This window comes from Schistocerca piceifrons, chromosome X (assembly GCF_021461385.2).
Source record: "Schistocerca piceifrons isolate TAMUIC-IGC-003096 chromosome X, iqSchPice1.1, whole genome shotgun sequence".
NCBI lineage: Eukaryota > Metazoa > Arthropoda > Insecta > Orthoptera > Acrididae > Schistocerca > Schistocerca piceifrons.
The window spans coordinates 9,722,546-9,794,634 of record NC_060149.1 but is presented as its reverse complement, the minus strand read 5'-3'; positions in this window follow the sequence as shown (position 1 = coordinate 9,794,634).

Sequence of the window (72,089 nt, the reverse complement as noted above, 5' to 3'; positions counted from 1 at the left end):
CATTAAATTTAACACTGATCATTCATCAAGTGTTTCCTTCTTCATTTTCAGATAATCAGATTGTGATTCAGAAATAAAAGAGTATGGAGTAAGTTTTTCAATTTTCTTAATTAGTGTGTCACAGAATTCTGGTAGAGAAGTGATTTGAACACTTAAAGTCATTCTATCAGTTGATACTCTTTGACTGTACTGAACCATCTCATCAGGATCATAGACTTCTATTTCATTTTCTAAATGGATTTGAAGCAATGAACTGGTGGGGCATTTTTCACACAGACGAAGCATACAGGCTCGGTTTTTTATATCACATGTTAATATTTTAATTAGATCTTGGTATGTTTCTTTAATAGAAATGGAATTTGGAAGCAATTTAACGTTTTGGTGGTAAATGCACACACATACGGTATGTGTTCCTGATGATCCTGCAAGTATTCACTGTTTTGGTCGAAGAGAAGCCAATTTTGAGAATCCTACTTTATTTTGAGGATACTTTTTATAGAGAGAATACTGTTTAGTTAAATTACTTAAGACAAGACGCTTTTGTTCATAGGTATTTTTGCTGGTGCTCACTTTGGCTTTTTTCCCAGGCATTATTCTTGTGTTTTCGTCATCCAAATAAAAACTCTTTACTTTTTGCACTGTATCATGTGGCAATGTTTTTCCTCTTTCCTGCTCAGCCATCGATAAAAGAACTCTTGCTTGTCATACCAAATATTCAGAAACCTGAAATTTGGAACTGCCTTTCTGTCGAGACCAAGTTGGTGGCACAAGAGTAACTGAATGTTTTTCACCATTATATGCATAATCAATTTTCTGTTTGATTTTGTCCATGAGTTGATCATGATGTTCTGCCTTTTCTTCCAGTTCTGTTAAATCACTGTCAGGGATAATGCTTGCATCAGCAGCCAGCTCAACTTGATATGTAGGTGAAATTTTAGTTTTCAGAGCCCCAACTGCTGATTCCAATTTTTGTTTGTCTGTTGCATACCGACTATGCTGAGCAACTGAATGGAGCTTTGCAGGAGATACTCATAATGTAAATAAGCTAGTATTGAGCACAGATTTTTCAGGAGTCTGCACCTTCACATTACTTTCATTTATATATTCTGGAGATAGATGTCACTTGCTTGTTTTTCATTAATAAGATTGATACAGGTTGGGAACATTTTCTCCCCATGAATAACGCTGGAGCATCCCATTTTGAAGGTCTTTGCCTTTTCTAAACTAATTTTACTCAATCCAGGTAAAACAGATCGTTTATGGCGCTTGAGGGCATCACAGCAAATTTTCATATATAGAGATAATCTGTGCAGGTACCTGTCTTTGTGTTTAACACAAACCCATGAAACAGTTAAATCACAGTATGAGTGATGTTGCTTCACTATAATAAAAGTTCATTTGCACAACAATGAAAAATCATTCCATACCATTCTTTCATTACAAATGTATTTCATGTAATTATTGTAACACGAGGGGACTTACTTTTCTTTTGGAATAAACAGTTAAAAACTGCAACAACAGAATTTTTAACCAATAATTGACTCTAGGTACAACTCGGTACAAGAGCTCAGAACTGCATGCTCAGTGAACACTGCAGGCTTTCGTATAAAAATGTGACCATCAACTACCTTCCCTCAGGCTCAGAGTTGAAATATTAAACGTTTTGGCTGGTTTTGTTGTCTAGGGGCTGGGATACGTGGTTGCCACATTACAAGCCAAATACTGCTGAGTCTACAGTATACAGTATGAACATACACATGAATGGTGGGCTCCATGTGTTTCCCAGGTCATGCAGCGATCGTAAATCATACCCATGAATCGAATGGTCAAACGTTCCCATCACTTGGAAATTGCGAATTTTGAATGTAACATAGAAATTTACAAATGAAAGATTGTAATGAAATAAAATCTGCAGGTACTATTTTAACAACTTTAAATGATGAGTACAATATCAAAAGTACCTTAAAGAATGCCATTTATTACTGTAAAACCCTTATTGGTGTCGCTGGTCAAGAAATAAAATAAAACATAAGTTGAATTACAGGGAAACAATAGATTCCTACTTCACGTAATTAGTTATGAACAACAACATAGCTCGTGAGAAATTCACTTCTAAACGCATACAACGTCTTCACTGCAGAAGCCACGGAAATCTCACAAGTGCACATGTTGGCACTACAAATTATTTCTATCTCCCGCGACCATGCGCAAACTGCTCAATACTCTACAAGTATTTCCTGCGACCGTCCGTCACGCCTCCCCATCCAGCACCCCTGTCGTGTCCTGTGCGACCCGATGTTCCTCCCCCACTTCCTTACAGTCTCTCCATTGACTTTGGTAGTTGCCTACCGTAGAAACAAGTGCTGTGGTTTGCTAGAGTGGTCCCGCCATATCTCCAAGCCAACGCACACTCACAAACATATTGAAATACACACGAAATACTGGCTTTAGATTTAAGTAACTTGAAATTAAATAAATATTCCTATGGATGGACCATAAACATGCTCTAACACACATTATTATATACATAAACAAATCAAATAAACATATATCAATGGAATAGAAACATGTGTAGGCCAGTAGCCTAATGTCTCTGTGCTTTCTAAAACACAGTAAATATTTGACCAATTTGTTCATGAATAGTATATATGGGATATAAACAAAGACACAGATGAATCCATATATTTATAAGCATGCTGCTAGCGTTTTTCTGTGTAACTGTGGAGTACTTCTGCCCGATGCGATCAATAGTAATTGGCCACTTTGACCTCCAATAATTCATTTGCTATTCAAGTTACATGCCTGTAATTCATACCAATTTAGGTTTACACTAATAGCTTTCTAAAGACACATCAATCGACAAAATCGGATGAACCGTTTAGGTTTTGGAAACTCGTTGCTAGGTGTTACTTATATAATTAACAGTCAGGTACTAAACTTTAAACTAATAAAGGTATTGAAAATCTGATTACACCACCATAATCGTCGACCAAATAATAGTAATGTACATGTTTCTTTTTAGGTATTATGATTTGTCTGGCTATTATTAATTTCTGCATGAACTGTGAAATGTCTGCCATTATGGTTTCACAAAGTCCGCCATCTTTCGCATTCCCGGCATACAAATATCCTTCATCACCACAAATTACAGTCGTCGACACAGTGACAACATGGAAATCCCAGCTACACTGTCGAACTGGACCCCGTGCTGGGGCTGCCCCTCTTGCTCCAGCTAATGTTGGTCACCAAGCGGTTGCTGATGACCCCGGCGTGCCGAGTGGCCCGTGAGGCCACGCCAACTCCGAACTTAAAATATTTTCAGGGCACCACAACTTGCCCGTTCCATCACAACAGATGTCTCAAAACAAAGGAAATGGATGATGCAATACATGTTGTAGCAATAAAACAGTGTTCTCAGTGTAGTGGCATCACCGTTTAAGACGGGAAAAGGTTAGCTTCAGTACAATATTTCTGAGCGCACAAGTTACAGCCAGGTGCAGGCCTGTTGGCAATAAGTTACACTACCAGCGGTTGTGAAGTAGAATGGAGGCCACAGGGCCGTAGACCTAATGAAAAGAGTAAACACAGCGGTTAGTATGGCCCAAGTTACAGGCAGAAGGGGCCCACTGGACCAACCCAGGTGTTATGAGTACATGACTCGTAGCAGTCCATTAGCAAAACAGAGGCGCACAGCCACGTATAAATAAGTGCCGGTTCACTAACAAGGCATCCAAGTGTGATAGCTCTCCTGGACAGCGGGGAATGTCACACCACTGGCTTCACACTGCAGGAGATGGAGCACCAACATTCCAGTCCACAGCAGGTCGCTGGTTTGACACTCTGAGGCCAACGTGGGGTCCTCAGCCAGCCAGCGGCGGGCCACACCACAGCTCCCTACTGTGGGTAGTCTTGTTGGCTCCCAACACACGCCGGAGACATCCCGAGACGAGGGCTGCAGATTCTGACGCTGGATCGTGGGTGCTTGTTGTCGCCGCGATCTTAGCCACACCTGTGAGGAAGCACGCCATTGGCAGCCTTGCAGTGGGTGGCGCTGAGGCAGCGGGGATGGAGACCACTGAGACGACTGCCGGCGCAGTCTGACATTGTCACAACTCCACGGCCGTAAAAGGCCGACACACAGCAGAGCGTTGCAAAGGTCACTGAGGCTGGCATTCCGCAAAAAGCCATTTCGCAGACAGCGAAGTGGTGTCCTCAGCATTGCAGGACCCAGTGACCCAGACTGAGAGGAACGGGGGCACTGTAGCTGGAAATAATAAGTCACTTATGAAACTTGGACAAGTTTTAATACGGCGCATCCCGACAGTTTCCATCCTCGTCCAACATACCTCTACATCAGCTATGATTTGTTCCTAAGGAAATCCAGTGTAGCCAACTTCAGCAATTGTGATGACACGGTAGTCATGAATTAGCAACTTCAATATTTCTTTTACAATAACATTGTTTTTCACACTTCCCATTATTTCTACAAACAGATTCTTTTTGTGTGACATAATGGAATATTTATAATAATACTGTAAATTTTTGAAAGGTATTTATGAGGGGCCAATACCTTAAAGAAATTATAATGTTCGTATTTGGATTTTGTTTAAAAGAAATTATTTACAATTTTCTCTGAGATGTAGTTGATGGATATTCACTACAATAATTGTGACTATAAAAATATAAACCTTTCTCTTTAACTATAGAAGAAATTCAAGCTTCCACTGCAAAAACTTTAGGAACTATTGCTTTTTTAAATTATAAATGAGTTCGTCTATGAAAGACTGAATTCCTTAATCTGTACAACTTCTATTTATCGTAAGTGTAAAAGTAATTGACTGCAACATTTACATTTTGGAAACGTGAATACAGCTAGGTAAACTTCCACTACTCAAAATTTCAAGGATTTGCTTGATAATGGGTGTCATTTCGTAAAATTTCTGGATGGTCTGGCGTGGAATGAACCACTTGCGAGCAGGTCATGAAAATTATGTCATGGACAGACATGCCAGGTGCAGGTATTTCAGAGGTAAGAATAACTCTGTTTGTGGATTTCGTTGCAAACGAAAAAAATGAAATGATCGTGTGGCATAGATGGCCGGGAGGCCCCATGCAGGAACTTCGGGTGCCAGGTTGCAAGTCTTATTCCAGGTGACGCCACATTGAGTGCTCTGCATGTCGTTGATGATGAGATGATGATGAGGGAAACAAAACCAGTCCACGAGTGGAGAAAACCTCCATCGCGGCTGGAAATCGAACCCGGGCCCATTGCACGGTAGGCAAACACGTTACCACTCAGCTAAGCAGGCGGACTCATTGCAAACATATCTACGAGATTAATTGAAATACTAATCAGTCTTGGTTGCAAGGATTTATTGAAAACTAAAAAATCAAAAAGCATCTTCAGAATATGTCTCTGTAACGTTAAACATTAATATTCTTTAGAGGGAAATGGGCGTCAAAATTACATTTCATAAAACAAAAAATTTATATATCGTGAGTGGTGAGCAGAGATGATGGTGGAGCATTGGTGTCAGAGGACAACACTGGTAGCTACTAAACAGCGTCAAAACGCTCACACGAAGCTCCACCCCTTGCCTTCTGCATGACATAGTTGAGAGCATAATATACGATGGTAGCATATGTAAAAGACAAAGCATGGATCCAGTTGTTGATAAAATGCAACATTAAGGATTATTTAATTCAGTCAGGATGTAGTAGTAATTGTTTTTCATTGGCAGAAATAATTTTCTGTTGGTTGTTTGCATATGCCGTTAATTACTTGAGCCAGGGTACAATAATTACTACTGCACCCTGCTCACTTTATATAATCCTTAATATTTAATCTACAGCTAGACCTATATTTTATATTTTACAAATGTTAACCATCATATGTTAAGCTCTATTGGCTCTCCGTGTCATCATACAATGGGGGAGGGGCACAGCTCCCTCTTTAGGCTGGAAACACACAGGTCCAGCATTTCACCTGAAGCAAAATGTTGCGTAGCGTGTTGCTCCCAGCGTTTTGCTTCTTTGCTGCTCCAGTGTGCGGGAGGTAATATTTTGTTTCAAGCAACAGTACGTAATATTGTTTGTATTGTTCTCCTACAGTAGTGGCGTAATTAACATGTGTGACGAGGAAGTCAATGTAGATATTGCTTTGTGGCAGTTTTTGCAAATGCTGGACTCAAATGAAAGGAAATATTGGGTTCACCCGATCAATCAGAGGAGAGACATTAAGAATTATTGTAGAATGAGTGTCAATTGTTTTGAAATTTTGTTGTAAGTGCCGTAATTAGCCTCTTAATAACTTTATAATTAAAATTTATAATTATATTTTGTAATGTGGAACAGCTATACGAGTGGTTCTCAACCTTGTTACTGCTGAGGAGCACTTCTTACCCTTCAGAATCCGAGGCAGACCACATACAATATTTCGTTTTTAAATCAGTCATAGGGATATTTTTCTTTTCTTTTCGGCAGCAATTCACAGTTCATTCATGTAACAGAAATGGGACATCCATATAAAATCAATCGGCTATTTCGTATTCTAAATTTGTTTCTTTTCTACATTTATCAAGAAAATAGTTGAATTTATTTTGTACATTTTTGTTTCTATATGTTGCTCATATTGTAATATATGGTACATAAATTTAAGTCTTTAGGCTTAAATGTCATACTCATAGAACATAATAAATAAGCACTACTTATTTATACCATCACACGTCATTAGGTGAAATGAAATGAAACCTTAAGTTATATTAACATATTTTATTAATTATAAAATAAAATTGATACCAAACGAAAGAAAACAGTACTGTTAAATGTAAATTCAAAATATAATTGTTACATTATAATGAAATGTCAAAACATATTTTTCAAGGAATAGTTACTTTTTCTGAACCACAAAAGGTTATTTGAATTATGATAGTCACCAAGCTGTAACAGATTATATTCGTCTTGAGCAGATATCTGAGATGGTGTCGAATCACCTGACGGGTTTCTACCATGAGAACTGCAGAAATTTGGTGCTGGTGAAATTTGAGGGACATTCGGTTGTCCTGAATAAAGCCCTTCTTCTTGATCAAGATAGTAGTTCCACTGTTTTTAACATCCATTTTGAAATGTCATTGAGAAGTGTCAGACAATTTTTCAATTTCAGGCATTAGACCTCTAAAATAAAGCATCATAGGACGTTCTTCACATGATTTTTTTGGGTGATCGATTTAAAATATGCAGCCATTGGTTTAGCCACTACCTCTGCTGGTGTCTTAGCCTTTTTTTTTCCTTGTAATCATTTCGACCGCTGCTGTAAGTGAAGATGAATAACCAGCGACTGTGGCAACATCTGTCTCAGTTGTGGGTTGTTCTAAGTTCTCTTCTGTCCCTTCCTGAGCTGCTACATCTGTTAGTCTTCGAACCATATTGCTGGTTGTACTTTATGGATGTCCAATGCAGGGAAGCAAAAAACTCATTGCGTCAGCCAAATACCACTTTTTCTTGTTGCCACCTGATCCACTGGCATTTTTTTCAGCTCACGCAAATATCTCGCGTATGAGGAACTCAAAACGTGCCGTTTGGACTTGCACTCATTACCTAAAACAAAACAACAAAAATTAGTAAAATAAGTTAAAAACTATTTGTATGCTAATAGTATTTGGTATTTTCAGGTTTCTGGCTACTGGGGATAGATTTCAATACGTCCATTACAATCTTTGTGTTGGTAAAACGACAGTCGGAAAAATAGTAGCTGAGAAATGTCCTTACATTTGGGAAGTACTGTCAGCGTTGTATATGATGACTGAGCCTACAACTGAAAAATGGGCGTCGGTAGCTGAACGCTTTGAAGACTAGTGGAATTTTCCAAACTGCTGTGGCGCAGTAGATGGAAAACATATAAGAATTGAGGGACCATGGAACTGTGGATCAGCCTAATACAATTGCAAGAACTTTCACTCTATTGTGCTACAAGCAGTGGTAGATGCTGAAGGAAACTTTTTGATAGTTGGCATAGGAGCACCGGGTAGAAACAATGATGCTGGTGTGTTTCTCTCTTCGAGCTTTGGACAGAGATGCGCTGACAAGAGGTTAAATCTCCCTGTACCCTGATTATTGTACCCAAACAAAAACGTTTCGTTTCCTTACGTGTTTGTAGCTGATGATGCATATGGTTTGGCCATCAATATGATGAAAGCATTTCCAAGAGCAACACTTCTAAGTAATGATAGAAAAATATGCAATTACAGGTTATCTAGAGCTCGCAGAATAGTAGAATGAGCGTTTGGTATGATGGATAAAAAATTCAGAGTTCTTGAGCAAGCAATTCTCGTTCACCCAGATGTCACAAAACAAATTGTATTAGACTGTTGTGTGTTGCTCAATTCCATAAGAAAAAGGGAAAGAAAACTAGCAGAAGCCTATGATGAGCTTACGCATATTGTTGAAGTTGATGAAGAACCACAGCAGGCTGGAACACGAGCCTCAAAAGCAGTGTACAAAGTTAGAGAAAGCTACATTCGGTTTTTTAATTGCCCAACAGGTGCTGTTCCTTTGCAAGACAGGATGGCCTTCTGTGATTAAGATATCAATCAACGTGTGAAGAATTATTAACGTATAGACCTTAATGTAGAAATGAACTCATGTACAAAAGTAATGATAACGATTAAATACGAACATTTTTAGGTTAGGCTTTACCGTGACTGTAATGAAACAACAAGTAATGGTGACTGGTAACAGTGAACTTGTGGTTTCATTTAATGATAACGATTAAATTATTATCCTATTATCTTACTAAATAGTAATTTATGATCAATTTTGAAATATTTTTGTTTAAATCTATATAAAACATTATGTTTAAAATTGTAAAACGATTGAAAGAAGAGGTTTTCAAAATATGAACACTTTTATAACTCATGAAGGTCATTCTTGATAAAATTGCACGAATTATATTAATTTGTTTTTTAATTATACATTTCTTACCTGAGATCTTCATTTCCTGACCTGTGTGTTGCCATGCTTTGGTGATCACATCCCGCTTGTGGTGATCTTTCCTGGTAATCACATGCAACTTGGGTCTGGTTTCCACGAGGGCTACAAGTTATCAACATCGATAACTGTATCGTTGACCACGCCATCTTCCCCTGTTTCAGTCATTACACAATACACTTGACTAAAACACAGATCTGAAAACACAAAGCAGATGCTTCTGAACTGTCAGAGCTGCGCGTGACAGCTGTATCGGTGGGTAGTGGAGGGGAGTTGGTGCATGCGCAGAACGTTTTGCTCCTTGAAACAAGCATCATGCTGTATCAGTTGCAGGCGTTGAGCAACTGCTCAAATGTTTCAAGGTGTTGCTGTTGTGTACATAGTTCCATGCAGTCAGGGCATACAGAACTTTCCCACTAGAGCGTGCCCCACTAAGCACAACAGAGCAGGCGCAGCACCCGTCCGTCTCCGCACTATGAGATGGCGCTGCATTAGAGATGGACCATATTCTGCTTCCACAGATCTGCATATTAATATGTAACGCAGCCAAGGAGATTGCTGCTAACGTAGAACCTTTTCTCCTCGCGGATCAACTCACGCAGTGATACATGAATGCGCGAGGTATTATAATGAGTGTACAGACCTCTGATTAGTCAGTCTGCATTTGTCTGCACCAGTCTGTACCTGTCTGCATTAGTCTGTACCAATCTATAGTCAAGTTTCAGTTTGCGCCTAATAAGATTATCATATTCCTGTACATAGCCATGAAGAGAAATGCATAGACACTTTGTCAAGTGTGAGAATAAGATGTGAGAATAAGATTAACATACCAAGACCAAAGGAACTTCAGATTGTCAATTGTAAACAGTATCTAGAATCAAGTTATGTAATGTCTATGCTTTTTATTATTTTAATAAATGGGTGTGAAAATTAATCAAGTTCTATTTAAAGTTGGTCACCGTCAATCTGCTACTCTTAAGTGTGCAAGTGGCATTTCTATCATCTGACCTAACGGCAGAAGATAAACACGCCACAATAAGATCACAAGACATATTGCTGACACTCGCCTACTTCGTCAGAATGCAGTGTTCTCCATTTCTTTATTTTCCATAGCTGACATACCATTACCGTAAGACTGGACATAAAGTTTGTCCCTTGGTCTGTTTTTAATAGTCTCTGGACTTCCAAATGGTTGTCTCAGCAGTCATGTCGTTAACAGCTACCATAATACTGAAAATGTAAATACATGTGATAAAAATGAGATTTCACATAGTATTAAGCATAGGAAGTTTCAAAAAGACGGTGAGAGGACTGACGTGTAAACAGTGCAACTTCTGCCTACATGAAAAGAGTACAGGAGTCAACATTAAATATGTTGGTGAAACTATGACCTGGCAATGAGCTTTTTGTATCGTGGAAACTGGACATCAGTACAACTTAGATTTAGAACTGATAAGTGAAATAATTAAAGATCTTCAAAAACAGTTGCAGCCTCAAAAACAAGTACTTGATCAAAACAATGAGTTCTTATTGGGTATTTGTGTGAGCAATGATCAGTTGGTGTCATCAGGTTTGGATGAAATGAAGTATAAAAATTATGAGTATGATTTTGTGTTTCCTAAAAAATATAGCACATTCAGATCCCAGAAACAAGACGATATTCTACTTTCTAATGAATCTGAAGTGCTAAACTTAGTTGACAACGGCAAAAAATGTGAAAGTACAGTTCCTCAGAAACTTTTCACTACTGCTAGAGAAAGTATGTCACAATAACTCAAAAAATATAATAATATGTGGTGTTCTCAACATTGATTTCCTTGAAGAATCTGCTCAAAAGTCGCAATTAGTAAATTTAATGGGGTCATTCAACTTAAATATGAAAGTTTAATGTCCAACAAGATTAAACAGCTATCTTGATTAGGTCTGCTACTAACACTGATTGCACTGTAAAATTATAGATGTTGGTTTTTCAGATCACAGTGCACTAAAAAAGCAGTCCGTCTTCAGGCCATGAGTGGCCTACCGGGACCATCCAACTGCCATGTCATCCTCCGTGGAGGATGCGGATAGGAGGAGAGTGGGGTCAGCACACCACTCTCCCGGTCGTTATGATGGTATTCTTGACCGAAGCCGCTACTATTCGGTCGAGTAGCTCCTCAATTGGCATCACGAGGCTGAGTGCACCCCACACTGCACTAACAATACATTTTAATCCATCACTCAATGTACTCCCAACAGGAAAACAGTTATGAAGTGTAGAAGTAATAGTGACAGTAACATAAATAACTTTGTACTTGGCTTAAAGAAAGAAGACTGGCAAACCGTATTTACTTCTTCAACTGCAAATGAAAAATATGACAATTTTTTCCAGATTTTTGAATATTACTTTAATACTACACGCCGGAATCGGCTACAAGGGTAGCGGAGTACGTGTGGAGTACACATGTGGGCTTTTTAGGTTAGAGAATTCCCTCCCCAGGCACGACAAGACGCCTCCTGAGACGCGGCAAGGTAGGAGTAGCCAAAATGCAACAGGAAATAACAATATTAATCTGCTAATAGTAAACTGCAGGAGCGTCTATAGAAAGGTCCCAGAACTGCTCTCACAACGCCCATATAGTACTAGGGACAGAAAGTTGGCTGAAACCAAACGTAAACAGTAATGAAATCTTAAACTCAGATTGGAATGTTTACTGCAGAGACAGGCTGGACAGTGAAGGGGGAGGCGTGTTTATAGCGACAAGAAGTGCAATAGTATCGAAGGAAATTGACGGAGATCCGAAATGTGAAATAATTTGGGTGAAGGTCCTGGTTAAAGCAGGCTCAGACATGGTAACTGGATGTCTCTATAAGGCCCCCTGGCTGAGCAACTGTTGTGGCTGAGCACCTGAAGGAAAATATTTCAAGTAGATTTCCCCACCATGTTATAGTTCTGGGTGGAGATTTTAATTTGCCGGATATGGACTGGGAGACTCAAACGTTCATAACAGGTGGTAGGGACAAAGAATCCAGTGAATTTTGTTAAGTGCTTTATCTGAAAACTACCTTGAGCAGTTAAACAGAGAACCGACTCGTGGCGATAACATATTAGACCTTCTGGTGACAAACAGACCCAAATTATTTGAAAAAGTTAACGCAGAACAGGGAATCAGTGATCATAAAGCGGTTAGTGCATCAATGATTTCAGACGTAAATAGAAATATTAAAAAAGATAGGAAGATTTTTCTGTTTAGCAAAAGTGACAAAAAGCAGATTACAGAGTACCTGATGGCTCAACACAAAAGTTTTGTCTGAAGCACAGATAGTGTTGAGGATCAGTGGACAAAGTTCAAAACCATCGTACAATATGCGTTAGATGAGTATGTGCCAACCAAGATCGTAAGAGATGGAAAAGAGCCACCGTGGTACAACAACCGAGTTAGGAAACTGCTGCGGAAGCAAAGGGAACTTCACAGCAAACATAAACATAGCCAAAGCCTTGAAGACAAACAAAAATTATGCGAAGCGAAATGTAGTGTCAGGAGGGCTATGCGAGAGGCGGTCAATGAATTCGAAAGTAATGTTCTATGTATTGACTTGGCAGAAAATCCTAAGAAATTTTGGTCTTATGTCAAAGCGGTAGGTGGATCAAAACAAAATGTCCAAACACTCTGTGACCAAAATGGTACTGAAATAGAGGATTACTGACTAAAGGCCGAAATACTAAATGTCTTTTTCCAAAGCTGTTTCACAGAGGAAGACTGCACTGTAGTTCCTTCTCTAGATTGTCACACAGATGACAAAATGGTAGATATCAAAATAGACGACAGAGGGATAGAGAAACAATTAAAATCGCTCAAAAGAGGAAAGGCCGCTGGACCTGATGGGATACCAGTTCGATTTTACACAGAGTACGCGAAGGAACTTGCCCCCCTTCTTGCAGCGGTGTACCGTAGGTCTCTAGAAGAGCGTAGCATTCCAAAGGATTGGAAAAGGGCACAGGTCATACCCGTTTTCAAGAAGGGACGTCGAACAGATGTGCAGAACTATAGACCAATATCTCTAACGTCGATCAGTTGTAGAATTCTGGAACACGTAGTATGTTCGAGTATAATGACTTTTATGGAGACAAGAAATCTACTCTGTAGGAATCAGCATGGGTTTCGAAAAAGACGGTCGTGTGAAACCCAGCTCGCGCTATTCGTCCTTAAGACTCAGAGGGGCAAAGGCACGGGTTCCCGGGTAGATGCCATGTTTCTTGACTTCCGCAAGGCGTTCGATACAGTTCCCCACAGTTGTTGAATGAACAAAGTTAGAGCATATGGACTATCAGACCAATTGTGTGATTGGATTGAAGAGTTCCTAGATAACAGAACACAGCATTTCATTCTCAATGGAGAGAAGTCTTCCGAAGTAAGAGTGATTTCAGGTGTGCCGCAGGGGAGTGTCATAGGACCGTTGCTATTCACAATATACATAAATGACCTTGTGGATGACATCGGAAGTTCACTGAGGATTTTTTCAGATGATGCTGTGGTGTATCGAGAGGTTGTAACAATGGAAAATTGCGGAGTATGGATGTAGATGTAGATGTAGATGTAGAGGCTACAGCTCCATAGTTGGAAGAATACTAGGTTACCACTATACCAAGTCGGAGATTAAATAATGTCACGACAAGCTGCCATAAAACCAGGCATAACTAAGAAATTTATGTGGCCCTGGGAGGAATAATTTCAAATATTGCGTTTCATGTCACATACCAATGCCAAATTACAGCTCCCAGTTGGGAAGACTGTAGTCCATTTTGATTATTTAACCAAATGTAAAGATCTAGACATACAAACTCCTGTAGCAGATCCATTGAAACTCAGAAAGGATCATTTGGTGCAAAAGCAGTGTGCACTACAACTATTACACAGCAGCCAATGAGTTCTGAGCACTATAATTTACATACCATGCCTCCATACAATTTAATGTCTGGGGCAGGGTTTCGCAAATCGTATTTCATGGAGCACTGGTGTTCCACAAGAAGTGAATAAGTGCTTAATAATATGGCATTTTTTCTTACTTTTTAAAAATTTTATTCTGAATTTTGTGTTATTAGTTGTAATTTGGAATTGGACTAATGACTGAGTAAAATGAGTCTTTGCCATTGCTTCAGAATTTTATTAACCTTAAAAATAAATGAGGTATTCTGTCCAAGTACCAAGACTCTCAATATATTCCATCAGAGGAAAAGTTTGTTAACCCATGGTCTAGGGATTGAGAACAAATTTTATTGCAAGTCATAGGAGGGAGGTACAGTTTTTATTTTCTATGCAAGTCTATTGTTTTGACATTTTCAAGATTCTGTTGTGATTTTGCTTCAGTCAGGCCCTCATAACTAGAAGATTTTTCTTAATAGTTGCATTTCTGCCATTCTTGTAAAGTTGCCTTTATGCCTTATAGGTATTTTATGCATAAAACATTTTAGTTTGACAGCACTTCTGCCTCTACAAAACTTCTTCTCCGTTGGATTTGTAACGGAACTGAAATGATGGTGGGCTGACAGTAATTTGGAGCCCGCGCATCGCAAACGGGCGCGCTGGTGTGAGACTGCCAGGGAGTGCACCCTGATGCCATCTATTGGCGAAACTGGGAATTAGCGCTGCCTGTCAGACAATGCACTAAGCTCTCGGAGTCAAATGTATTCTTTTTCTTGGTAATTATAAGCTATTACTGTATGATTTAATGTTATAAAGCGCTAGTAGTAAATTATTATGACTGGTATGAACTCCAGGGTAATAAATATAAATATTCTTAAATACTAAATGATTTCGGTGAAAAGGTGGTAGGGGAACGCCCCCACTCTTGGTGATACGAGCGTAGCTAGAGGTAGCTGGAGACACGGGGACTGAACAATGGAATGGCATGGGGAGTGTTGACGTGATCGGACGTGCGTAACTGTGCTCACGCAAAAGTGATTGTGCAACAGCGAAGAGGAGAATATCGTCGTCGTTTGTGGAGTAGAACGCGACGAATGGTTGTCGAAGCCGTCTCTATGCCACTGGGGCTGATTGTAAGAGTTCCTGCGCCCAGATTTTATGGCGGACGTGCAGTAGCAACTACGAGTGCTACAGCTCGTAGTTCCAGCCGCCATTGAGGGCATGAGGCGTGAAGAGCTGCGTTAGCCACATGCATCTCACCACCAGCACCGACACGTCTACCCAAGGCAAGACTGCTTGCAATTGTTAAGTCGAACTTTGTATACATGTAAAAGGAGAATACCAGTTTTCTTTTGTGCAAGTGCAGAAGACAGAATATAGTAATGAGTAAAATTACGACGCATGTTGTTCATTGTAAAGTGTAGTAACCTGAAACATAGTGTAGTGAAATCAGACTGAGGCCACCATCGCCTCTTTCATTTACAATTCTTTTGGGTGTAGAATACTTTAGCGTATAAGAATGTTGAAAAGAGCAATGGTCACACCAGAATGAGTCGCCTATTTATAGTTACTTAAATTTTTCTGAGTAACCTTTCAAGTAAAGTCACTTAACTAATTCTATATCAATTGTCCAAAGGGTAATATCCAAAATCATTAAATAAGTTGAAGGATAGAATTTTGTTAACCTAAGTTGCATAAGTTGTCTTGGTGGTAATTACCAAGCCAACTCACAGAAATTGAGAGAGTATTTGCTTTGTAGAATCACCTAGAATGATCAGAAATAGTAATATTCAGAATTAAGTTTAAATTCAACTCAAGCCGTTTCACTTTGAAATGAGCCAAAAAACTGATTTATTCTTTTGCTCCTTCAGAGCTGGCGACCGTAGTTATAAGTATTTTCAGGAGGATTCGACGGTAAGTCTGCTGCTCTCGTCGTGCTGATAGGATTACCCACTGCTGCTAGCAGTGGTGATTGGATACATAAGCTCACTACCAAGTTAAGTGGGTCAGGTAGGCAGTGTTACCGTGTGAACTGTAGGGCACTGTAGGCTGTGGATCGAACCCGTTCAATCATCACAGCTCTTTGGGAAATAGTCCGGTTAGGAGTGTACTAATCATTAGGTAAATACTGGCGAGTAACGGTCAAAAATGTATACGCAAGTGAATTTAGCAAGGTCCATGTAGAACCTAGTTAATGTGGTGCAATGGCGAGGGTAGGAGTGGAGTAAAAGTGAGCTGAGCTTGTGGCAGCTGTGCTGTCTCCAAAGATTAATAACGTGAATTCACTACTACCTCTTACCATTAGGGCTGAGCTATTTACGGTTAAAATACGTAGCAGTAAGCGCAAAGGCGTGACAGCTACAATTCCGTATTGGCTTTATACATACGGAAGTAGGAAGCGGGTCATTCCGTGAGTGGAGGGGTTAAAACAACCGAGTCAGTTGAGAACATACCCCATTTACTGATGGAAAGATTCGGCGGTTCGGTCGCATGTGGCGACTGTGACAGGACTTACCAAGTTTGTAGAATAATGGCTGCAATAAAAGTGTTTTATATAAACTTGTAGTTTCAAGAAAATTTTAAATTTAAAATTCTGTTGTAGACAAATATACCATAATTGGTAAGTTCAAGACGACAACCTGCAAAGCAGCAAAAGAAAGTCCAATAGTAGGAGTTAAACAAGTAATACTTGGTTTAATAAACATTTCTATTAGGCACGAAATACAGCAGCATAAGATGGAGTCGAATAGTAACAAGCAAGACGAAAACATTACAAGGTCAGACCCAGAATTAGGGACCATAGATACTGTTGTAGGGTTGGAAAATCTTATAGATGAATCCACACCCACAAGACAGGAGGAACAGGAAGTGAAACCAAAGGTAGTGAAAAGTGAACCCAATGTATCTGTGGATGCAAGTCACAAGGGAGAGGATATGGAATTAACAAGTTTGTTAAATAGGATGATGGCGCAAATTCGAGAAGGGAATGCTAGTTTGAAAGCAGAAATGGCTAGTCATATATCCCAACTGGATGAAAACCTATCTGGTAAAATAAAAGCCAATTTAGATATTTTGAATACGCAAAGCCAGCGTATCACAGAGGTAAACAAATCAGTAAATAGCATTAGGGCTGAAATAACAAATGTTCAGAGAAAAGTCACAGAAATAGAGAAAAGATTTGATACCGAAATTCAGAGAATAGAGAAATCAGTGGAACCTTTGGTTAGTGAAAAATTAGAACCGATAGTTGAAAGTAAATTACAGGTGATAGTACCAGTTGTAAAGAAAGAGATTGTTAAAGAAACGGCAGCTGATATTGAAACACTGCACAATACCATGTTGAGTTTTGATGCATGTGTGCAGGAGCAGGAAAATACACTGCGTAATGAGATAAAATTGTTAAGTCAGCAAGTTCAGAATCAGACGTTTCTTAACTGTAGTGGTATCCCATTGGTAATGCAAAAATCGGAAATACTGAGTAGGGAGGAAAAATACGATCCTCAAAAGAAACAAGGTGGATGGCATCCAATGGATTTTATAAAAAATTGTGAACGTGTCTTACCAACAGACATGTCGGATAAAGAAAAAATTAATTTAGTAATAGACGCTTTAGCAGGTCATCCTAAACGTTGGGGATTGAATTTGGATATCGACAATTTGAAGTTTACAGACTTCAAAGAAAAGTTCCTTGAGGAATTCTGGAGCACACAACAGAGAGATAGGTTGTGGAGAGAATTCGTTGTCGCCAGAATGCCAGAACATGGGCGTGGGCTCATGAAAGAATACTGTGAAGGATGGTTCAAGCGTTTGGAGTATCTTAAAGATCGTAGATCAGAATCGGAGATAGTGTGGGAGTTGTGGAAAAAGCTACCTGACGATTCAGAGCGGTATGTAGGAGGCACTCATCGAGATTCGATGAATTTTTAGAAAAAATCGAGAATGAAGATAGGTGGCGTGAAACTAGAGAGTTTCGAGGTTTCAGAAATCAGAATGGAATAGTAAAAGGTGGTAGGAATGAACCGCAAATTAACATGATGAGAGGAAGAGGTCGAGGAGGTAACTCTCAGCGAGGGAGAGGACACTATCAGGGAAACGGGATGCATTATCAAAATCAGGAAAACTAAATACCGCGCAGGTCAAGGGCCTAACGCGCGCGGAAAGAAAGAAATGGCCCAAATATAGGGAAGATCGGAGTAGTCAGTACTATAGTAGGATAGTGCGTCGTTCGCCTGAAGAGCAGTTTCATAAACGAAACTTTGTGAAGTATAATGCAGGGATACAAACAGAGGAGAGAGAGCAGGGAGGAATTATTAAGGGAAATGAAGTAGGAAAAGAATATCGGTTGGATGTGAAGGCTCAAGTGAATGAAATAAGTACAATTCGAGGTCAGAGTGACGAATTGATGATGGAAGAATCAGAGAAGGCATTGTTTGTCGGTAGGGATGGCAACTGTGCAGAGAGGCAGGGGCAAGGTAGGAGTGATGTGACTTATGGTAAAAGGTTCGTACGAATAGTCGACGAATCGCATCGAGAAGTAATTAAAGAGGGAAGGGTGGATAAGAGAAAGGGGCATAGTGCAGAGACGCATGCCGATTCAGAAATTACTTTGTATGCAGAATATGTACATCAGCTCAAAAGCCAGCCAGCACAATTAGAAAGATCTTCCACTCAAGTGATTAGTTTGGACCCGAATATGACAGTGTTAGAGAGCCGTACCGATTATGATGTGTACCTAGTGACAGCAAGAGTACATGACTGTGATGAAGATTCTTTTAGAGAAATTAGAGAAAGTGTATCTAACCAAGAGAAAGAGTGTTGTGATCCCTGTAGTACTGAAGCAAATGAGTTGAGTGAGACTGGAATTCCATTAGTAGGGGAAAATAATGAAAGTAAGAGTGGCGAATGCACTATCCAACAAAGGGAAAGTAGAGAAATGGATTATAATTTGCAAGAATTATTTGAATCCGAAGAAGGTCATATTTCTAAGGAGGAGGAATTATCGTCAGAATCATCAGAAAGCAGCCAGGGAGAAAAAGAAGTAGAGGAAGTTTCCGATTCCGCAACCGAGAGTTCAGGCATGACAGATTCGAATGAGAACGAGATGACATTAAAGAGCCTAGACGAAGGACTATTGGAAAAAGTGGTGAAAGAATTTAGGATGAAAAGGAGAAAGAAACCTCCAGATGGAATGGTCAGTATAAAAACCGGAAAAATAATATGGCAAGACTTGGCGGTGGAAAAGGATTTATTATGGGAAGATAAAGAAAGTATGAAAGAAACTATACGGTTTCAGAGAAGGAGGCTTTAGCTATAGTATGGGGTTTTAGGAAATTTCAACTTTTCTTATGGGGACATAAGACTGTGGTCCATACAGACCACAAAGCTTTAATATTTTTGAAGGACTGCAGATTGTTACATAACAGGTTGACCAGATGGGCGCTGTTTTTACAACAATTTGATAAAGAGATCAAGTATGTTAAAGGGAAAGAACATGCAGTACCGGATGCTTTGTCGAGATTACCGGAAGGATGTGAGACACTAGAAAGTGTAAAGAATAGGGAAGATGTTTTTGAGGTGAATTACTTCAAAAAAGCGGAAGGAAGAGAAAAAATTAGGGAAATATGTCGGAATATGCGAAGATATCAAAGTGATGATGATGCACTCAAGTCGGTAAAGGTCAAGTTTGGCAATCCGGACACAACTAACGTAAGGGCTTCATATAAAATACATAAAGGTGTACTGTATCTTCAAAGATTAAATAATCCAGGGAAGTGGAGAGTATGTTGGCCAGAACAACACACTGAAGTGCTGATAGATTACGTTCACTTGGCATATGGCCATTGTGGTGCACGGAAGTGTACCGATAAGTTAGATGAATGCATTACCTTTAACAACATGGCACGAAGGGTAGCACAGAGGATAAGATCTTGTGATCTATGCCAAAAGGCGAAAGTAACAAATGCAACTAATCAAGGGCCCATGCAATCAATAAAACCTGATGAAGTATTAGAAATAGCAGCAGTAGATATCTTTGGACCATTACCGAAAACCATGGGGGGTTTTGTGTACAAATTTGTATCAGTTGAACTTTTCTCAAAGTATATAAAGCTATATCCCTTGAGAAAAGCTACTGCCAGAGCTGTGTATGATAAAATGGTGTGTGATTATTTTGTGAAAGTAGGGAAGCCAAAGAGAATACTATCAGATAATGGTGTTCAGTTTTGCTCAAAAATGTGGAAGGATGGGATAGCTGAGAAACAGGTAGAAGTGGTACATATCTCAGCTTATCACCCATCAAGCAATCCGGCAGAAAGATATATGCGTGAGATAGGTCGGTTATTTAGGACGTACTGCCATAGCAACCACAAGATGTGGGGCAAGTATGTGAGTGAATTCGAAGAAATCATGAATTCATTAACAAACGAGAGCACTGGATTTACTCCAGAAGAAATCCTGAAAAAGACGAGAAGTAAAAGTCTAGTAGAAGACCTACTAGAATTTCCAGATAGAGTTGAATTAGATTATGATAGTAAAAAGAACTTAGTAAAAGACAAGATGAGAAAACAAGCAGATGCGAGAATTTGTCGTCATGACGAAAAAGTAAGGAATCCTAAATTCAAAATAGGTGATCTCGTTCTTGTAAAAACACATGAAAAGTCAAGTGAAATTAATAACGAGATCAGCAAATTTAAATATATATATAATGGACCATTTAAAATAGTGTCCATACCCAATGTGAATGCTTATTATTTAGAGCACCCATTAACAGGCAAACGCCTGGGAGTAAGAAACATAGTGGATCTCAAAAGGTATGACAAACGAATTCTACCAGATTGAAAATAAATATATAAATAAATATTAAAGTAAACCAATATGTAAATAGTTTTGTTTCTTTTGTTCTGTGTGAAAGGTAAATGTTCACTAAAATATGTTGCAGTATTCTAATGAAACTTCTAGTTTAAGTAGAGACTAAACAGACTGGGAAAGACTGAGCTTCTAAGAAAGCCTTAATAGATGTGTAAATAAGTGTTGTGGAAGAAGTAGAAAAGTGAGGAGGTAAAGTGAAAAGGACGGGCTCTAAAGTAATAGGCGCATAACGTGTATTTTACTTGCCTGAGATAAAAGAAGTGTATTTAAAATTTTTGTAAAAAAGATGTTTAAAGTGTACTGTGTTTAGAAGTAAGAAAATTGGAAAGAATATATGTAAATCATTTATGTAATGTTTAGCAGGAAAGATAGAAAGAATTGGTGTTTAATTTTAAATAAGTAATATAAGTACCGAGGCGTATCAGTAAGAAAGGGAAAACACTTGGTAAAAAGCTTAACGAAAATTTCAGATTCATTATAGGAGAGACTTCTTATTGAATTATCACTGTTAGATACTTCAATAAGAAGTGGGGCATGTGTAACGGAACTGAAATGATGGTGGGCTGACAGTAATTTGGAGCCCGCGCGTCGGAAACGGGCGCGCTGGTGTGAGACTGCCAGGGAGTGCACCCTGATGCCATCTATTGGCGAAACTGGGAATTAGCGCTGCCTGTCAGACAATGCACTAAGCTCTCGGAGTCAAATGTATTCTTTTTCTTGGTAATTATAAGCTATTACTGTATGATTTAATGTTATAAAGCGCTAGTAGTAAATTATTATGACTGGTATGAACTCCAGGGTAATAAATATAAATATTCTTAAATACTAAATGATTTCGGTGAAAAGGTGGTAGGGGAACGCCCCCACTCTTGGTGATACGAGCGTAGCTAGAGGTAGCTGGAGACACGGGGACTGAACAATGGAATGGCATGGGGAGTGTTGACGTGATCGGACGTGCGTAACTGTGCTCACGCAAAAGTGATTGTGCAACAGCGAAGAGGAGAATATCGTCGTCGTTTGTGGAGTAGAACGCGACGAATGGTTGTCGAAGCCGTCTCTATGCCACTGGGGCTGATTGTAAGAGTTCCTGCGCCCAGATTTTATGGCGGACGTGCAGTAGCAACTACGAGTTCTACAGCTCGTAGTTCCAGCCGCCATTGAGGGCATGAGGCGTGAAGAGCTGCGTTAGCCACATGCATCTCACCACCAGCACCGACACGTCTACCCAAGGCAAGACTGCTTGCAATTGTTAAGTCGAACTTTGTATGCATGTAAAAGGAGAATACCAGTTTTCTTTTGTGCAAGTGCAGAAGACAGAATATAGTAATGAGTAAAATTACGACGCATGTTGTTCATTGTAAAGTGTAGTAACCTGAAACATAGTGTAGTGAAATCAGACTGAGGCCACCATCGCCTCTTTCATTTACAATTCTTTTGGGTGTGGAATACTTTAGCGTATAAGAATGTTGAAAAGAGCAATGGTCACACCAGAATGAGTCGCCTATTTATAGTTACTTAAATTTTTCTGAGTAACCTTTCAAGTAAAGTCACTTAACTAATTCTATATCAATTGTCCAAAGGGTAATATCCAAAATCATTAAATAAGTTGAAGGATAGAATTTTGTTAACCTAAGTTGCATAAGTTGTCTTGGTGGTAATTACCAAGCCAACTCACAGAAATTGAGAGAGTATTTGCTTTGTAGAATCACCTAGAATGATCAGAAATAGTAATATTCAGAATTAAGTTTAAATTCAACTCAAGCCGTTTCACTTTGAAATGAGCCAAAAAACTGATTTATTCTTTTGCTCCTTCAGAGCTGGTGACCGTAGTTATAAGTATTTTCAGGAGGATTCGATGGTAAGTCTGCTGCTCTCGTCGTGCTGATAGGATTACCCACTGCTGCTAGCAGTGGTGATTGGATACATAAGCTCACTACCAAGTTAAGAGGCTCAGGTAGGCAGTGTTACCATGTGAACTGTAGGGCACTGTAGGCCGTGGATCGAACCCGTTAAATCATCACAGCTCTTTGGGAAATAGTCCGGTTAGGAGTGCACTAATCATTAGGTAAATACTGGCGAGTAACGGTCAAAAATGTATACGCAAGTGAATTTAGCAAGGTCCATGTAGCACCTAGTTAATGTGGTGCAATGGCGAGGGTAGGAGTGGAGTAAAAGTGAGCTGAGCTTGTGGCAGCTGTGCTGTCTCCAAAGATTAATAACGTGAATTCACTACTACCTCTTACCATTAGGGCTGAGCTATTTACGGTTAAAACACGTAGCAGTAAGCGCAAAGGCGTGACAGCTACAAGTCCGTATTGGCTTTATACATACGGAAGTAGGAAGCAGGTCATTCCGTGAGTGGAGGGGTTAAAACAACCGAGTCAGTTGAGAACATACCCCATTTACTGATGGAAAGATTCGGCGGTTCGGTCGCAGATTGTTGCTATGGACAACAGCCAGTCTGATATGAACATCTGGACTTTGTAAATCAATGCCAGACACAAAGCTGGCACCTTTTGCCCACTGGGTGCCACTCTCACATTCTAATGTGGTCGCATCTGATCTCCACATGACTAGCAGGTACCTGTGCTACTGATGCACCACTACTTTTACTTTTGTATGTTACATTCTCTCTGTTAACCGGTATGCCCCATTCAGCCTGATTTCACTCTCTTACTTATTCCTCTATATTTCATTATATGCCTCTACTAGTGAATGGTTTTGTCATATAGTCTGCATTATTTTGCTATGTTGAGACATTGTTGCTACATAGTTTTCACTGTTGCATGGTATAATGATGTTATGTTCAAAGTTTACAGAACATGAAAACTTACGTTACAAAAGCACAGATCACATGCCATCGTCATGGAGAATGCCACCACATTGTTTTGAAGGAATCTGCAGAAATATGATCTCACTCTCTGCTGAACTGAACCACCTACTGTTCAACTGCCACTGAATAAGTGCAACTCAACCCAGCTTCACGTGCCCGGCATCTGAGTAGACACTGCTGGTGCAATTCAGAATCTTATGTGGACTCTGTGTTCCCATCAGAATTTCACTCCGCATACAATCTGAGTAACAGACTTCTATCGAAAGCATTCATTGCTATATCCTGCAAGCTGAATTCTGGTTGGCCACTCAGCTGAAAGAAACTTTAAATGCCTCATCAAATCATTCTTGCTATTCATGCCAGAATTTAATTTCTCTCTCTGGACACATCCTGCCTTATCAGCTCTCCCAGATACCAAAAACACTGAATTGTTCAAGTCCTTGGATTAGTTGATAGCACAGTAGCACCAACAAATTTCACAAGATTGAGCTGCTGCCCATATGATGGCATTTGACCATATTTTACAAGAAATAACTGTTCCCATGGTGATTCTAACCCTGCGGGCTATTCTGATAGTGAGTGTGATTATATAATGATGTTTCATATGCAATTTATGCAGTGAAACAAATACAGCCTCTCCAGCTGACCACATCCCTTGGCTAAGTTCCATCGCAAAAGTTATTTATGACTTTTATTTTTCTAATATCATGAAGTGTAATTTTATAATCTGGCTTTGAGTTGTTTCCTGAATTAGAACTACTACTTTGTATTTCTCTTACAAACTGCTTAGTTCTGTGAATTCAGACAGTAGTCTTTTATTATGTGCTAATTTGTTCATTTGATATTTTTTATTGTCACTGGTTATTTTTATGATCTTTCTGTTCAGTTTAACTGAACTTAATTATTTAGCTTTTGTGAGCATGTAAAATTAGGTTGAAAGAATAACCCTTCTGGTGTTTGTTGTAAATTATTTATTATTTGTTTATAATAAGTATCAATGCAATAAGAAGCATCATGTTTTGTATTTGTAAATTTATACTTCTGGGTTAAATCTATTTAATTTCAAACATCATTCTGGTTGATGCTCAGAAAGATTTAATCAGGCAGTTGACATGACGCCTTACACACATTAATATACTTTTAAGTTGTACAGTTTTTCTTTGGTCAGTTAAGTAGTTGGACTGTTAGTCAGAGGATGTAACTCGTGTGGCTAACAAACTCAAATTGAATTTTACTTGCAATGCTTGCATCCCCATGATTAAGTTAAAGCAAACTGTTGTGTTTCAAAATTCTGTTCTGCGACTTTGACCTGTCCTGTCATGAGGTCAGCAGCCAATTTGTGCCACCCTAATGGTTACCCAGGCCCCACGTAAGGATGTTGCACAGAGTATGCCCATCATCATTCTTTTTTTTTAAAAAAAGGTAACTGTCTGCAGTCTGATGAGGAGGCCTCACAATGCCATGTGGCCCCTGCTCTATCACAAATTACATTGCATCTGTTATCTCCTCTAATAATGATAGAAGTCAATCATTCATTTCCATTATTATTAGAGAATATTAAAAGAAAAACTGGCCTGTAAACATGTGTTGATTATTTTTGAGTTATATCCTAATCCTTGTCATTCGAGTGTTTCAGTTGCTTGTACTCCTCAAAGCTGCCTCTGAAACCAGCTTTGACTATATTTGTAGTGCCACCACTGTCACAGTACTGTGTCAACAACTGTAGTCATTGCACATTGTCGTAACAATTATATTCACACTCCAAGAGTTTAGTTTTTAAATGCAATATATGTATTGTACTGTTAATAAAAATGAAATATTGTTATTGCCTAGAATTGTGGCCCCATTGAGACTGTGAAATTGATGCGTGGTGAACTCTTTCAGGGAGAGGAGTGGAGATGTACAAGGTGGCCTCAGACCATAAGTAATTTTCATTATTTAAATTTTACAAAGAGGCTGCTTTTTTTGTCCATCACCCTACAGCTGTTCCAACTATAATTGACCACTTCCTGCAAGAATATGTTGAATCGCCTTCTGTAAAGCCACCTTACCAAACATGTTGCTGGTTCCCCAGACTTGTAAGACTGAGGACTCTTGGAGCTGTGGATGAAAAACATCGCTCTCTTCTGTTCCACCACCTGGAGCAGATGCTTATTGTCTTATTTCCTACACCTTTGTATTTGCCATTCTCTTTTAAGATGGCTCTGGGGCTACTACAGTTATCTTCTGTCACCCCCAAGCAATCCTTGCCATATAATTATATAATCCCCCACCCCAAGTGCTAATAAACAGATACAGTTTATTTTTATAAACCTCAGTACTATATATTAATTAAAACCCTGCACCTCTTTCCAATCCAGACTATACCTACAAAGGAGTGCAAATCAGTCCTGGTTGCAGATTATACAAGCACTGACGTGAAACTACGCCCACATCTGTATTCTGAGAACCACTGTGAAATGCATGGCAGAGAGAGAGCAAATGAGCATTACTAGAGATGGAGCAAATACTTTTTTGTGAAAGTTACTGAGTGATTTTGCATAAAAGGGCTAGCTGTAAAGTTTGAAAAAAAAGTAGCTCATCCAGTTTTCTACTATCAAAAATATCGCATCTCCTATTAACATACTACATCAACAAGAAGTAATAAACACACTAGAAACTTCTAAGTCCTTAGGAATGTATGGTGATGAAAACTTAAACTGTAAAATCCATATAACTGACCTGTTAAAATGTTAAATGTGGCTACTTTTGACATTAGGATAATAGCTAACTTTGGAGATATAAAACTTGGTTAAGTTAATATAGTTTGAATATTTTAAGTCACTGATGTCTTGCAGGATAAAATAAAGTAACTCCTCACTTATGTAAAAAGTACTCATTGCACAAAATAAGTAATTAGAATTATGTCTAGAATTCACACTTGACCATCTTCCTGCAGACGTCTCTTTATGCAACTGGGAATATTAACCACAGCCCCACATTACATTTATACACTTTTGAAATTTGTTATAAACAATTCATCTGCGTTTGAGGGTAGCAGTGATATTAGCTGCCATAGCATTTGAAGGAAAAATGATCTGAGACACCCTTTAATCAATCTAACTTTTAAAACTTTTTGAAAATCTTCACATGAAAATAAATGTCTGACAGACAATAGCAGTGTTTCCAAATGTAGAGTAAAGATATTTCTCCTTGACAACTATTTCTATACTGTTGAGCAATTCTGGGGTATAAATAAATAGTTGAGAATAGAGAAAAGGCCTGTCAATGGAGAGCATGTAGGTACATAAATATTTTTCAACTTTATTTTTTAAAATATATGTACTGTGGTTTTTGTAATTAAAAAGAAAAGGGCAAAGATGGATGGGGCACACACTGAGAAAGTCAGACAGAGAAATTAAGAAGGATGCATTTGAATGGATCCCTCAGGGACTAAGGAAGAGAAAGAGGCCCAGAGCTACATGGAAGAGGATGGTGGAGGGGGAAGCAAGGATGGTTGGCAAGTTCATGTTGGAATTGAGGGAAATGAGCAAAGACAGATGTGGATGATGAGTTCTCCTGGATGCCATATACCCCAAAAGAGGCCAGAGAAATGAAGTTAAGTCTATGTTTTTTCAGTTGACACATTATTGTGATCTGTGGAACATATGTAACTAACTAAACGTAAATTGGTTCACTTGATTTTTAAAAAATAAAAAGCATTCCAGGTCTAAATAAATTTTTATTTTTAATTCTGGTTATCAGTCTATAAGACCATCTTCAGATCATGACTCCAGATGACACGAGAAACCAGTGTATAGACCCGCTGCATAGTGCAGACTTTTACCTTCTGTGAACTGCTCCATAACTGGGCACTTCTTGGCAGGTATGCCAGTACTACATACTGACTCTGTGCACTGTCTGCCCTGGAGCTGGTCCAGAATTGTCAGTCTAACAGCAGTTCCTTGCTCGGCCTCCTTACATCATCTGGAAACTTGGACTGAGGATGGTCGCATAGATGAAAACCAGTAACCAGAATTAAAAATTAAATTTTATTGTGATTTTGTCTACTTTTTAATAAAATATTAAGTATGACTGCTGTGTTCCAAAATGATATCAACAATTATTAAATTATTAAACAATTTTTTCCCTATGTGTTGAGGATTTATTGGGTTCTTGTTTGTATATACACTGTGAATACCAAGCTCACATATCCTATTACGTCCTCTTTTGAGACTATTAAGAGTCCGGTTGGTCATAGGTATTACCTCCAGCATCACTACTATGATGTGCTTGCAGCATCAAGAAAATAAAAATCAATACAATTTAAAAACATACCAAAAAGAGTGGCTGGTTCACCATCAAAGCAGAATCTGTTAAATACCTCATTAGGGTAATGGTGCGTAGACATCTATTAGGCACGAAGGAAATAACTTTCCTAAACCTGTACTTTTATTTTAAATTTGCAAAATTGCAGTGACTGTGCCATGAAAACATGCTGTCCAAAATGAGCACTAGGTGTAAACAGATGCATTTGAGTATTACTTCCCTACAATGAAAATAATGCTCTGACTAGAAGATAAAAATGTGCAGAATAAGTTATACATATAGTTATCAAATACAAAGTCCTTAACCACTGAAATGGTTTCAGATATTGTTGAAATAGGTACTGAAAATGCAAAATTACAAACTGAGCTTGTACTTAAGGCAATCACTGAAAACAGATCATGTTCACCACCACTATCTCATATACGTATTCTGCTATGTGCATTATGCACCACTGTCATCTCTCATCACACACCACCCTTTTTATATTTTGTCTATATATCCTGTATGTATTCTGCTATGTGAGTTATGTACCACCACTGTCATCTCTTGTCATATACCATCTTAACATAATTTTTCAAACTGACTTGTCCTATATCATGATGTGCTTTGCTGTACAAATTGTATGATCTACAGGACCAATAATATATCAAATCAAATCACTACCTCCATAGCACTGGGATTTCAAATATCACGATGTCCCAACAGAGTATTGGTCCAAGATTTAAAACTTTACACCTTCGTTGTTTACTGAACAACTGGCTGCAAATACAGATTCATTACAAATAAACAACAACAGGATTTTAATATGTGTAACAAAGCACATAAAACTTTTGGTTGTAAACATTTCAAAGTGTCAAATTCTGCCAATAAATCATCAGAAAACTACCTCTAAAATTACAAAAATAAAATATGGCAAGTGCTCACAACAGTGCATAGACCTGCTTATGTCAGTGATATGCTAGAAAGAGAGTAGCCACAGCTCAACATATGTCTTTAATTAAATCATCATACTGTTGAGGTATCAAATCATTGTCCACCTCACAAAACTTTAACTCTGTCAGCATACTTAGAGTGCGTACAGCTCAAAACATTTCTTTAATCCAGTCGTAATATTGTTCTGTGGTGAAATGATTGAGAACCTCACAAAACTTTAACTCTGGGTGCATGCAGCTTCTTGAACACAAGTTTATAATGAAACCTGGACCATGTAAGTGTCCATTTCCTGGCAAAAGCTCAATGCAGACTCTGAAACTGGGTATATAACGGCATGCAATAGAGCTCTCAAAATATCCACCAGAGCATATTGCACAAAATTGCACGCTTCGCAGATACTCTAAAAGACACCATGGTAAAGTGGTCACAGGTAATCTGAAAGAAAAAAACACATTTACAGATGCATATCAATGTAATGTTACCACTTAATACATAAGCTGAATTTTAAAAAAAATCTTACTTCCAGGAGATGAAGTTTTAAGTACAGTTAATAGACACTTTTAAAAGTGTGTGTGTGTGGTGGGGGGGGGGGGGGGCGGTGGCAAATTATGACTAGTTTTTGGAATGGTTAGTTTCTCCCTCAGGAAAGAAAGGTTGGTGAAGGCTAGAAAGGAGGGACAGTTCATTCAGCATCAAGGATGATAGGGATTCACATGTTGCATGCGTAATGGAACTGACAAATAGACGTCATTTAATTTTATTATACACTAAAGTCGTGTTAAAAATGCTTTTGCTTAAGATAATACTAAGTTAGGTGTTGCGATCAATAATCAATATTGGAATTGTAAGTTCTTTGTAGCTTGTGACCGTGATCTTTGGTCTGCAACGGGTTTTCGGGCACTTGAGTGTTGGCCGCAGTTGAGTATAGTTGTGTATATAGTTTTGGCAATAAATTTGTTTTTGATACAAAGAAACCGTGGAATACTGGGTCATTTTTCGATAGTCCAGTAATAATTAAAAAACCCGCACCTTTTCTTGGACCCAGAGCAGCGAAGGAATCATCGCCTAGACAACGAGAAGCCACATGGACAACGCAGACTCAGCAGCATCAACAAAGGAGACATCATGGCCAGCTCTACTAAAGTACTATACAGCCATTAGCCACACCGTAACGGTGTCCTTATGGAGATAACTTTTCTTGCACAGTAGAGCGGGTTCGTGACAACTGGGGGCTCGTTGCCGGGATTAAGACATTTATATGTACTGGATTGACGAAACCTGTTTTGCAGAAGTCTAATGACCACGTGGTACGAAGAAGTTATATACATGGAAGTCAAGGGAGACGAAACGAAACAGTAAAGTGGACTGACCACACGAGTGAGAACCAAGACTGAAAAGATAAGTACATTTGTGTAGTGCTGTTTATCCCTTTTATTATTTTGTGTGTGAAATTTCACGAAAATGACCATTGTGAAAGAGGAAAGTGGTGCTGAATCCGAGCAGGATTGTGAAAATTTGTTACTGTTTGGGGACGTAAACATGCCGGTAAAAACGGAAGATGAGTCAGTCAAAGAAGCGGATCAAAGTCTTAATTCATCAGAACGTGAGACGTTGGACATTAAATCACTGTTACAAATGATGGAACAATCGTTAGCTTTAAATCAGACTGTTGCAGCTTTAAATGAGACTGTTGCAGCCCGCTTACAAGCTAATGAAGAAGCATGAATCAGACGGTTGCGGACAGTTTTTGTGTTATAAATCAGAAAGTGTCACGTCTAGAGGAAGCTATGAACAAAAAATTTGATAATGTCTTACTTTGGGGTAATAAACTTCGCAACGATATATCAAAGATAGACAAGAAACTTAGCAAGCCAGAAACAAAGATTTTGGCGGTAGAATCTAAAGTGGGAGAAGTAACATCTAGTCTGAGTAACAAAATCCAGTCTGTAAGAAATGAACTGGTCACAGACAGAGAGAAAAGTGCAAAGTGTTTTGTGAATGTTAATTGTCAAATAGATACAGTTTGTGTAAATGTAAAAGCTATGGCAGTAGATCTTGAAAGTACAGTAGACTCTAAACTAAACGTTGTGAATGATAAAGTGGAAACAGTCAGTAACACAGTAAAACTCCATGAGATTGAAACTAAGACAGATGTTAGTGAATTAAAAAGTACAGTATCAGAGTTAAACCAAAAGTTTGAAATATTTAGCAATGATGTAGCTAGCAAAAATTTTTCTATGAACACATGTACCTTATTATCCAATATTCCAGTTAAAAACTTTTCTAATGAGTGTAGTTTGCATCCTGTTGACTTTCTGCAGAGTTGTAGAGACAATTTTTTGCCCAATATGAGTGAAAGTTTCAAAATTAAGTTTGTTAAAAAGTTTTTGGAGGGGGAATCTTTGTCATGGGCCAATCAAAATTTTTCTATGGACATGTCTTATGCAGAATTTGAAATTGAGTTCTTAAAACAGTTCTAGTCAGAAACTGAACAAGCCAGGATAAAGAGCGAGTTCCTGAATGGACCAAATTATAGAGAAACACAGGGGACTATGAAACAGTTTTGTAAGAATCAACTGAAGAAACTTGTACATTTGAGCAAACCCTTTGATGAGCTCACACAGATAGATGCTTTAAAGAGAAGGTTGCCAACAGATGTACAATGGGACCTAGTGTATGGACCAGATGACAACACTGAACAATTTTTAAACTATGTGGACAAACTTGACAGGATTATAGACAAAGTGGGGAAACCAAAAAACTATTTCAATCATGCACAAAGAGGTGGGGATCATAGTTGGGGAAACACTAATTTTAACAGGAGGGAAAACAGTAGGCCCAACAACCATAGTTTTCATCATAGGGAACAAAATAGTCACAATATTAATAATAATTTCCATTCAAGGGAAAACTATAATTTCCATTCAAGAGGACAATCTGGGAACAATTGAAACAGAAGTAATAACAGGGAGTCTAAAAACAGGAATTGGCGTGAACATAGTGACACCAGGAGTCAAAATGCTATGGGAAGTCATGAAGTAAAAAACTAGCATGCGCTCCATTGTCGGTCCACAAGGTAGGGGCGAAAAGCATAGATAATAGATGGACCAATAACAGTGACTACGTTGCACCAAGAGATACGTCTCAAGTAATGAGTAGTTATCTTATGAATGTGTACTACCCTCTAAACACAGTACCTGTTAAGAATGAACACATTGGTTATAATAAAGAGCCAGAGAAAATAATTGACTTAGTTGAATTTTATGAATGGGCAGAAGCTTGTAGTTTGTCAGAGGACCAGCAGGTTAACGATGTAAATGATTTAAGAATTGATGCACTGATGAAGGAACCAGGTGAGCAAATTGTTGACACTGATTTAACAAGCAAACTTGGGTGTGAAAGCAACGTTTTAAGTTTTCGGGAGAGAGAGGTTGATGATTGTAGTATTTGGGAAAATGAAGATTTAATGATACATGATGATGGTGAAAAATATTTTGTTTGCTTGAAAGAGGAAATGGAGGCATTAGGTGTTGTGGGAGAAACTGATATGCATGTTGTAGATGTACCCAAGGATGTTATTAACAGTTTAAGTGGTGTTAATGCCAGTGTCACAACCAATAGGATCTGTAATCAAACATCTTATGAAAGAACCTGGGCAGTTGATAAAGATTCCCTGAACAGTAAAACTGACTGTGCAAGTAGGCTACCATTTGCAATGAACAAAGGTGAATTATTTCTTTATAATATGTGGCTAGATAGTGATGCAATTAAAAATGATAGCAATTTTAGAAAAATGATTCTTAATATGTCTCAAATATTATATCCTGATTGGTGGCAAAACACTAAACATATTATTGTTGAACAACTGAAGGATAAATACCTTAGTGGTGAGCAATGTTATATGGGTGAAAATATTTTGATCAATGAAATTATCAATGCAAGCGGCAGTGCTAATGATGTGTGTATTAATGTAATGACCGTAGATAATAAAGGTGACAGTAATGTAGGTACTTGTAAGTCAGAAAGTCATTGTTTCAGTGAAATTCAAAATGATTTATTGTATGAATATGTTCAGCCTGAAAAAGGTGATGATATGGGTAGTCCGTTCATTAGAGCAAAAGTTGGTACCTGGGAAGGCAAGTGCCTCATAGACACAGGGAGTCAGGTGTCAGGAATATCTGAAATTCTAAGCAAAAAGCTGAAGTGCGAGAAAGATTACATTGAAATGCCAGTCATTGGGGTGAAAATAAGAGGGGCTACAGGAAAACATAGTAAAACTGTGAAAAGACAAACTTTGTTATCTTTTACAATCGAGGGAGTCACATTTACACATGGATGCCTAATTATACCAGGCCTCAGTGAGGACTGTATTCTTGGGATGTCATGGATTCGGAGTGTAGATGCAAGACTTGACTGGGGAGGACAAAAACTTAACATAACAACACCAAATGGGGGGTGTATCTCCACCGAGTTTGTCAGATCAAATACAGTTTTGTGTAATGATAAATTTAACACTATAAATCTTGTAAAGGAGAAAAGATATGTTGACAAACACATAACAGAGCTAGATTTAAGTGAAGTAGATTTCAAAACAATGGTAAACACAAAGATTTCCGAAGCTAGCGGTCTAAACAATGAGCAAAAACAGGAACTAGAGTCTTTGTTATGGGAATACAGTGATGTCTCCAGGGAAAGTTAGGGGTTACAAATGTACTTTGCAAGTAAGACCACATGACCCATTCTTCATAAAACCATATGGTGTGCCCATAGCAAAACGTACAGCAGTTGAGAAAGAATTACATAAGATGGAAGTGTGTGACATTATTGAAAGAAGTATCAGTGCTTATAATAACCCTCTGGTAGTTGTGTCAAAGAGGGATGGGGGAGTGAGAATAGTTCTTGACTCCAGGCCATTAAACAAGATCTTATACAGGGAAACAGACCACCCTGAAAACATTGATGAGCTGTTGCACAAGTTCAAGGACATAAAATTAATGTCAAGTCTAGACTTAACCTCAGGCTTTCACCAAGTACCCCTGGCACCCAAATCTAGGAAATACACTGCTTTTCTTTACAATGGTCGTTGCTATCAGTATTGTGTAGTCCCGTTTGGCTTGAACTCATCGGTAGCAGAATTCATTAGAGCTTTAGACCATGTGCTTGGGCAGGAACTTGTATCCAAATTAGTGATTTATGTAGATGACATTTTAGTAACTGGATAAGATTGGAATGAGCATGTTGGGCTTTTAAGACAGGCATGTGAGAAACTTAGAAGAGGAGGAATGACTCTAAAACTAGAAAAGTGCAAATTTGCAGTACCTGAGTTAAAATTTTTGGGACATGTCATAACAGAAAAAGGAATTTTGGCTGATCCAGACAAAATTAAAGCTATTGCAGAGTTTCCTATACCCCGTAACAGAAAACGACTAAAATCATTTTATGGGCTATGTGGCTTCTACAGAACATTTGTAAGTAAACAAAGCTTGAACACACCCTGTCTAAGTAACTTGTTAAAGAAGGACACTGTTTGGATATGGAGTAAAGATTGTCAAGAGGCTTTTGACATAATAAAAAAGGAACTGAATAACCAGAACCTGTTACATAGACCAGATTTCAATTTACCTTTCTGTTTACATACTGACAGCAGTAATTATGGGCTAGGTGCTGAATTATTTCAAGTAAAAGAAGTCAATGGGGAGACAGTTCATGCTACAATTGCATTTGCAAGCAGAATGTTATTGAAGCATGAAAAGAGCTATACAGTAACAGAAAAAGAGCTATTAGCCATACAGTGGTCATTTTCAAAATTCAGGACCTATTTACTTGGACATAAGGTAATAGTGTACTCTGATCATAAAGCCTTAAGCTATATACAGGAATGCAACCTCTATCATGATAGGCTTACAAGATGGGCATTGTATTTACAACAATTCAACTTTGAAATTAAGTATATTAAAGGCACTGACAACATAGTTGCGGATGCTCTATCAAGGCTACCAGTAGGAGGGGAAACAGAAAATTTTGATCAGAATGAAGAAAAACAGTTTAAAATGAGGTATATTAAAGGGGTCACAGGTGAAAAAGTTGTTAGATCATTGTGTGATAAAATCAGGAGGAGCCAGAACCATGATGCAAATTGGAAATTAGTAAAGAGCTGTTTAGGGAAAAAGAACTATGAAAAATTAGACAAGTACTATAAGGTGTTTAAAGGTACTCTGTTTAGGAGAACTGACGAAGACCCGGACAATTGGAAACTATGCTGCCCTGAGGAGGAAGCTGAGAGGTTAATTAGATATACTCTTGGGAGCTATGGTCATTGTGGCATACAGAAGTGTATGCAGAAATTACAAGAAAACATATACTTCTACAATATGACCAAGAAAGTTAGAAAAGAATTGTCAACTTGTGATAAGTGCCAATGAGCCAAAGTAAGTAACAGAAAATGTCAAGGTGAAATGCAAAACATTATTCCTGCACAACCTCTAGATTTAGTCGCTGTTGATTTCTATGGGCCTCTTCCAAGGAGTAGGAGTGGCCACTGCTACATTTTTGTCATGGTGGAAGTATTTTCTAAACTAATCAAGTTGTATCCTGTCAGAAAAGCCACAGGTAAAGAGATAGTAACAAAAGTTGAAAAAAACTATTTCTTAAATGTTGGGAAACCAAAAGCAATCTTGTCGGATAACGGTTCTCAGTTTTTGTCAAAAGTTTGGAAAGCCTTTGTTGATAAATCGGGAATCAAACATGTTCAAATATCTGTATATAATCCATCGTCAAACCCAGCTGAGAGGTATATGCGCGAGATTGGTCGCTTATGTCGTACATATTGCAGTCATAAACATCCTACATGGTACGACCATGTACGAGACTTTGAAGATGTTATGAACAGCTTGCAGCACACTTCCACAGGATTTTCACCTTATGAAATTATGTTTCATCTAAAACCAGACAACATTATCACTGAACTCGTAGAATTTCCACCATGCACAATGATGACTATGCATGAACATGAAGCCATAGTCAAAGAAACCATGATAAAACGGGGAAATTAGAAAAAGATGACATGATGGCAAGATCAAAGCATCCAAGTTTAAAGTAAGAGATTATGTTTTAGTAAAATCACATGAGAAATCAAAAATTCTAACTTCTGAAGATTGTGGAGCATCCACACCCAAATGCATACCGGTTGGTGTATCCTAAATCCAGGAAAGTTCTTGGGCTAAAGAACATTGTTTTGTTGAAATTGTATAAACAGAAGGGATAAGACTAGTCTGAGAAAGCTAAAAGGTGACTCAACAAAAGTTTTTCACTGGAAATTTTGAAATTGTGTATATAAAAAGTTGTCTCATTTTGATACAGTTTTGTGCCCTTGAAAATGTTTATTATTTGTTTAATATGTCTTCATTGTTTGAAGTGTTTGCAATGAATTTTCTGCGTAATGTGCTAGCCATGTTAGTTTTTTGATATTTCTGTATGTTTATACAATTTGATTGATGTTTGATAATTTGTGTAATTTTAGCTTGTGTGACTCTCACACCACACTTGTTGAGACATCATTTAAAATTCAAACCACTAATCAGCACTAAATCTGTCTTGCAACAATTGAGTTTTTTTAATCTTAAAGGCAAAGTCCTAATTACTACACACTAAGTGCTTGAAATGTCCAACTCTACAAGGAGACAATCATTTTCAGTAAACCACATGAATTACTGTATATTTCTCTCTCAACCACTGCAAATGCATAGGCAGTAATATTTTTTAATTTTGATAGATACGTACCATTCCAAAACTTTCATCCATGATTCTACCTTTGCGCTCTTACTGTGAATATGAACCCTTGTAACAAACTGCCTGTAACTTTACTTTTGAAAACAATTTAATTTTTTCTATCCTTGGAGTAATGTCTTTGTGATAAGATACTTTACACCCAATATGTTAATTCATTTGTATTACAAGTTTATTGAATTTATCAGTAGTATTTAAAGAATCTTTTTTTTTTTTGGACCAGTTCATATCTGTGTAGTATTACTCAGACAGATATTGTAAACTTCTCCCACTAGATAAACATTACAAGAAGGTCAACTATGTATCCTAACCATGTACTTACATATAAACATTATGTAACCAAAAGGTGATGTCTGTATGTGATTTTTAGATAACATGGCATTATAGTCAATGAAGCGATACAAACAGCTAAGCTTTGGAAACAGACGCACTGCAGGACAAGCACAAATCAGACCTTTTAACGGACGTCACCTATGTGCAGATGGACGATGTGGGGCAGACTGTGAGTAGTGTGAAAAGTGGGCAACAAAAGAAATTAAAACAAGCCTGCAGTTAAAAGTTACAGTCTTTCAATGGTTTCATATGAAGTGCCACAACATTATGGACTCTTCTAATTGAAAATTGTGAATCTTCTTTTGTATTTCATTTACTCTATGGTTAAAAATTGTATGTTTTCCTTTACTGAGTATAACAATTTCAGTGCTAGCATAATTCAAAGGAAACAGTCCTATTAAAAATTTTAATTTATTTAAAAACATTTTCTTGGCAGTTCCATTATTCTGGTGTCAGAATTTTGTTCGCATTTTCATACTTACAAAATTCTTGGGGGGCTATTGTAATGGAACTGACAAATAGACATCATTTAATTTTATTATACACTAAAGTCGTGTTAAAAATGCTTTTGCTTAAGATAATACTAAGTTAGGTGTTGCAATCAATAATCGATATTGGAATTGTATGTTCTTTGCAGCTTATGACCGTGATCTTTGGTCTGCAACGGGTTTTCGGGCACTTGAGTGTTGGCCACGGTTGAGTACAGTTGTGTATATAGTTTTGGCAATAAATGTGTTTTTGATACAAAGAAACCGTGGAATACTGCGTCATTTTTTGATAGTACAGTAATAATTAAAAAACCCGCACCTTTTCTTGGACCCAGAGCAGTGAAGGAATCATCGCCTAGACAACGAGAAGCCACATGGACAACGCAGACTCAACAGCATCAACAAAGGAGACATCATGACCAGCTCTACTAAAGTACTATACAGCCATTAGCCACACCGTAACGGTGTCCTTATGGAGATAACTTTTCCGGCACAGTAGAGCGGGTTCGTGACACATGGACAACAAGAAATGGACCCCTTTCAGTCTGGGGTGTGGGTGACCTGTCCCTTCTGTCTAATCTCTCCCAACCTGTATGTTTTTTATCCTTAAAGGAGAACTCGTAGTGAACCAGATAGATCCACACGTGATATCCTGTGACGCAGTTGTAAGGTGTGCCACAGAAGTCAGCAGTTGCAGCTACAAGTTTGACAACAATCGGAGGTTGCCACTCATGGATGCACATGCAGCCTCTTGTCTGCACACTCCACCATCTGGATAACAGCTTTTAGAGATGGGCTCAGCCAGCTCTAACTCAGTTACATGTTTACCTTGCATATGTGTCATCAGACTGTTACTGTGAGACACTCCTTATAATAAGTTGTTTTTTTAGACTTAATAAAGTTCAGTGTGTCAGTTATTGTGTGGTATTCTCTTATGGGACACATTGGCGATGGGTAGGGTCATATCTTTACATGTTTTTCATTGTACAGTTGCTTTCTGCGTTTTGTTATAGCATGGATGATTCTCTGACTCAAACATTGGTGCAGCAACAGGACCTCGTAACAGCCATGCAACAGGCTTTGCCAACATTGCTATCCAAAAATTCATCTCCAGCTCCATTTCCTCCTCAGTTCATGCTGTTAAATAGGGCAGCAGAAGATTGGGAGGTGTACAAATACTACCCATGGCAGCATTTTCACGCCTTCCACATTACAGGTGCAGAGATATGTAATGGACCATTTTTGACATGGATTTACCCCTACCTTTTGTCAGGTGTTACAGCATAGTAGGAATCTTCCTCATTGTTGTTTCACACCTTATGTTGATTGTTGTCTTTCTATTATCCGTGCCACACAGATGTCATGGCCACCAGGGTTGAATTTTACCAGTGCAAGAAGCAGCCCCATCAGTCTTATTGTGCCTGAGTCATGATCCTCTGTGGCATTAATCACAAGTGTTATTTTGTCACAACTAAATCCAAAGAGTCATATGCAGATGTCATAGTTCACACTATAATCATCTGCTCCATCCCAGATAAGGAATCCCAACAATGGGTCCTGCAGCTAGAGAACCCTTCCTTCGAAGAGGTTTTGTCAACTGCTCAGTCATATGAAGTCTCACAAGCTGCTGGTTAGCATCTGGAAGCCTGGTGCGATGTTGTGACACTGAATGTTGGCCCAGCTGTGTCCAACTGCATCTGGAAAGAATGACATTGTGGTGGTACAATCCATCCAGTCCGGCAGCTCCTGCGAAGTACTGTAGTGTTCCAGCCACCACATCCTGTTGCTGTCCTGTGTGTCATGTTACTCCAAAGATGGCAGATCAGAGTGTCCACATTGTTAGGCCATCTGTTGTGTCAGAAAAAAGGTCACATTACAGTAGTCTGCCACTCAGCTGCACAGAAAACAGCATCAGAGGCCATGGATATGGATATTCAGGAAGTGTTGCCATCAAGTCCAGTTCCTAATCAAGATTCCAACAAGCTTTTTCTTGACATTTTGGTTCTCCAGTTACAGCTGCACCTCGGCTCTTTGCAATTGTCACCAATAACAGGCATCTCATGGTTACAGTAAACAGCACATCCCCTTGTGTAGCCAATACATGAGGGATGTCACCTATCAAACAGTGACTCAACCAATTACGTTTATTGTCATCCATGACACTAGTTCAGTAAACCTTTCATGTCTTTAGCTTTTTGGTCACAGACTCCATGCAGTTGGAATCTGCCAAGGTGCCCTGTCAGTCTTTGGAGTCTCTGTGCTCAGAATTTCAGGATACCTTTGAGGAAGTCCTAGGGTGTGCCACAGACTTTCAAGCCTACATAACCTCAAAGAAGTTGGTGCTTCCCAGATTTTTTCATTTTTGGCAGATTTCCCTAGCCCTCCACCCCAAAGTAAAAGCGAAGCTGGACCAGCTCACCTCTCTCAGCATTGTGGTTCACATTTACTCTAGTAAATGGGTCACACCACTTTCCATTTTTAAGAAATCCTCTGGGAAAATGCATCTTTGGGGGTGATTTTAAGGTTACCATGAATTCACAGAATGTGGTCAACACTTAGGAATTGCCATATCCTGACAAACTATTCACATGTATACCAGGAGGTCAATTCTTCTCAAAATTTGCTCTTTCCAAAGCATATGACTAGTTACCCCTGGATGATGAGTACAAGCAATCATTGTCATTAACATGCCATTCGACCTTCATCAATACCAACAGTTGATGTGTGAGGTGGCAAGTGCTCCTGCAATTTTTCAACACTGTTGAACAGGTCATGTCCAATATTTCACACTGCTTTAATAATAATAATGTCGTGAGGTCAGGGCCTCCCGTCGGGTAGACCATTCGCCGGGTGCGGCTCTTGCGAGTTGACACCACTTCGGCGACCTGCGTGTCAATGGGGATGAAACGATGATGATTAGGACTACACAACACCCAGTCACTAAGTGGAGAAAATCTCCGACCCAGCCGGGAATCGAACCCGGGCCCTTAAGATTGACAGTCCGTCGCGCTGACCACTCAGCTACCGGGGGTGGACTTCACACTGCTTTAACTGCCAGGATGACATCATCATTATAGGATATACTATGAGAGACCACCTGCACAACTTCTGGGCCCTATTTCAAAACCTCTGGACTGTGGGTCTCCAATGCAATCTACATAAGTCCATGTTTTTCAACTATCTGTTGGTTATCTGGGCCTCCTCAGCTCAAGGCGGGTGTCTGACCCATAAAAAGTCTTTTCAGGGCCAATACGGACCTACCATATACCTTGAGATTGTGTGAACTGCAGGCTTTTTAAAGTAAAATTGCCTATTATCACTGGTTCATTACTGGGGCATCCACCATCATGCAGATACTGCATCTCTTTCGCCACAAAGATGCTCCCCCTGTCTGGTCTCCAGCATGTGACCAGGCCTCCACCATGCTGAAGGAATGCTTCCAGTAGCACTGTGTCTATCTATCTTTGATCTCAACAAACCATTGATTTTGGCCACGGACACATCACAGCGTGAGCACAGTCCTTGCCAATTGGAATGCAGACAGCCAAAACTCTCAGCCAAGCACTGGTTGAATACTCTCAGGTTGAGAAAGAGACTCTGGCCATTGTGTATGTGGTCACAAAATTTCAACTAATTGTGAACCACAAGCCCTTAATTTCATTATTTAGTCTGTGCACCTGGGTCCCTGAAGAGGCAGGCCACATGTTTCAGCAGTGGGTTTTGTTCCTCTCCAAATACAACTATGACATTCATTTTCCCACCTCAGGATGACACGTCAATGTGCACGCCTTATCCCCACTGCCCGTAGGCCCGGACCCTGAATTTCATCAGGAGGACCTCAAGTGTTTCAATTCATAAGTCTCCTCCTGCCAAGCAGTAGACGGTTTTCTGATCAATAGAGCCATCCACAGTCAGGTACTCTGCCTCATCCGACAGGGTTGGCCTTCTTGTCCTCCAGGCCACTCGTCTGATCCACTTTGCAACTACTTTGTTTTGTGCCGTTGTCTCGCAGTCTCAGAGGGGGTCCTACTTCTCTCCACAGATGACACAGCTCCCCGAGTGGCCACTCTCAGCAGTTTTCGGCGAGATGTTTTACAGCTCTTACTGGAGGGGCATTGGAGTGCTTCCTACACCAAAACATTGGCTTGCAGATATGTTTACTGGCCTGGTGTTGACCAAAAGCTGGAACAAATGGTTGCTGCACGTCCACAATGTGCTAGTCAACAGGTAGTTCCTAGGTCACTGATCTCTCCATAGCCTCCAGCAACCCAGCCCTGGGAACGCATCCATGTTGATTTTGTGGGTACATTTCTGAATGTGTTCTGGTAGGTTCTCAATGGTGTATTTTCACAATTACCATGTGAGGTCTGGTGCCCTCAGCCACTAATGAGGTCATTATTCAAGCTCTCTCCAAAATTTTTCCTGTGGAAGGTCTTCCAGTTACCCGTGTTTCAGAAGATGGGCCCCAGTTCCTATCTCGGGCATTTCGGGATTTCTTTCTTCAGTCAGGAATTCAACACATTCTCTCCCCCCCTTTCACCCACACTCTAATGGGAAAACTGAGCACATTGTTTGACCCTCAAGACCCAGAGGAAAAAAATATCTGCAAGACTTCCCCACCGAAGAAGCATTATATTTTTTTCCAACAACCTACTGGACTACTCGTATCGCTTCCTGTAGCCCAGTGGAGCCTCTCCACACTCACCGGCTGAGGACACTGCTCCATCTCCTACATCCTGGATCTCCCCGCCATCATGTTCTGGCATACTGGGTTTTACACTGGGGATGTGGTTACCACCATTGGAAACCAGCAGTCATAATGCAGCAGGATGGTTGCCGCATGTACATCCCAATGACCAGGGGACTGGGAGGTCCAGTGCCATCAAAATCAGCTCTGAGTCTGAATAAGCAACCCCACCCCCTCCCCCCAGTCCTGGCCACAACACCATCTTCACCAGTACCCCGGTCACTGGGCACCACCTACCCTCACGAGTTCTGGCCTCCTGTTCCACCAGTGGCAAAACTTTCGCCCAAAGAGCCTACACCTTGACAGACTCTGGCAAGAGCTCTGGTCGAACAGTCCAGCCATACAACGTATCCGTCACTGGTTCGATGTCACAGGAGCAGCCTCAGCTCGCTGTGGTGTCACTTCCACCTTCCGCACTGCCGCTGGACGTCGCCATGGATCTCGACTCGGACTGCTCGTTTCTGGTTTTGTCATCTCGTGCTCTGACGGGAGGCAGGGGGGAGAGGCTGGCTCTCCTTATGCTGGCCACTTTCACCCTCGTATCCCCGGGTCTTTGGCATTCAGCAGTTGCTCGCTGCTAGCTCGTCTCGTCTGCCCGGCCTCCAAATCGCAGTTGTCTGTAATTCACCTCGGAGATCAGCGACACTCTCAATGGGAAAGGGGTGTAGCTGACCCACGTAGATACTCACTCGAGATCAGGGCATGCAGTCATAAGGTGCTCCACCGAAGTTACGGGATTTAGCTAGAAGTCTGACGACTGTCAGGGAGTGTCACTCATGACATTCTACCAGCTGTCTAAAAGCTTTTAGAGACAGGTCCACCCAGCTCTAACTCAGTTGCATATTTACCTCTGCATGTGTGTTATCACATTGCTATTGTGAGCCTCTCCATGGCTAGTGTACCCATTATAATAAATTGATTTCTAGATTTAATAAAGTTTGTTATGTCAGCCATCATGTGGTATTATCTTGTAGGATTAGAACAGAACTAACGGTTCCAAAAACAAGGTACACTTTTTTTCCTTTTTATAAGTGTCAGATATGCACAAGAAACTATTTCACTTTCAGCACCTGTTTATCATAGGCCGTTGGAGTAATGAACTGTTCCAAATTATTACGAAAATGTGCAGATCATTCATATTATACAGCACGGTCATCAGACATATGTACATGACTATAGGCCTGTATCACTGACCTCAGTCTGTTGTAAAAATATGGAGCAAGTTCCGGCATGATGTGAAATTTTAAATATTAAAATACATTACATGACCGATCAGGAAAAACAACTTGCTTGTAAATGCAAATAAGACAACGTACATACAGTTACAACAACTAAAACCACCAAGACTGACAATATCTCCCTTGAACTAGTTAATTCAGTTCTCGGCAAAGTAGGGAATCACAAATTCTTTCATATCATTGCTAACAAACACTTGACACCAGAGGATGATACCAGCAAAGTATGCTCTAAAGCAATTGCTACCCTATTCTTAACGAGAAAAATGACAAGGGCAGTGAACACAGGTATACAGTTAACAATGTGCTATGGCCTAGTCTACACTCACTTATCATACTGCATTACAGTCTAGTGATATGCAGCACACATACATATTCATAGGTTACCGAAGCTTAAAAAGAAGGCTGTTGGATACATTACAAATGTTACCCCAAGACAATCCTGCGAAAATAAATTTAGAGAACTTAATGTCATGACTATCCATTCATTATATTTCTTAGCAACAATAATGCACTTCAAAGCAAATAGTACTGCACAGTTAAATAAAGATATACACTACCAGTCAAAAGTGTTTGATCAACTATCACAACTGTGGATTTGTGGTTAAAACAGGGATTTCATTTTGAATATTCTATCAAATCCTAATTCTGATAACAAAACAAGTATAATCATGTAGAGACTAACTGCCTCCCTTGTGTATCTGACTGGTTGTTCACATAGACTGGTGGTGATGAGTATCAAGAACAATACTGACATGCCTTTATCTAAGATGGTCCCTTCGAATAACCCTTATTCCTTCAATTGTCTGTGTATCGAACAATTTGCACTAGTTTACAATACATTATGTGCACCTAGCAGTGTGTTTGTATACCTGATCAAGTAGATACCATATTACCTTGTAATGGGGCAGAAGCAGGAGACTGGAATTGAAAAACACACTGTAATTGAAGCTCTGCATCAGGAAGGCTATTCTAGTAGGACAGTAGCAACAAAGGTTGACATAGCCCAATCTACAGTGGTGTATACTTTTCAGTAGTTGAAGCCAACTGGTGCTCTTCCAAGTGTCTCATGCTCTGGAAGACCTCAATTAATATCATACAGGGAAGATCAATTTATGTGTGTACAGAGTAAATGTCAGAAGACATGTACAGCACCTGAAATTCTGTAGGAAGTAAATAGTATACGAGCAGCTTCAATCTCCATTTCAACAGTGCAATATTGTCTGTGTGGATAAGCTTTAAAGGGGCCACCAAATCTTTAGTCTGCTGACAAAATAAGGTGAAAAGATTGCAATGGGCATAGCAACATAAAAACTGAGGCATGCAGCAATGGTCCACGGTGTTATTCATGGATGAATCTAAGTTTGAAATATTTGGAAGCCACCATCAAATCTTTATTGACTGAGTTTTTGAAGAACATATGAAGAGTCAATCTGTGAAGCCAATGATGAAGCATGGTGGAGGGTTGGTCATGGTGTTGAGATGAGTTGTGGGTGATAAAGCTGGTGATCTCGTGAGGATTAATGAAAAATTAAAGAAGGAAGGGTATCACAGGATATGAATCCAGTTCCATCTGACATGAGACTTATTGGTCATGGAATTGTTCAGAAGCAGCACAGTGATCCCAAACATGCTTCCACATTATGAAGTGGGCATGTCAACAGAAAAGAGAACTGTGGGGAACTGAAGGATATGATTTGGCCATGTCAGTCACCTAGCTTAATCACACTGAACTCTTATGAGATGGACTTAAGAGGAATATCAGGAAACTGAGGCCATCTAATGTTGAAGATATATGTGGTAATTTACAGATATGTCGGATTGGACTAAAGTACCTGCAAAAATATAGCAATATCTCATATCGAGAATCACAAGAGTTTGTGCAACTGTTCTGAGGACAAAGGGTGGGTACTTTGAAGGGGTTAAAATCTAAACCACATTGTATTGTTTAATGATAGAGAGAGAAAATATTTATTTTGTTGGTCTATTTAGTTTGTGTGATATGTTTGTGCACTTAAATAAAGTATACAGTTTTTCTTGTGGGTGATCAAAAACTTTTGACTGGTAATGTACATAACTACAATACAAGAAATAGGGCTGATTATTATCTACACAGGAAGAGGCTCAAGTTACCTGAAAAAGAACCCATAAATGTTAGACACATTTTGTACAATAAATTATCACAGAGAATAAAATGCATTGAAAAGACATCAGTTTTTAGAAACAAATTAAGACATTGTTTGAAGTCTTTATTTCGTACAGCTTCAAAGGATACCTAGAAGTTAAACAGTAGAGAGGATCTCCCACAAAACAAGAAGAACATCATAAAATGTTTTTGTGTCCATGAACCAGGAAGCATGAACATACAACATACATATTTTCTTGTTGTATAAGAATGATCCTGCTGTTGCTTGCTCTTTTTTTTTATCATTCTGGGTGCCTTAGATAGACATGGTGATACAAAGTGAGGGTGACATAGCATTAGACAGTAAAGATCAGTGGCTGCATCATGTACACTGCAGAAGTTAAATGATGAAAGTTCAAAATCACAAAAATATGAAGGTGAGTGTGTGAATTTATTGTGGACATCAAATTACTGTTATTCATATTTTTATTTAATTCATTTTATGTTAGTGAAATACTGGTTTGATGTTGGGTATGATAAATTTTGACTAAATTAGGTGATTCTTTGTAATGACATTTGTATAAATGCAACGGAAATTGTGTATAATAGAGGGAAACATTCCACGCGGGAAAAATATATCTAAAAACAAAGATGATGTGACTTACCATACAAAAGCGCTGGCAGGTCGATAGATACACAAACAAACACATACATCCACACAAAATTCAAGCTTTTGCAACCAATGGTTGCTTCGTCAGGAAAGAGGGAAGGAGAAGGAAAGATGAAAGGATGTGGGTTTTAAGGGAGAGGGTAAGGAGTCATTCCAATCCCGGGAGCGGAAAACTTACCTTAGGAGAAAAACCGGACAGGTACACACTCGCACACACACACATATCCATCCGCACATACACAGACACAAGCAAACATTTGTAAAGGCAAAGAGTTTGGGCAGAGATGTCAGTCGAGGCGGAAGTTTGCCTCTGTACTTCCGCCTCAACTAAACAGTGAAAACTATTAACAACAGCATGACATAGGCAGAAGCATTTGTGTCCTAATGTTACCTATAGTTTTAATGATATACAATATATCTCTTTGAGCCACTTACATAGTTAACACGATACCTGTCAATTGTTTACGTATGTTCTATATTTTTTATAATAGTACATTTCTTCTACTCGTTGTACAGGGGCCTGAAGATGGCATCATTGTAATGCCAAAACTGGTAGCACACAGAAGTTCATAAAATAAAATAAATTTCTTCAATACATACAGCTGTTGGTAAATTATTGCATCGAGATAGTCTTGTTTATGTTCCGATGTAGTAAACCTAGAGAATTTCATTTAATTGTTCTTTCTGCTTTCCAGTAATTTACTTGTAGAGTGCATATCTTCATTATTTAGTTCACATTTCCAGAAAGCAGTGTAAATTTTATGTTGATTCAGAAAAATTGCACTAGTTGTTTGTCTACATACAGTTGTGTCTGGGCCTAATTTTTCTAAATGTGTTATCTTGTTTATCAATAATTTAACTGACTTAGTATTACTAAAGTATTATATTTATAATGAATGAAAAGTGCCTGACTTGCCATAGAACTGTTAGGTCCAGGTGCTGTAGTTTTTTTCACGTGAGTAAATGTAGTGGTGTGGGAATTGGGGAAGTAATCTAGGCTCTTCAGGATACATAGCAGAGATAGGAGGACAGTGGAACAGGCTGAATTAGAAAAGGCCAGGAAAGATCTGGACAAGTAGAGGTGGGAAGTGGCAATAGACAACAGAAAGAACAGGCTTAGGACATCATCTGACAGCTTTGTGGTGCATGTTTGACCCGTTGCTTCTGTTTAAAACTGATGGCCCTCAAGCAGATGTAGGTGTAGATAGAGCACAAAAAACTTTCAGCAATAAATTGAAAATTAAAAATGCAGGAAAGCTGTAAAGAGAAAGTAAGTTTTGTTATTAAGTAGTTCTTGTGCTAAAGGTGTTGGCTAGTTTATGCAGAATGAACTAGGATCAGAATACCAGATAACCAATTTTTTTAAACCTAGTGTTGGACAGGAGAAGGTGACAGAGGATTTAGGATCACTTTGCAAAAATTTCACCATGGAAGACACTGTAGTTACAGTGGGTGGCCAAACAAGAGGATTGACAGAGGTCAATATTAACTACTGCTTTCCAATATATACATTCCTTAATGAAATTTGTTATTAAAATATATTTCTTTTACAAACTAACAGCTCAGTTCATGGAACCAATATTAGAAATAAGAATAAGCTTCACAAAGATTAAAAGTCATTTAGTTTTGCCCAAAAAGGTGTACATTATTCAGGCACACTAATTTTCCAATAGTTTTCCAGCAGCCACAAAAGGTTTAACTACAAGTAACATTCAGTTTAAGATGAGCCTAAGGGATTAATTGGTGGCCAACTCCTTCTACTCTATTGATGAATTTCTTAGTGGAACCAACTAATGTGTGTGTGTGTGTGTTAGTGTTACTAATAATATCAAATAATTTTGTGTATTAGTACAGTCTGACTTCTGTACAAATTCAGTGCAAAATGCAATCACTGTAAACAAGTGTTTTGAATTATTTTTCAATATAGTGTTTAATATCTTTTAAATGAAAATATGTTTAAATATTTTCACTCATTCTACATCCATGACAATCATTTCACTTGGGATCTGAGGAAGGTACATTAGCATATTTGTTTTTCCTTGTAAACATTTATTGTGTATTGTTGTTTTTCTGACATGTTCTACATGCTGGAGCATTTACTCACTATTGATCAATTGGAACAAAAAGTATATCTAATCCAATCTTATCTAATCTATAATGTAGTTTTTTCACGTGCTTTACTATGTCAGACAATGCTGTTGTGGCGTAGAGCGCCATAAATATCGATATTTGTTCTGTGCGCAAGTGTGCTATCTTTGAGGAGAGGGCTTTGGGGCAGGATGTTGGACGCTAACGGCAGTTAGCCTCCGGACTTGTATCTGTGTAGAAGCTAAGTGAGAATAAATCTGTATCTGAGTGAATTCTAGTTGTTTACCTACAACTATTGTATATTCCCTCACTGGTGACCCCGTTTTTGTGTAATCTGCGTCCGAGTTACCGCCCGAAGGTTATTTACGTGCCTACCGCATCGGGTTTCTCCGCGATTGCGAGGGCCTTTGTTCAGCTCCAGACAATGGCCTTTCAGCGTTCACCGCCGCCCAGATTCCAGCAACATCTCTCCAGCACTCCTGCCGTCGTAGTCGACATGCCGCAAGAATCTTCGGAATCCTTCAGCCAGAACATGCAGTGGAATTCATCGAGTACCGCCAGTTTCTTCCAACCGCCAACGGTCGTGGGCTCTGGCTTTGCTAGCCTGGACCTTCCCACGTGTTCTCCACAGAGTGTTGGTTGGAACATTCCTACTCCTGTGTCGAACACACAATTCAATACAGTTCGTGGCGTCGAGCGAGGTTTTGCTACTTTGGAAAATCCAGTAGTAAATTCAATCTCGAATCAGTTCCCGCCACGTGTGTATCCTTCCGCGCCGGTTAGTCAACAGGTGTTCAATGCTCGCCAAACAGCAAATATCACACCGAGTGTGCATCCTAGTGGACGTGTGTGGGATCCTTGTGTTGCTCCTAATCAAATCAACAAATCTGTGCTGGACAGTAATTACTCTGACATCTGCAATCAGCCCCACCACTCACGGTCGAGTGAATACTGTGTGCATAACGGACATTCACCGGCGTACTTAAGCACTTGTGGCTTCTCTCCGAGCTACCACGTCAATGAGAATGCACATTTTGACTACGATCCTCACACCGTTCGAGCGTCCGTCGCTTCTCAGCCGCCCCTCTGGCGTCAAGTGAATTTCGCAATTCCCGCATTACAGGACGCCAATAATTCTGACTCGCAATCTTCTGCATGCTCTACTTCCGTCCGAAGTAATATGCTCACCTCCGCAGTGACTGCAGTGCCGAATCTGCCGAAATTACCAGAATTCAAACCCGCTCACCCGGAGTTCTGGTTTAACCTGGTTGAGCAAACATTCAATGTCTGTGCTTTGGACGATCACGCACGCTTCGCCTGCCTCATGAACCATCTTCACGACCGCGTCAATTTAATTTATGATCTTGTCAAAGCACCCCCCCCCCCCCCCCTAGCAGGGAAGTATGCTGTGGCGAAACAGACGATACTGGAGCGCGTCTCTAAAACCAGGAGAGAAAATGTGTGACATCTCATTTATGAAGAGCGTCTTGGCGACAGGTCTTCGTCCCAGCTGTGGCGGTGCATCCGTCTTCTCGTCGATGAGCAAGTTATGCCTGATAACACGCTCGCAGAAATCTGGACTGAAAAGCTGCCTTTGCCTGTCCAGACTGCAATCTCTGCGTATGAAGATAGGCCAGTAAATGAACGTTTACGCGCCGCCGACAGAGCATACTCCGCCAGGCAACGTGAGCTCTGTGCACTGCACTCTGGGCGTGACCCCACTAAGACACTTTCTGACGCCACGGCTTTGTCTGGTGCTGCTAATAACAAGTTTGTTAAACTAGCCGCCCCGCCTGCACCTTCAACTCCCTGCAACGACAGTGCATCGCCTCTGTGGAAGACTCTGGGGCACATACTCCGTCGCCTAGCAACTACCCACAGGAGCACAGGCCCACCCAACCTTACTGTTTCTTTCACGCGAGATTCGGGGAGCAAGCTCGCAAATGCCAGTCACCGTGTTCTTATCCAAACTCCAACCGCAGGTAGGCTATGGTGCCACCTCCTGCGATGTAAACAACGGGCACCATCCTACGTTGCACTCCGTTTCGGACAATAACAGTCAGTGTGGTCGAGTCTATGTTCGCGATTTACGATCAGGTGTACGGTTTCTGGTAAACACTGGCGCAGACATCTCTTTGCTGCCGGTTCGCCTAGCAACCAATAAAGCGCAACCACACAAAACAGTACTTCGTGCAGTGAACTTGTCTACCCTACAGTGTTCGGGTTCCACTTTGTATACAGTGAAACTTTCGCCCGAGTGCAAGCTGGAGTGGACGTTTCTAGTGTCAACAATTGAAGAACCTATTCTCAGAATTGATTTCCTCAAGCACTATTAGTTGTCATTAGATTTTGTGCAAAATACTGTGTTTTACCCCCCCCCCCTTAACAAACATATTGTTTTTGCTTCGCCGAGTGACAGTTCGGCTAACAACAAACATGTGTGCTGTGCTAAGAAGTGTGTAAACCTATCCTTGGAGCTGCAATCTTGGACAAACAAGTGGCTAGTGGAGTGCGCCAAGTCTTCGAAGTTGCGGATGGAACGTACGGAAATGCTGCTGCATCTCCGCGACATACACCATGAGTTGGCCTCCACACAACAACGCCTAGCGGCACTACAAGCAGACGACTCGTCGGCTACAGACAAGGTCAGTCCATGCCAATCTGATGTTCCCGTGCCCGGGCACGTTAACGACAATGTTGTGAACTCTGCAAACTGTGTCAGCACCCCCTTTTGTAATGATAGGGTATGCCCGAGTGCTCATGCTCCTTGCGTTCCGAATGGACAATTAAGTTGCCAAGCTCGTGGCAATGAACTACAGCCATCTGCTGTTCGGCCAGGCCCACTCGTGCCTACAGCGCTCGTAGCGTCACGGCCTGCTACCAAGAACCAGTGTACCAACCTCACCCATGTTAACACGTGTGCGGCCTTTACGCAGCCTACGAGCGGGTGGCACACCTGTACTTCCGTGCCCTCAGCGCCACAGCTTCGCCCGTCCGCCACTGCCTGCTTCGCTTCACGAACATCTGACTGTCGTGCCGCGCCACGTATTGCAGTAGTCACTAATGGCACAGTTCATCGGTTACGTCTAACCGGTGGGCCGCCCATATCGCAACGCCCACGCCGCCTCAAGCCAGACTTTATGAAAATAGCAAAAGAACAATTGGACGATCTGTTACAAAAGGGAATAATTGAACCTTCTTCCGGTTGCTGGGCTAGTCCTATCCTGTTTGACCAAAAGAAAGACGGTACTTGGCGTATGGTCGGAGACTATAGGCGTTTAAATTCGTGCACCATCATTGATAAATATCCGGTCCCACACATTGCAGACTTCAATCATGCGCTCACAGGTGCAAAGTACTTCTCTGTTTTGGACTGTAAGCACGCATTTCATCAGATTCCTATGGCTCCGGAGGATATTGAAAAGACTGCCATAACCACTCCCTTTGGGCTGTTCCAATACAAATTTAGGCCATGTGGGTTGAAAAACGCCCCCCAAATGTGGCAGCGTTTCATCAATCAAACTTTATCCCATCTAGACTTTTGTTTCGTATACATGGACGACATATTGGTTTTTGCTTCTACTTTAGAACAGAGTGACGAGCGTGTTCAAGTCGTGACACATATTTTAGCAGCCGCTGGTATTGAACTGAACAACAATTGCACCAGTCATCCGTCACATTCCTAAGTTATGTTGTGTCATCGGACGGTCTGACACCACCATAGGACAAGATCAAGCCTGTTCTCGAGATGCTACGCCCTCAGACCTATAGGGCATTACACAGGTTCATCGGAACAGTTAATTATTACCGGAAACATTTGCCAGCCACTTCTGCAGTGCAGGCTCCTCTCACAGATGCTCTCGCTGGCCCACAAACTTCTGGCACCCGCCAGGTACCATGGACACCAGACATGGACAAGGCATTTAATGAACTCAAACAGCTGTTGGCCTCCGCTGTCACTATTGCTCACCCACGGGCAGACGCCACAATGTTTATCACTGTTGACGCTAGTGACAATGCTATCGGTGCAGTACTGAGTCAGACATACAACGATGTTATGACTCCCCTGCAGTTTTTCTCAAAACAGCTAAACAACGCGCAGAAGAAATACTCAGCATTCGACAGAGAATTACTTGCAGTTTACGAGGCCATAAGACACTTCATAATTGATGTTGAGGGATGAGATTTCTATGTGCTCACTGATCACAAGCCGTTGGTTCCTGCCATAAAAAATCCTGCGGCTGATCCGCCCCCACGACGCTTTCGTCACATCGATTACATCTTGCAATTTACAAATGACATTCGCTACATCCGAGGAGCGGGCAATGTGGTCGCTGATCTTCTCTCGCGTGTTGGTGCTGTCACAACCCTAATTGACTTAACGGACCTACCTCGGTTGCAATCGGCAGACCCCGATACCATGCAGTTAATTTCAGACCACAGCTCCTCTCTCCAACCAGTACGCTCTACTTTCCTCCAACCGGTACGCTCTACTTTCCCTGGCATATCTGACTTAGAGTGGTGTGATGAATCGACTGGTACGTTGCGGCCATTCATTCCTAAGCCCCTTCAATGCCAGGTCTTTGACAAACTACACACATTAGCCCACCCCGGTGTCAAAGCTTCCACCCGTCTGGTAGCTGAACGGTTTGCCTGGAGAGACATGCGCCATGACTGTCAGTCTTGGGCAAGGGCATGCGTGGTGTGTCAACAGAACAAAGTTTCCAGGCACACTTCTTCACCCCTTGGCTGTTTTGCCCAACCGCCAGGCCGGTTTCACCATGTTCATGTCGACCTCGTAGGCCCTTGGCCCCCTCCGAGGGTTTCCATTACTTGTTTACAGCTACTGACAGGATGACTCGGTGGGCTGAGGCTGTGCCTATTCTGAACGTTACCTCTGAGACAGTAAGTCGAGCATTCTTAGATTCGTGGATCTCTCGATTTGGCTCACCTGTTTACCTCACCACTGACCAGGGGCGACAATTTGAGTCTTCAGTTTTCTCTGACTTATGTAAAATGTGTGGTATTGCCAAAATTCATAATTCTGCATACCACCCCCAAAGCAATGGGCTTGTCGAGCGATGGCATTGCACCTTAAAGTCTGCCCTGCGTTGCCATGACTCACTATGAACAGAGGCACTGCCCTTCATGCTTCTTGGCCTTCGTGCCACTTTCAAGGAAGACCTCAAGGGGTCCGTAGCCGAGTTTGTGTATGGCCAACCTCTGGTTTTGCCTGGAGAATTAGTCACTCCGACTCCACTTCCACAGCCCTGTGAACTCCCTTCACTTCTCGAGCGGGTGCACTTGCACTGCAGCAAAATTCAGCCGCCACCTCCGGCTGCTCATACACCTCCGCACGTGTACGTACCGCGCACGCTAGACTCCTGTGAGTACGTGTTTCTCAGAGACGACTCAGTCAAAGCCCCGCTTCAGTCGCCCTACACAGGTCCTTACAAGGTCGTCAAACGCTCTGAGAATAACATGGATCTCCTCATAAAAGACTCTGTAACCACGGTCTCACTCAACCGAGTGAAACCAGCTTTCATTGAGCCTCAGGTGAACCTCCCTGATTCTGCCCCTATTTCTCCCACTCCTGCTTCGAGCGGCCATCCATCTTCGCACACCATGCATTCGGGTATTGATTCTCCACAGCATGTTTCTCTGCCGAGCACTGCTCCTTCTCCGCGTTCATCTAATTCGAGTGGCCAATCTTTTTGGGGCTTCACTCCTCACAGCCCTCTCAGTCGAACTGCCAACCACTTGGATTCTACCATTGTGTTACCATCTTCGTGTGACAGCTCTTTGTCATGCCATTCAATCCATGCTGGCTCCTCGTTGCCTTCGGTCACACTCCCTCGTCTGTCAGCTGATCGCCCGACGTTGTCTCCTGCGCAGTCCAGTGCACCTGCCGCCCCCCTCTTAGCAGATGCTTCCCCCTGCCATGGCTTTCCCACACCTCCCTGCCTCCCTACCATTGCTCATACAGGTGCCATCCAAGAATTCACAACACATGTGCACCCTGATGACATACATAAATTATCTGTTGTCGTAGATGGCGATATGGTGTGTGTGGTACTCACGTGTGACAAAATTGAGGGAGGAAGTGCAGAATCTCGTGTGGTGCGCCACTTTAAATTGAGCAGAAGTGCTGCGTGTGGCAATTTGCGTGCCTTTGTTAGGCCTTCTGGCAGGGTGATTCTCCGCCTGCCGGCTGACGAAGAGCTACACCTCCACTCCAGGACGGGACATCATCTTAAGCCACTGGCGTCGCTGGCTGACTTCACCGTCGACGTACCGGGTTTCACCCCCCGGTCTCCTGCCAGTCGACCGCTTCTGCCTGATGCAGAAGAACTGTGCGTTACCTTCCTAACTTCTCACCCCCCCCCCATTCACAGGGACGTATTCCATACTGTGTGGGGGAGGGGGGGGGGGGCTATGTGGCGTAGAGCGCCATAAATATCGATATTTGTTCTGTGCGTAAGTGTGCTATCTTTGAGGAGAGGGCTTTGGGGCAGGATGTTGGACGGTAACGGCAGTTAGCCTCCGGACTTGTATCTGTGTAGAAGCTAAGTGAGATTGTATCTGAGTGAATTCTAGTTGTTTACCTACAACTACGTATATTCCCTCACTGTAAATATCACATAACAATATGCTTCAAAAAATGGGATAGACAATGAGAAATATACAAATTACATCACAACTTGTAACCTTACAGGCTTGATTTGACGCCTTAAATTAGCCTTTATTGGATCAACATTTGACCTTAGCTTGAAAATTAATTTGACGCTGTTTGTTTATGAATTTCACACAATATCATTGGATTAGACTTTCACATTAACATATTTTTATTCATGTTATCACTCACAATGATGATCAGTTGTAGATTAGTGTTTAAACACTTCATTTAACAGGTCAATAAGCTTACTTGCAAGTGGCAATAGCACTCTGTTCATCACATGATGACTGTTCCATACAAGGTGCTGTATTTACATGGCCCAATTTATCACTGTGGACATGGAATGTTATACAGTGGGGGCATTCATTGATACCTAGCTATGGACTGACTTAATGAAGCAACTGCATAACAAGTAAACAATTTGGGAGTAAAGGTGACCACTCACCAAATATTAGAAGTGTTGAGTTGATGGCAGGCACATAGAAAACAGACTGAAAACTTTGACAGCTTTTGGAAGAAAACATCTGATGAGCTAGAACAGTGTTTTTCAACCTTTTTGGATAAGTGACCATTTTCCAACTAAAAAATTCTGGTGACGCACAGAACCATAATAAAATTGTCTTAATGGTTTCGAAGACAACATATTTAATTTTCTTTCTGTTGATACTATATTGACTGAGAAATCAAGTGCATTGTGCAAGGTAGTTGCAGTGCTCTGCAGGCAGTGATATATTCTTTGCCACAGCGGAGATGTAGGGGTGAGAAGGGATCAGTGGTTGCATAGGCACACAGTTTCACTTGCTTCATCTGCAGCTACATCTACATCTACATGGTTACTGTGCAATTCACACTTAAGTGCCTGGCAGAGGGTTCATCAAACCATTTTCATACTACTTCTCTACCATTCCACTCATGAATGGCGTGTGGGAAAAAGGAACAACTAAATCTTTCTGTTCGAGCTCTGATTTCTCTTATTTTATTATGATGATCATTTCAACCTGTGTAGGTGGGTGTCAACAAAATATTTTCGCATTCGGAAGAGAAAGTTGGTGATTAAAATTTTGTAAATAGATCTCACAGCAAAGAAAACCACCTTTGTTTCAATGACTGCCAGCCCAACTCGTGTATCATATCAGTGACACACTCACCCCTATTGTGCGATAACACGAAATGAGCTGCCCTTCTTTGCACTTTCTTGATGTACTCTGTCAATCCCACCTGGTAAGGATCCCATACAGCACAGCAATATTCCAGCAGAGCTGGACAAGTGTAATGTAGGCTGTCTCTTTAGTGGGTTTGTCGCATATTCTAAGTGTTCTGCCAACAAGGCGCAGTCTTTGTTTCGACTTCCCAACAATATTATCTATGTGGTCTTTCCAGTTTAAGTTGCTCATAATTTTAATTACTAGGTATTTAGTCAAATTGATAACACTTAGATTTGTGCAGTTTATTTTATTGTATAACCAAAATTTATCAGATTTCTTTTAGTACCCATGTGGATGACCTTGCACTTTTCTTTGTTTAGTGCCAATTGCCACTTTTCACACCATGCAGAAATTCTCCCTAGATCATTTTGTAATTGGAATTGATCATCTGATGATTTTACTAGACAGTAAATTACAGCATCATCTGCAAACAATCTAAGGGGGCTGCTCAGATTATCACCTAGATCATTTATCTAAATCAGGAACAGCAGAGGACCTATGACACTACCTTGCAGAACACCAGATATCACTTCTGTTCTACTCGATGATTTACCATCTATCACTACAAACTGTGACCTCTCTGAGAGGAAATGAGAAATCCAGTCACACAACTGAGACAATCCTCCATATGTATGCAATTTGATTAATAATATATAAAAACAAAGATGAGGTGACTTACCGAACAAAAGCGCTGGCAGGTCGATAGACACACAAACAAACACAAACATACACACAAAATTCAAGCTTTCGCAACAAACTGTTGCCTCATCAGGAAAGAGGGAAGGAGAGGGGAAGACGAAAGGAAGTGGGTTTTAAGGGAGAGGGTAAGGAGTCATTCCAATCCCGGGAGCGGAAAGACTTACCTTAGGGGGAAAAAAGGACAGGTATACACTCGCACACACGCACATATCCATCCACACATACAGACACCAATGGATATGTGCGTGTGTGTGGGTGTATACCTGTCCTTTTTTCCCCCTAAGGTAAGTCTTTCCGCTCCCGGGATTGGAATGACTCCTTACCCTCTCCCTTAAAACCCACTTCCTTTCGTCTTCCCCTCTCCTTCCCTCTTTCCTGATGAGGCAACAGTTTGTTGCAAAAGCTTGAATTTTGTGTGTATGTTTGTGTTTGTTTGTGTGTCTATCGACCTGCCAGCGCTTTTGTTCCGTAAGTCACCTCATCTTTGTTTTTATATATAATTTTTCCCACGTGGAATGTTTCCTTCCATTATATCAATTTGATTAATAGTCGCTTATGAGGAATGGTGCAAAAGACTTCTGGAAATCTAGGAATATGGAATCAATCTGAGATCCCTTGTCAACAGCAATTTGACCTCATGGGATTAAAGAGCTAACTGTGTTGCACATAATGATATTTTCTGAATCTGTGTTGGTTATGTATCAATATGTCATTTTCTTCTAGGTGATTCATAACGTTAGAGTACAGTATATGCTCCAAAATCCTACTGCAAATTGAGGTCAGTGATGTTGTTGTTGCAACCTACATCCTTCTGAATCTTGTTAGTGTATTCATCTCTTGGTCTCCCTCTACGATTTTTACCCTCCACACTGCCCTCCAATACTAAATTGGTGATCTCTTGATGCCTCAGAATATGTCCTACCAACTGATCCCTTCTTCTAGTCAAGTTATGCCACAAATTTCTCGTCTCCCCAATTCTGTTCAATACCTCCTCATTAGTTATGTGATCCACCCATCTAATCTTCAGCATTCTTCTGTAGCACCACATTTCAAAAGCTTCTATTCTCTTCTTGTCTAAGCTATTTATCATCCATGTTTCACTTGCATATATGGCTACACTCCATACAAATACTTTCAGAAAAGATTTCCTGACACTTACATCTATACTCAGTGTTAACAAATTTCTCTTCTTCTGAAACACTTTCCTTGCCATTGCCAGTCTACATTTTATATCCTCTCTACTTTGACCATCATCAGTTATTTTGCTACCCAAATAGCAAAACTCATTTACTACTTTAAGCATCTTATTTCCTAATCTAATTCTCACAGCATCATCCGAATTAATTCGACTACATTCCATTATTCTCATTTTGCTTTTGTTGATGTTCATCTCATATCCTCCTTTCAGGACACTGTCCATTCCGTTCAACTGCTCTTCCAGGTCCTTTGCTGTCTCTGGCAGAATTACAATGTCATCGGCAAACCTCAAAGTTTTTATTTCTTCTCCATGGATTTTAATTCCTACTACGAATTTTTCTTTTGTTTCCTTTACTGCTTGCTCAATATACAGATTGAATAAAGTTGGGGATAGGCTACAATCCTGTCTCACTCCCTCCCAACCACTGCTTCCCTTTCATGTCCCTTGACTCTTATAACTGCTATCTGGTTTCTGTACAAATTGTAAATAGTCTTTCACTCCCTATATTTTACCCCTGCCACCTTCAGAATATGAAAGAGAGTATTCCAATCAACATTGTCAAAAGCTTTCTCTAAGTCTACAAATGCTAGAAACATAGGCTTGCCTTTCCTTAATCTATTCTCTAAGATAAGTCGTAGGGTCAGTATTACCTCACGTGTTCCAACATTTCTACGGGATCCAAACTGATCTTCTCCAAGGTCGGCTTCTACCTGTTTTTCCATTTGTCTGTAAAGAATTTGTGTTAGTATTTCACAGCCATGGTTTATTAAACCGATAGTTCGGTAATTTTCACATCTGTGAACATCTACTTTCTTTAGGATTGGAATTATTATATTCTTCTTGAAGTCTGAAGCTATTTCGCCTGTCTCATAAATCTTGCTCACTAGATGGTAGAGTTTTGTTAGGCCTGGCTCTCCCAAGGTTGTCAGTAGTTCCAATGGAATGTTGTCTAATCCCGGGGCCTTTTGCCGACTTACATCTTTCAGCGCTCTGTCAAACTCTTCACGCACTATCATATCTCCCATTCCATGTTCTTCTACCTCCTCTTCCATTTCCATAATATTGTCCTCAAGAACATTGCCCTTGTATAGACCCTTTATATACTCCTTCCACCTTTCTGCTTTCCCTTCTTTGCTTAGAACTGGGTTTCCATCTGAGCTCTTGATATTCATGCAAGTGGTTCTTTTCTCTCCAAAGGTCTCTTTAATTTTCCTGTAGGCAGTATCTATCTTACCCTTCATGATACATGCTTCTACATCCTTACATTTGTCCGCCAGGTCAGTGATATGGGTCTGTAATTCAATGGGTTACTCCTATTTCCTTTCTTGAATATTAGTGTGACCTGTGCTACTTTCCAGTCCTTAGGAACAGACCTTCCGTCAAGTGAGCGGTTGTATATGATTGCAAAGAAAGGCGCTATTGTGTCTGCATACCATGAAAGGAATCTGATTGGTATACCATCTGGACCAGAAGACTAGCCTTTCTTAAGTGATTTGATTTGTTTCGCAACACCTGAGATATCTGTTTTTATGTCACTCATGCTAACAGCTCTTCTGGTTTCGAATTTTGGAATATTTACTTCGTCTTCTTTTGTGAAGGAATTATGGAAAACTGTATATAGTAACTCTGCTTTAGTGACACCATCATCAGTAACATTTCCTACCATACTTTGAGACAATGTTTCATTGTGGAAACTATTGCATCTCACATTGATGTCTGCACTAAATTTTGAGCTTCCATGAAACTTACCCAGTCTTGGGGATTTTGCATTCTTCTGAATTTGGCATACTTTTTTCGTTGCTTTTGCAACAGTGTTCTTACGTGTTTCGTGTACCATGATGAATTAGTCCTGTCTCTTATTAACTTATGCGGTATGAATCTATCTATTGCTGTCGATACTGTATCTTTGAATTTGAGCCGTATCTGGTCTACACTTACATAATTAGCTTGGAAGGTATGGAGATCCTCTCTTAGGAAGGCATCAAGAGAATTTTTATCTGCTGTTTTAAATAGATATATTTTGCATTTATTTTTAGTGGTTTTGGTTTGTATCATTTTAAGCCTCGCTACAATGACCTTGCCTTCACTAATCCCTGTATCCATCATGACACTCTCTATTAGATCAGGATTATTTGTAGCTAAGAGGTAAAGTGTGTTTTCGCAACCATTTACAATTTGCGTGGGCTCATGAACTAATTGTTCAAAGTAATTCTCAGAGAAAGCATTTAGTCCATCCAGGATATGTGTGTGTGTGCGAGTGTGTATCTGTCCTTTTTTCCCCCAAGGTAAGTCTTTCCGCTCCCGGGATTGGAATGACTCCTTACCCTCTCCCTTAAAACCTACATCCTTTCGTCTTTCCCTCTCCTTCACCTGTTTCCTGATGAGGCAACAGTTTGTTGCGAAAGCTTGAATATTGTGTGTGTGTTTGTGTTTGTTTGTGTGTCTATCGACCTGCCAGCGCTTTCGTTCGGTAAGTAACATCATCTTTGTTTTTAGATATATTTTTCCCACGTGGAATGTTTCCCTCTATTATATTGACCTAAAAGTGTAATATACGGGCAGGTGGGATGAAGGAAACAAAAACCAAGAACAAACTCTGCACTCACACTGTGTGCCATGAGGCAGCTTCACAGTATGTGTACCAACAACAACTGACTGGAGGGCCATGCCAAAGGTCTGGAGACATGGTGCAGCACAGGCACCAGTAGCGTATGAGCAATCGGACTGTCATTATTATCATAGATATAGAAAATAACTGGACTGACTGGTCCGAGCACTTGCAATACTCCATTTAAAAATGTAATAGAATATGAATGAGCTGTGGTATGCCATGAGGCTAATTAACTCTCAAATATGTAATACCTAGTGATATTTTTAGGAAACAGAGCAATGGAACATAGAAAAATGAATGAACAAAGGATAAAAGGCAGAACAATAATGATAAAAATTAATGGTCACATACACCAAGCTAAGTAAATCATCACATATATGATACATTATGGGCTCAACTGACATAAAATTAAGTAAAAAACATAAAAACCATCACAAATGTAAAATGTTAGTGTATTAATGTAAGGAGTGTAATAACAAATGAAAATGATCAGCTGAGTGCCCTACATATACAAAGCAATAACAATATGGAATGATGACTAGGAGGTGAAACAACTAAACAAATGGCAGAAAAATAAGCCTGAACCTCACAGATTTGTAAAAATTGTATAAAAAATGGGATACATCTGATGTTAACAACTACAGCTCAACCTCTCTTCTGACTGCCCTATCCAAAATTCTTGAAAAAGTAATGTGTTGTAGAGTAGCTTCACACCTTTGTAAAAATAAAGTTGTAACAAAATGTCAGCTTGGTTTCCAGAAGGGTTTTTCAATGGAAAATGCTATATATACTTTCACTAATGAAATATTAAATGCTCTGAGGCAAGAAGTAATGAAGATTTTGTTGGAATCCTGATCAACCCACAGAGCTATGAAAAATATAAATGTCAACACACAGTGTGTCAATTATAATCTAAGGTGAGCTCAAGAGTCCTAGATCCACTTGGGAGAAACCGCTGTACTTGATGCCTTATTTAACTGGTGCCAATCCTAGTGATCTATTGTTTGATTCAAACCACAGTTACTGAAATTCATTCAAGTAACTGTGGAGCAAAGTCCTGCAGATGAACTGTGTGTGTGTTGTTGCAGCCATTTTGTATCACATTTCGACATGAGCATCTTTTAAATGCACTTTCATGAACTGTTGTAGTTCTGTGTGATATTTTTACCAGCGCAGATGATCAGCGTGAAAAGTAAATTGTCAGTGCTGCACAAGATGCTTCCCTGAGAAAGTCATTTCCACCCAGAAATTAATGTGGTCTTTCTCCTCTCCCCACAAACCTCTCAAAGGTGAACTCATGGATATGGTCTGAACAGGGCTTATTGACACTTGCCACACTAGTCAGGTTTTTTAGGTGTTATATAAGTTTGATGGACATTGTGTCACATCTTACCACTGCAAGTCATTGTCAATTTGAATTGTTCAACAGGATTAAATTAATTTCATAGTCATTACTACAAATAAGTACCAAATCTGAATGTGAGAGTCTTTACAATGTTCTTCCACAAAACTTTGTCACTCCTGTTTGACATTTCTACCATAGCAGATGAATATCATGAAGCATATGTTATCGGCTATGCTGCTACTGCTTCTTCCCGCAACTGTGGCCACCGAGCAAGACTTTGGAAAGTCCTGGGCTCGCGACCCACAGATTGAAAAGCACTGAGCTAGAGTACAAACAAACATACACGCGTGCGTGTGCACACACGCACGCACACACATGCACACACACACACACACACACACACACACACACACACACACACACACACACACAAGCTTGCAGGCACAGCCACACATACCTATGCACTTACATTGTGCCAACTGGACACACAACCACAGTAACTGCTATCTTTGAATGCTTGCTGCTGACTGATTGCCACTTTGTGTGATGTCTCTTTAAAAATATGTGTAGAACAGATATTACAAAATGTTAAAATATACCTTTTAGATATTTATATGAAAGACAAAAAAAGTATACAATATATATTCACTTTAGGTAAAGACATTATTTTGGTTAACAATTACCGTATTTCCTCAAATCTAAGCCACACTTTTTTCCTGGGTTTTGTAAGCGAGTGCAACATAAGCAGAAGTTCTAAAAATGTTGGTAGGTGCTGCCACAACTAACTTCTGCCGTCGAATATGTGTAGCGCTACACAGGCATGCTGTGCAGGCATAAAGATAAATACTGGCGCCAAAACCTCTGTGTCAGTAAATAAATAAAAAAAAGGTAGAAGAATGTAAACATTATGGCATGTATTCTTTTGTGTTTGCTGCTATCTCATTTAAATGCTGTCTGCCTAATAAACTACAAAACTAGTGTGAGACAGCAGCAAATGCGGAAGAACATACATACCATGTCATGTTTATATTTGTATTATTCTTATGCTGAATAGTGGCAGTCAGAAATTAAGCATGACAACTGACTAGATTTTTAAATCTAAGATGACTCTAATTTCTGTGCAGAATACAATGTACTAAAGAGGCATCTGCAAAGATTTTCAAACGGAGAAAAATTTTTCTTAACTCTCGTTCAGAACATCTTCTTTCATACGCAGTCTATTATTTGGTTCCTGTTGATCATTGTCAAAGAAAGCACCAGTGTAAGTAACAACAAATAGCAGTCCCTTGCCATTGTTTCACTAATGAGACAATTCCTCTCTTCTTTTTATTGTAAGCGGCGGTAGAGTGCTCAAAAGCAAGCCATGCCGCGAGCGGCAACAGGTCGTATACACTCATTATCTGAATGCAACAAACAGTGCATGACAAGGTATGATAATGCATTTTCAGCTTAGAGTGACATAAACACCTATAACAAAGAGAACGGTACTTACCAGATCTAAGCAAAATAAGCAATCAATTCAAACCAGACGAAGCATGTGAAAAAGGAAGGGAACCCGTATAAGTACAGACAGAGCACCTGACGCATAGCAATGGCTACCTGGTAAAGTTTAACTGCTAAGCTTGCGACTCGAACCAAACTACTGTAGCTGTATCTTCATCCATTCAACCTAAACTGTGTCTCATGGACGAACTTTGTTTCGATTTGGAGGTGCAGTCTAAAACTTTTCTCTCCCCTTGAAATTCAAGTCTCAAATTTCTGGTGCAGATTAGATTTGGGAAAATTTTTTTCCTTGATTTTGAGTCTCGTTTTTCAGGTGCAGCTTAGATTCGAGTGCAGCTTAGATTCGAGTAAATATGGTAGCTGAATGTCTTTAAACGAGTACAAGCAATTACATGTTGTCAGAAAAGATAACATGTTCTTTAGAAATATGAGCTCTCAGATGAGGTATGTCAGGCTATCTCAATTCTACGTTCCTCCTTAATGTCTCACTTGAATTTATCCCATTTTTTTCCTACTGACGTTTGATCTGTCTGAACAAGTTATAAGTGCCACGTAAGACAGACAGTTTGCACTGTGGGTGGTGGCACAGTTAACACAATATTTTAGGCCATTCCAAAGAGGGGAGACATGAAGAGGAAATACACTACCAGCACTAAAATGCACCAGAGAAATCTACTACCAGCATTGCCAGCACAACCTACAATGTTTAGCTTCACCATACAGTTATAATACAACTACTGCTAGGTTGTGGCAGGAATGGAAAAAAACGCAAGTTAATGTGACGTGTTCTGGACTGAGCCAATATGTGACAAATAAGCCCAGCTGCCACCATTTCTTGTGTCATTTACAACTTAGTTTCATCTTTTTGCATGTATTGCTGATGCACTGTATTCAGCAACAATATTGATTGCCAATCTTTTAAATGGAAACACCAAGTCTCAAAGAATATGCTTGATCAGAATCAAGGAAACATTGCTTATTCCCAGCTAGTGAGCTGTTATTGGTTGGTAACACAACAGCCAGTGCAGCTACCACACCACACTGATACACATAAAATGAGCTTACTTGCTGGATGTGGAAGAGGGAGAGTGGCCCTTCAACAACGGGAGTGCAGGTAGGGGTGAAAGCATTCTGCGAAGTGCTGAAAATATACTTTTTGTGCAGATCATTTGCTATGGCAGGGATGTCACACAGAAATAGAACAAGGTTTCCATGATAGCACATTTGAAAGACTTTCATGTTCAAATCTGGCACAATATAGTTGCAAAAACTACATACACTGTTGATCGTAAAAATTAGCATCAGTGAGAGAAGGCATGAAGCAAAACTATAGAGCCTGAGCTTTCTTCTAAATTTATATTTTACACATTGTACAGAAATTCACTGAGCCAACTTCTAATAAGCTTCGCAATGATGTGGAATGTGTCAGGTTAATAAAAGATGTATATACAAAATATTACATTACACAAAATATTACATGACTTTTTTTTGGGTTGGGGGTGGGAAATTACCCACATACTACATCCAAAAATTAATCTAATGGGTAGAAGGAATTGTCATTCAGAAATTCTTTTAATTTCCTTTTAAATGCTATATGGCTATCTGTCAGACTTTTGATGCTATTACGTAAGTGACCAATTTTGCGGCAGCATAATTTACCGCCTTCTGAGCCTAACTTAGATTTAACCTTGAGTAGTGAAGATCATCCTTTCTCCTAGTGTTGTAGCCATGTACACTGATATTACTTTTGAATTGGGGAGCGATGTGTAGACAACCTCCAAGATGGTGCTCCCCGTGCAATGTTGCAGTAAAATGCAACGGCAAAAAGTCTACACAATTCCGGTGACCAGACGCTCAAATGCCTCCCGGCCCACAAGAAGGCAAACGATTTAGAAGTGGAATTACTCCACGAAGATGGTGAGAGTGTGCCACTTCAATATAGAAGGCTACACAAGGACGAAAGGAGAAATCCTTGAAAAAATTATAACAAGAGAAAGATTAAGTGTCGTACTCTTGCAGGAGACACATCTGATGGATGAAAACATCAAACAATTATGCATACCAGGATTCACCAATGTGGGATACTCAGGACACAACAAACATGGTATGGCGACCCTGGTGAAAAATGAGTTTCTAGGAAACCTCGAGAACAATGTGGAATCGGTTCCACACGCAATAGGCATTAAACTGGGAGAGATGACAATCTACAATGTCTACAAACCACCTTCGCAGCAATGGCCTATAGGAATCTTAGCGCAGGCTAATCATCCAGCAATCTATGCTGGTGACTTTAATTCCCAGCACACCAGATGGGGACATCAGAGAACCACTCCGGAAGGCATTGGACTAAGTGACTGGGCTGACAACGGGACCTACACCTCCTGTTTGATCCCAAGGACAGAGCGTCCTTTAATTCAAAAGTATGGGGCACAAAGACGACACCTGACCTGACCATTGTCACACATGGTGCAACGGGCGTACCAATGCAAGCTACAAGAAGAGTCCTTGAAGCTTTCCCACGGAGCCAACACCTCCCGATTATTGTGCAGATTGGCCTTTCCATCCCGATCATAAAGAGCCCCCCAATTCCACGGTGGAATCTGAGAAAAGCAGACTGGGGGAAATATAAATCTTTTATTCACAAGACAATAAATCGAATACCACCTTTGTCCAGAGAACTACCAAAGGTTTGTAAACCTGATATATAAAGGGGCCCTAAAGGCAATCCCCTGAGGGGCCCAGAGGGAATACATTCCTTGCTGGTCAGAGGAGTGCGAGTCATTGTTAGAGCAGTATGAGAGGAGTAGGGAGGACAAGACTGCAGAACGACTGATCAACACTATGAACGAGGAACGTAGGAATAGGTGGAAGATGGCAATGGAGAATCTGGACTTTACCCATTCTAGCAGGAAGAGCTGGGGTCTACTACAGAAACTGGGTGGTGTCACAACACCATGGAGATCAGCTGCTGGTGTGGGCCCATCCGAAATAGCGACTGCCATGAAACAGACCTCCAAAATACGCCTGAAGACTGATGAGAGGAAAAGGATCTCCAGGAGCCTAACCAAGGAAGTAGCCAATAATCCAACTAATCTAGATATTGTCAAAGCAGTAGACGTCGAAGAGATCACCCAGACCCTAACACTAATGAAAACAGGGAAAGCAGCCGGACCCGACGAAATCCTCCCAGAATTTCTGAGGGAGCTGGGAAGCATTGGGAGGAAATGGATGGCCAAGCTCTTCACGGAATGCATTAAATCAGGTGCACTCCCAAAGTTATGGAAAGAAGCTAAGGTAATAGCGGTACTGAAACCAGGGAAGGATGGAGATAATCCAAAGAACTGTAGACCGACCTCACTGCTTTGTACCTCTTACAAACTATTTGAAAGAACATTACTGGCCAGACTAGCACCATACATTGAGGCGAACCTCCCGGACTATCAAGCAGGGTTCCGTGTGGGAAGGAACTGCTGTGAACAAGTTTTGTCCCTCAGAACATACATAGAGTAAGGCTATCAGAACAAGCTGAAAACAGGTCTCGTATTAATAGATCTTACATCAGCCTATGACACTGTCTGGACCGAAGGACTACTGCTCAAGCTTACTCAAATTATCAAATGCAATCAGACGTACACATTACTAAAGAATATGCTGACAGACAGGAAGATCAAGGTCTATCTCCATGGAAAGAGCAGCAAAAGCATGGTCATAAACAATGGCCTGCCGCAGGGGTCAGCCCTGGCGCCGACCCTTTTTAATTTATACATATCTGATATGCTGAGCACCAGGTCGCGTAAATTTGCGTATGCGGATGATCTGGCCATTGCATACCAAAGCAAAAATTTTGAAGATCTTGAAAAAACATTGAATGCGGACCTTGAAGCGCTGAACACCTACTACCTTAAGTGGCATTTGCATCCCAACCCCAATAAAACGACCAGTACCATAATGCACCTTAATAAAAGAGCTTCAAGCAGGAAACTACAGCTTTTCCTGAATGACCGGCATATCAGACATGAAGATAAGCCCAAATATCTGGGAGTAAAATTAGACCGTACACTAACGTTTAGCTCCCATCTGGAAGACACCAAACAGAATTTAAAATCTCGAAATGCCATTATGTCTAAACTGGCCGGAACATCATGGGGGTGCGGAGCTAATACACTAAGGATGTCAGCATTAGCCCTTGTGTACAGCATGGCTGAATATTGTTCACCAGTCTGGGCGAAAAGTGTGCACGTAAATAAAGTAGACACCCAATTGAAAGAGATGATGAGAATTATCTCAGGCACACTTAGGGCCACCCCATGTGACTGGCTCCCAGTCCTTGCCAACATAGAACCCCCTGATATAAGGTGCTCCATGGCGACCTCAAGAATATATAGGAAGATCGTACACAATCCAGAACTCCCTATACACTAAAACTTATCACCCATCAACAGGCTAAAATCTAGGTCCCCCTTTTGGAAGATTGGCAGGGAATTACAGGACTTTGACCCAAAGCTAGCCTGGGGGGAATCATGGCGCAAAGGGACACACAAGAACCAAAAGCTTATCGATGACCCCAGCAAGAAGATAAATGGTTTTGATCTCCCTCGGAAGCTCTGGGTTGCCTTAAATCACTGTAGAACAAGCGTGGGAAGATGCAAACATCTAATGATTAAGTGGGGACTTGCGGAGAGTCCCGTGTGTGAATGTGGTGAAATCCAGACACTGGACCACCTACTGGTGTGTGAAGTGGTAGGATATAGTGGTGAACTGAAGGACAGACATTACTTGCCTGAGCTAGCCATAGATTGGCTCAAAACTATAAGTAGCATTGTGTAGTGCTGTAATTTCCTGGTGGATTGTAATGTCACTGTAATATTTGCCTTGTATATGCCGAACGAATAAATAAACTTTTGAATTTGTTCGGATTGTTAATAACAAATTTCATAAGTGAATATATATATTGTGAGGCTACAGTGAAGATCCCTCGCTCTTTAAATAAGTGTCTGCAGGATGATCTTGCATGAACTCCTGCAATTATTCTGATTACACATTTTTGTGCGATGAACACTCTTTTACTCAATGATGAGTTACTCCAGAATATGATGTCACACGAAAGCAGGGAATGAAAATAGGCATGGTAGGCTAGTTTACTGAGATGTAAATCGCCAAAATTATAAAAGACCCTTATAGCATAAGTAGCTGAACTCAAACGTTTCAGCAGATCCTCAGTGTGTTTTTTCGAGTTCAACCCCTCATCAATGCATACACCCAGAAATTTTGAATATTCCACCTTAGCTACTGATTACTGATCAAAGTCTATATTTATTAATGGTATCATTCCATTTACTGTGTGGAACTGTATATACTGTGTTTTGTCAAAGTTTAATGAGAGCACATTTGCAGAGAACCACTTAATGATTTTCTGAAAAACATCCTTTTACAATTTCATCAGTTCATTCTTGTCCTTTGGGTGTTATAGCTATACTTGTATCATCAGCAAAAAGTACCAGCTTTGCATCTTTGTGAATATAGAATGGCAAGTCATTAATATATACTGAGAACAGCAGAGGACCCAAGACAGAACCTAGCGGCACCCCATTCTTGATTGTTTTCCAGTTTGAGATCTCACCAGTTTCTTTCATATTATGTGAACTGCTTTTTTCAACTTTCTGCGCTCTTCCAGTTAGGTATGATTTAAACCATTTGAGCACTGTCCCATTCATACCACAGTACATGAGCTTATCTAGAAGTATTCAATGACTAACACATTCAAAAGACTTTGAGAGATCTCAAAACATCCCAATGGGTGACTTCCGGTTACTCAGAGCATTTAATATTTCATTAATGAAAGTATATACGGCAGTTTCCGTAGAAAAACTCCTTCTGGAAACCAAACTGACATTTTGTTAAAACTTTATTTTTAGCTACTCTACAATACATTACTTTCTTGAAGAATTTTGGATAAGGCAGTCAGAAGAGAGATTGGGCAGTAGTTGTAGACATCAAATGTATCCCCTTTTTTATGCAGTGGTTTAACAATGGGATACTTCATTCTATCTGGGAAAATACCCTGCTCAGAGAGCTATTACGTAAGTGGCTAAGAATCCCACTTATCTCTTGGGAACAAGCTTTTATTATCCTGCTGGAAATGCCACCAATTCCATGTGAGCTTTTATTCTTGAAAGAGTTTATTATCTTCCTAATTTCAGAAGCAGAGGTGGGAATTCCAATTGTATCAAATTGTGTGGGTAAGGCCTCTTCCATTAACTGCGTTGCTTCTTCTAATGAACATTTAGATCCTATTTTCTCTACAACATTTAAAAAATGACCATTCAAAACGTTTTTGACTTCCGGCTTGTTGTTTGTCAAGTTTCCATTCGCTTTGATGGGAATGCTGTCATCCTGTACGCTCGGTTGCCCTGTCTCCCTTGTAATAATATGCCAAATTGTTTTTAGATTAGATTAGATTAGATTAGATTTACTTTCATTCCAACTGATCCGTAGTGAGGAGGTCCTCCAGGATGTGGAACATGTCAGAAAAACAACAATACATGACAAATTTTTACAACTAAAAATAAATAAGCTAATGTACCATTCCACACGTCCCAAGTGGAATGATCATCATTTTTTACTGAACACTAAGAGTCATTTTACAAATACTAATGCACTGGATTTAAAATAAAAAAGTTCGTTATTTATTTATAAGGTAATACAACTACTGTAATACTTATTTACAATGAACACATTACTGCACTGAAATGGTGCAGAAGTTAGATTATACTAAAACACACACACACACACACACACACACACACACACACACACACACACACACACACACACAAATTTTCAATGAACCCATTACTGCACTGAAATTGTGCAGAAGTTATGTTGTACTTATATACAAATCAGTTGGTTTTACTAAGAAGTTCATCAATGGAGTAGAAGGAGTTGGCCACCAATAAATCCTTTAGGCTTCTCTTAAACTGAATTTCATTGGTTGTTAAGCTTTTTATGGCTGCTGGCAAGTTAATGAAAATGTGTGTTCCTGAATAATGCACACCTTTTTGTACAAGACTAAGTGACTTTAAATCCTTGTGAAGATTATTCTTATTTCTAGTATTGATTCCATGAATTGAGCTGTTGGTTTGAAAAAGTGATATATTTTTAATGACAAATTTCATTAAGGAATAAATATATTGGGACGCAGTAGTTAGTATCCCTAGTTCCCTAAACAGGCTTCTGCAGGATGTTCTTGAGTTCACACCACATATAACTCTCACTGCACGTTTTTGTGCCCGGAAAACTTTAGCTTGGCTTGATGAATTACCCCAAAAAATAATCCCATATGACATTATGGAATGAAAGTAAGCATAGTATGCCAGCTTTTTCATTTTTATATCCCCTATGTCTGACAAAATTCACATTACAAACGGAGATTTGTTAAGACGCTTCAGCAGTTCTGTGGTGTGCTCCTCCCAGTTGAATTTATTATCAAGCTGTAATCCCAAGAATTTAACACTGTCCACTTCTTCTATCTTCTTGTCATCATATGTTAGACATATATTCTTGGGACACCCGTTACAAGTTCTGAACTGCATGTAGTGTGTTTTTTCAAAGTTTAGTGACAAAGAATTGGCTAGGAACCAGTGATTAATGTCCACAAATATTTTATTGGCTGATCTTTCTAAGACTACACTTGATTTGCTATTTATTGCAATGTTTCTATCATCGGCAAACAAAACAAACTTGGCATCTGGTAATGTTACTGATGAAAGGTCATTGATATACACAAGAAAAAGTATGGGCCCCAAAATGGAACCTTGTGGGACCCCACATGTAATTAGTTCCCAGTTGGATGATGCCTGATAGCTTGATACATGTCTCTTTCCTAATAACACCCTTTGTTTCCTGCCAGAGATATAAGATTTGAACCATTTTGCAGCATTTCCTGTTATACTATAATATTCTAGTTTACTTAAAAGGATATTGTGATTTACACAGTCAAATGCCTTTGACAGATCACAAAATATACCAGTTGCCTGCAATTTTTTGTCTAATGAATTAAGCACATTTTCACTGTAAGTGTAGATAGCCTTCTCAATATCAGAACCTTTTAGAAATCCAAACTGTGACTTTGACAGTATGTTATTTGAGATAAGATGGTTATAAAGACGACTGTACATTACTTTTTCGAAAATTTTTGAGAATGCTGGCAACAGTGAAATTGGACAGAAATTTGATGCTATTTCTTTATCTCCCTTCTTAAACAGTGGCTTAACTTCAGCATATTTAAGCCATTCAGGAAATATTCCACTAATAAATGACTGGTTACACAGATAGCTTAATATGTTACTTAGCTCAGAATCACATTCTTTAATTAACTTTGTTGATATTTCATCATACCCACTAGATGCTTTTTGATTTTAAAGATTTTATGATGGACATTATTTCTGTTGGGGTAGTGAGGGTCAAATTCATATTATGGAAGTTACTTGAAATGTCTGGTCTAAGGTAAACCATAGCAGCATCTACTGAACCTGACAACCCCATCTTTTCA